General features: G+C 34.8%; 2 protein-coding genes and 2 long non-coding RNA genes across 7 annotated transcripts in view; 3 read left to right on the top strand and 1 right to left on the bottom strand.

Moving 5' to 3' along the window:
- The first annotated feature begins 23,661 nt into the window (after positions 1-23,661).
- LOC148780389 (uncharacterized) lies at positions 23,662-25,133 on the top strand. Its single transcript, XR_016041530.1, has 2 exons — positions 23,662-24,402; positions 24,495-25,133. It is a non-coding gene; the product is annotated as an uncharacterized LOC148780389 (long non-coding RNA).
- A 5,764-nt stretch (positions 25,134-30,897) lies between these two features.
- On the top strand, positions 30,898-34,454 carry LOC18424334 (cytokinin riboside 5'-monophosphate phosphoribohydrolase LOG5). Of its 3 annotated transcripts, none has more exons than XM_020676581.2 (7): positions 30,898-31,794; positions 32,970-33,067; positions 33,176-33,206; positions 33,299-33,398; positions 33,551-33,621; positions 33,841-33,984; positions 34,106-34,454. In XM_020676581.2, the coding sequence occupies exons 1-7, from the start codon at positions 31,753-31,755 to the stop codon at positions 34,202-34,204; spliced, it is 585 nt and encodes a 194-aa protein (XP_020532240.1). In that variant the 5' UTR covers positions 30,898-31,752; the 3' UTR covers positions 34,205-34,454. The 3 variants fall into 3 exon arrangements, with proteins under 3 accessions (XP_020532240.1, XP_006828986.1, XP_020532239.2); XM_006828923.4 differs by lacking the exon at positions 30,898-31,794 and adding an exon at positions 32,543-32,747; XM_020676580.2 differs by lacking the exon at positions 30,898-31,794 and adding an exon at positions 32,543-32,864.
- A 20,233-nt stretch (positions 34,455-54,687) lies between these two features.
- Positions 54,688-58,105, bottom strand: LOC18424333 (cytokinin riboside 5'-monophosphate phosphoribohydrolase LOG1). 2 transcript variants are annotated; one of them, XM_006828922.4, is made up of 7 exons: positions 56,444-58,105; positions 56,110-56,207; positions 55,972-56,002; positions 55,779-55,878; positions 55,550-55,620; positions 55,187-55,330; positions 54,688-55,061 (listed from the first exon to the last, which is right to left on the bottom strand). In XM_006828922.4, the coding sequence occupies exons 1-7, from the start codon at positions 56,555-56,557 to the stop codon at positions 54,963-54,965; spliced, it is 657 nt and encodes a 218-aa protein (XP_006828985.2). In that variant the 5' UTR covers positions 56,558-58,105; the 3' UTR covers positions 54,688-54,962. The 2 variants fall into 2 exon arrangements, with proteins under 2 accessions (XP_006828985.2, XP_088704333.1); XM_088848207.1 differs by lacking the exon at positions 55,972-56,002 and having other exon boundaries at positions 56,444-56,899.
- Positions 58,106-68,501: 10,396 nt separating this feature from the next.
- The window catches only part of LOC148780388 (uncharacterized), a 9,469-nt gene continuing 5,881 nt past the window's right edge, over positions 68,502-72,089 (top strand). The window contains exons 1-2 of the long non-coding RNA XR_016040604.1: positions 68,502-68,623; positions 71,157-71,230. This is a non-coding gene — a long non-coding RNA (uncharacterized LOC148780388). The remainder of the gene's footprint in view (positions 68,624-71,156; positions 71,231-72,089) is intronic.

Here is a 72,089-nt window from a genome sequence, read left to right as displayed (position 1 = left end):
GGTGGGTTGAATCAGCCATCAATCGGTTTCGAATTGAACAAGCCGAATCAGCTGTTCGATTCAACCGACTCGGACATATTTTTTCAAAAAAATCAAAAAATAAAAATTTAAGGGTTTAAAATATTTAAAAAAGACGTAAGGACTTCGAATCATTTAAAAAACAGTAGTTATATCACTAAAAATTCCTTTTAATTTTGTTTATTCACCCTTAGGCCCAACTCCCAATTTGAGGGAAGGACAGAGTAGATAGTTCCTGATATGCGTTGGGAGTCGACACTGATTCTCGTTACTGCGCTTTTTTAGTTTCTTTTGTGATACTGTCCTAAAATATTAATTATATGGATGGGGTTTTTATGAGTCAGCCGACTCATATTTACACATGCATCCCCTTTTAAACTTCATGTGAAAGATAGATTTTTTATCTAAATTTTTAGTATTCAACATCGCCAAGATGATCATGAATATGGAAAAAAATAAAATTAAAATTAAAATTTTTTTTGGAGTTTCGTGTGGGCTGGACCACTACATATGCGGTCCAAAAAGTGTAAAGCATCCATCTTAAAGATAGAAAGATGGATGCAAGTAGGTGCTACATCTAAAAACAATGGACACTAATGGTCCAAATGTTTTTTTACTAAAATTATTATTTCTATTTTTAAAAATTTATATATTTTTTCATATTCACGATCTCCATATTAGAGATTACATGTCCTTAAAAATTACATCCTAAAATCCATCTCAAAAATAGAGTTATTAATAGCCTTGCATTTCTACCTTTGCGGGCTTAGCCGCATTGAAACCGGATCCAAATATTTTATTCGGTTTTTGGTGCACCGTCCATAGGTAATAATGGCCCGTGCTCACTTTTTAGACGACGACGTTCAGCTAAAAGATGGACGTTTGCTGGTAAGTGATCTCTTAAGTCAGCTGACTCACATATTTTCCAAATTATATTGGCCGTCCATTTCGGCCTAAGGGCAGGCAAATTTCGAAAGCGTGATCCAATCTGGTGGTCCCTCTTAAAACGTTATCATGAAGTCATTAACGATGGTGTTCCAAATTTCGTTTTTATTGCCATTTCATACGGATGAATTAAGTGCAATGTTTTGTCTTGCAATATATCAAGACAACTGTATGATTTTAACGTTTAATTTTTTTGAAAACAAATATTTTTCTTCAAAATTATAATTATGAGCTATTATCACGATATACGACTTTCCGTCAATTCTCCCATATAAGAGTACGGCAAGGTTTCTATACTTCCCCTCCATATAAGAGTATGGGAGGTTTCTATACTTTTTCGATAGTATAGAAGATCTATGCTTCTCCTACCATCTAGCCATCCAATTTTGATCAAGAGAGTCACTCACCGTTTGATCTTAGATCTGACTTCTCAAAGTATTTTATTTTTAGTTTTTTTTTTATACAAATTGTATGAATATGAAATTTGTTACGTGCAATCTTCTCATTGGGGCGAACCTATAAAAAATATTAAAAATAATTTTTTGATAAAATATAATGACCAAAATACCCCTTGAAACTTTCAGGGTATTTTGGTTATTTTATTTTATTGAAAATATTTTTTTATATTTTTCCCTAGTGCGAGTTTAATAGAGGACTGGACGTACGAAATTTGGTGTTAAAATAGTTTGTAAAAAAAAATTTAAAATAAAATAGTGTAGAGACATGATATTGTGATTGAGACAATAGCCGTCCATTCAGAATGGACGGTTGGATAAAGGGAAGTATATAAGTTTTATGTTGTAGGGGAAGCATAGAAAGCTTGCCCTAGGACTATTACGAGAAGATACAGTATGACTAATAGTATATTTTTCTAAATGAATTGATAATTTACAAGGATTTTTTAATTTCAGTGATTAAAGTTTATGTAAGCCCTTATATGTAAAACTATCATACTACTAAATGGAAAAACATTAATTTTTATCTGAATATACTTAGGAAAATCTGAATATACTTAGGAACCACATAATTTTAATCCATACATAGCTACATTTTTAACATAATTTGTGTTTCTTAAAATAGCAACATGTTCAATTGCCATAAATTTGACTGAGAGTATCATTGATTATTTACTTTTATTACAAGAAAGTCACAATCACTCTTGTCCGTTAGCTTTTTAAATCAGGTAGTTGTAATTGTGTCATTAACTAGACTTAAAAAAAATTCCGAACTTCATTGCATACCCCAAGCCATCCAATTAACTATCTACTAGCTATGAGTGATTGTGACATCTTTGTAACAATAATAAATAGTCTCATTCTATACAATAATGATCCAATAAAATGCGTGATTTGAAGTGATAGTTTGCCATACACTAGTAGCATACAATATGCGACAAGGACATTCACTAACCACTCGATCACTCAAGTTGCAGAGTAGTTCTTGTTGGGTGACTAACATTCACGCCCATAATTCTATTTAGAGGTGGCAATTGGGTCGGATCAACTCATTGACCTGATGCATGGGTCTCGAGTCCAAATAATCTGGACTTGATGTGGTTTACGTTTGGGTCTAAGTTTATCTTGGACCCGATCAAATTGGATCAGATCATGTTCATGGTCAACTTGCTAATTATATATATTCTTCATGTTTTTATGCAACATTATTTATAGAAAAACACTACACAACTTCTATAGGTGAAAATGAACTGTGATTCTGCCTACCACCATCACCATCCAAAGTTCATCGCGCGGTCACGATTGTCTGGTAGTGTTTCATTTTTTATTTTTTTCTACGAATCGGAATGACCGAAAATTTGGAGCACGTATTCATAAAAAATAGGGAAATATTTGAAAAATATAAAAAAAATATTTTACATGAAAAAATTGACCAAAATACCTTCAAAAACTTTTGGGGGTACTTTAGTCAATTTTTTACGGATATTTTTTTTTATATTTTTATTAGATGTGCCTCAATAAGATGTATATGCCCTCCAAATTTTAGATCATTCTGATTTGTAGAAAAAAAATGAAAACTAAAATACTACTGAACAATCGTGACCTCGCAATGAATTTTGAACGGTGATGAGAGTAAGTAAAATCACTATTTATTTTTGCCTATAAATATTGGAAAGACTTTTCCTTATTTATATATTATAAAATATATAAATATTAAAGTCTCTTTTTTCTTTTATCTAGACCTTGACACGACCTAACGTGGTGAGCAAGTTCGGATCACATGACCTAGACTTGAGACGGGTCCAGGTCGAGCTCAAATGACGGGTCCAGAGCTCAAGTCCAGTCTTGAACGGAGCCAATAACACCCCTGTCTCCAGTGTCCTTCATGGTTTTATCTCCAGTGTCCTTCATGGTCTTACCGGGACAAAACGTAGATGCCTATACAATGTACACATGCCCTAAGCACAACTAGTATATGGTAATACTTTCATTTTTGTTGAAGGCCTTCGAATGCAAAAGTATGACATATATCAATGCATTTGGTAGAGATTTGAAAACATCCAATCCGACTCAAAATAGTCAAAATTGGATTGGGATTGGGAGATGAGTGGTTCCGATTTTAGAAACTCCAGAGTCGCCGTCATTCTCTAAGTTGTCAATTTCTAAAATTTATTTATTAATGGTTGACTAGTCAAACTCTAAAATTGCTTAAGTCTAACAGGGCGCATTTGGACACTTGGCAATTCATGCCCCAAGTCCAATTTTTAAATAACAAATAGTGGAGATTAACCGAACCTGGGTCGCTACTTTCCATCATTTGTTATCAGGTGGATAACCGATTAGAATCAAATAGCCCTCTTATATGCAGATACAAGAACTCCGAAAGTTAAATCCTTATAGGATAAGGTACTTAACCGGTTAAAAATAAAATAGATGAGTACAAACCGTAAAACGGGCACGAGTAATAAAGCATAAAACACACATCACAAAGACCACAAAGATTTTATTTGATTCCCCCTAAAGGGCGGCATCCATAGGTATTGCAAACTAAACTAAAATCTAATATATCAATGAGAGTTACATCACGGATTTGGCATATACAATAACCACTCTAACCCTCGATGAGACTAAGTCAAGCCGACCTTTTAGACTGGCTCTAGTGACCAACACTACATATCAATCTCCCATCACTATTCCACAACCAAACCATTGTCTAAGAAGAGATCTATCTCTACTCCATAGCTAAACTACTATGCAAGAACAATGGAGGCTTTCTCTTACTATAAAGGAAACCACCAAAAACCTTTATGGAAACCACATCTCTACAAAAAACCAATCTCTCATTATGCATCAGGTGCCGTCGTAGCAAATCTCTCCATAAGAAGCTCACTTCTTTCTATGTGGAGGTATTGTCTCTCACGCACAAGAGGCTCTGCCTCTCAAGAGGAAGCCACTATTCCCATATCGTCACCCCAAATGGGACATACATATTCTTTTATCTCTCTTTCTACACATATAATTTAAGTTATAAACAAGAGGCCTAAACTAGTTGTTCTTCAATAGATATCCCAACTAACTTGATAAACTCATCAATATCAGTTTCATGTTACATTTTGATTTCTGTAGGGGAGTGATTTCGGATATCACCATATCTAGCAATTTCTATCGTGATGTCAAAATTACTTACCATGCCAACTTCTGTTGCTTAGCTTTAGGATTTCTTCCTTCTTGCCAAATATGTTCATTTCTCATTCTCACTGAAAAATGTCATGCTTGTAATCATATTTCTCTACCTCAAATAAAAGACTTACAAATTCTACCTTGTACTTTTCTTTGATTGAATGCACAAACATATGCCACTTGTTAGGATTAAAGACCCCCCTTTATGAAGAAATATGAAGCCCGAAAGTTGGATCCCACAGGGATCATGTATCTTAAACAATTAGAAACAACATAGACAATTACAAACCGTAAAGTGAGCACGATAAATAAATCACAAAACACACACCACCAAGAGCAGAGAGATTTACGTGGTTCCTCTTAAAAGGCACGGGCATAGCAAACTGAAGTCCATTATACCAATGAGAGTTGCATCATAGATTTCAGGACAAAATGTTACCTCCCTAACGTTCAACAAGACCAAGTCGACCTACCTTTTTAGACTAGCTCTCTCGACCAACATCACCCGTTGATATCTTACTTTATTCTATAGCTAACTATTGTCTAGGAAGATACCCATCTTTATTTGACAGCTAAACTATTGTCAGGGAAGTTAATCTTGAGAGCAATTAAGACTTTCTCTCACTCTAAGGGAAAACCACCAAAAATCTCCATGGGAGCTGCTTCTATATAAGAAACCAACCTCTCATTTTATAAAAGCCACCATCGCAATAGGAAGCTCACTTCTCTCTATGTGGATGGCTTGCCTCTCATACACAGGAAGCCCTTTCTTCTCAGTTTCTAGATGAAGCTATTTTTCTCATATGGTGATCCCAGATAGGGCGCACACATACTTTCCTTTCTCATTTCATATATAGAAAGTTATGAATCTCATACCAGATAAAAATCCAATATATATATATGAGTAATGATCTTATGAGACCCTCCCATACTCATGTGTGTAAGATCTCAAAAGACCACCATTAAAGTTGGTACAGATCTCCAGAAAAATTATCATATGGGCCTGAAACTTGACTTTTCTAGAGATCTGAGCCAAATTTAATGATGATCTTTTAAAAGTGTGGGAAGGTCTCATAGGATCATTACTATATATATATATATATATATATATATATATATATATATATATATATATATATATCAAAATTTGGATACAACTAAGAGTCCAATGAACTAAAGGAACTTATCAATATGAATGGCAAAGATTTTGGATATAACTATATCCAACATGACCCAATGTTGCGTGTACGACCTACCATACCATTACACTAACGGTGTATGGTACTTGCCTTTTCCTTTTCTTAAACGTAGTTGAAATGGAATACATAGCAGCGGACGTTGCGCATAACCTTAGGGTCAGTACCCCGTCTTGTCAAGTCGACGTAGGACCCTCACCATTTGATTCTTATGGGCTCACTCTCCTCCACCACCCCCTTAGCCTTACCAGTTCTCTCTCCCAACGCTAAAAAACGTGTAAGAGAAGAGCAATCATACGACAGGGAGAGTTTTGAGACTTGATATCTACAGATGCATCATACGAACTTCTTAAAATAGCCTTTTTTTTTTTTTTTTAACAATTAAGAAAATAAAAGAAAAAAGAAGAAGAAAGTGCAATAGAAGTTTCTGCAGAGAAAAAAAGGAAAAATTATAGAGCCCTTGCAACTTGTGGTCGTGGCTCCACGCCCTACGGTCCTCCAGCAGGTCCAGGCTTGACCCTCTACGGTCCGGTGGGGACGACATAGAGCAGGTCGTGACAAAAAAGCTTTCAAGGTTCCTATGAAAAATTGTAAAAAAGAGAGATATTTCTAAGAGACAAAACGTCGCCTCGAAAACGTGCACTGGCATTTGAGATACTCTCTTTCGTTCCCTCCTCTCTAAGCGCCATCTTTATATCTCTCTTTCTATCTCTCTCCTCTTTTTGAAACCAAAGATCGGGAAATTTATTCTCGAGGGAGGAAAGAAAAAAAATATGGAACAAAACATATAAAAATAGATATCAAATAGGTTGTTGCTCTAATAATCGAACCATTACAAAGGGTATTAATAATCCGAATGTGAGTCATTGCTCCTATATCTATCAAAATTACAAAATTTTACAAATGATCACAAGTATCCATTTTAATCTGTACTTGAAGTAAGGCTTTGAATACATCAAATGCGACCAAAATGATTCCCATCATCATACATTTCCTGTTCTTGGAAAACAAATAGAAAGAAGACTTCCTGATGGGAGAGAAAATATCCTCTCAATGACAAGCAAAGTAGTATGTGTGGATGGTAGCGAGAAAGAAGATGCATTTATCCATCTTCTCTCTGTCTTTGTGACAACAGTCAATGAGAAACCCACCACACAAGGAGACTATGCGAACCAGAAGTTCAAAATAAATGTACCTTCCTCAAAAAGGAATAGTACCCACATGAAACCCCTAAGTTGGACAATCACTAGAATATATGGGATAGCCAATATCCCTGAAACATATAGATCCACCAAATTACCAGGGACTCCCTTGAAGATAAGTAACTAGAGGAAGGCACATCCCCTCACTTAACATTAAAGGTACCTAATAAAAGGAGTTCTCATAATACTCTTTCATAGCTTTTTCCCTCTCATCTAGTCCTCCTAAGAAAACACATTTTGTCACACTAACCTCTTAAATAGACATAACCTTTGTGAACCTATTTTCTATCCCCATTTCACCTTGCATAAATGCTTGCAAGAACCCATTCTTATTTATATAGCTCATTATCATCATAACCTTTTTCCAATTAATTGAGATCGGCTACAAAAATCCTGATTTGCCATTTCGCTGTATTAAAGGTCCTACCTTTAATGAGGTCATAAGTCCTTATATCTTTTTGAACTACCTCTAATCACATTTTTTTGGGCCTATTCCTTGCCCTTTTAAGTCTTTCCACTTGAATTAATTCACACCGCCTAACAGGTGTTGTACTTGGTTGACTTCACATATGGCCAGTCCATCTAAGACTACTCTCTCTCACCTTATTTATACAGCTCAGAGGAACAAACACTACTATATTATTATCAGAAAAGTTCTTCATTGACAACTTTTCTTCTGTCTCCGTACCCTAGGATATAAGGCCTTAAACTCCCTTATCCAAGACGGATCCCAACACAAGGACATGTTCTTCCTTGAGTATAATGCCTACTCAAAAAATAAGTTAGAAAATGTTACGTAAAAATTAGGCATGTCCAAGAATAATGGAGATTAACCATCACTTAGTTATAGGAGTTGCACCCTTTTATCTTATCATCATCAAAGATCCAATGATTCAAACTTTAAAATAAGCCATAAAGAAAAGTTCTAAATTAAGTACATATCTTCTACCAAATATCATAGGTAATGAAGTAAATCACTTGTTAATCACCATTAAGACAAGTTAAGCCTGAAGCAGTAATTGAGCCAGTAACTCACATATAACGAGCACTGTGCCTATAATGCATGTTCAACCTGAAGCAGTAATTAAGCCTTGCTATGGACTCGTAATTCCCTAAAATTCCCTAAAGAATTGCGGGCCTAAATTACCTAAATACACTCATATATTCTTTTTGAATGTCCCATGCTTCGATTCTTTCACATATGACATTCACTGGGGTACTTGTTTTAGTCAAAATTTGACACCTGTTGAAACTTTACTGGTAGTTATCCCAAGAAAAACTGAAGGCCCCTTTTCTCAATCACATTACCTAAAGTTAAGTTAGTAGCATCTGTGCATGATGAAGTTGGTACGTCAAGCAAATTACATTAGCTCCATGTATGGCTAAAGTAGTCCTAGTGGTAACGTTTCAAAGCCCTTATAGTCTATATGAATTGACGGCATCACCCTTCCTTTTATATATTCATATCACTCCTGTGAATCCTCCCTTATCATTTCTCTATTACTCTGCTCTGACGAAATATATAAGAGTCCCTGTTTCATCAAGATGCTCTAGCAAATGAGAGAAGTTCTCTTTCCTTATCTTAAGATATGCTATCAAATCCTAAAACTCTTATCGGCAACATTTCCTAGATCCATGACTACTCAGGGATAAATCATAAGTCAAAGTACAAGCATCATCACAAGCTTCAAAAGAAATTATATTGTAAGCTTCAGGGAAATACAGGAAGCAAACACTTCCCACCAGAAGACTTCTATCAGCATATGAGCTACAAGCTCACATGTCCAATTCTAAATTTATCTGGATGCTACATAGCCCCACCAGGAGCATTATTTATTGCATCAACACATAGTCTTCATAGGTTAGTGGATCACACTACCAAGATGAATACTATGAAACGATTATCGAGCACAACCATATAACTGCTTGGTATGAACATTTATAAAAGACCCAGAGTCCAAATCTTAGCAAGGTTGAAGGACGAGAGGGGAAAGAATAAAAGCAAAAAGACATGGTAGCAACAATAGGCATATAATAAAAAACGAGGGTACACAGGACGCCAGAAAAATTGAGGTTCTCTACGAAATTCCCAAAGACACAGGAATGTAGTTGAAAGCCCTTCATATGCGACGGAAGTATATTATAATACATATTATTCTTCAGAGTTTCAGCCATCTGTAAATAATTAAATATAGGTATTTCGCCCCTCCGAATGTAATGAATAAGGTGTCTATATATGCCTTAGAACCGCTATACCCATGAGCAAAAGAAAGGCTATGTCCAAGGCTATTCAGCTGGCAAGGTGGGGTGTATGAGCATTTCTTGAGTCATAATTTTCTATTCACACACGCTTCATAAAATGTCCAACACGAGGTAAACCAGTAGTACTGACAAGTAGACATCTGAGCTAACCATCACCTTGAAGTGATGACAGTCCAAGTCTTATGAGTTTTCATAGTGGCATTCTTTGTACCATCCAACGTTTAATTAAAAGCTAGCACCTAGGACAAGGTGAACCATCATGACTGACATGGATGCCTCTCAACAAAAAAAATGATCATCGCCTTGAAACATTGGCAATTGAAGTATTACATGTCTAAAAATAGCAGCAGCTTCTGTATGTTGGATATTCAAGTGAGTAATTCTTTATTTCTAAATCTTTAACTGTTTTGGTATCTACTTATTTGCTGCCCACTTATTTTTCAAAGAACTAAGGCGCATCAAAAGAGGGTCGATTGGATAATAACCCTTTGAATTTTTGCCCAAGAAATTCCCAAAAACTTGTAACCATTAACCATAGGGACTATACTAGTGTAATTAACCCTATTACAACATCATAACGTGTAGGTCATTGTCCATAATCCCTAGGAAATCCTTAGAGGACATCTTAAAAGCACAAGGTTTATCTCAGGCTCATCCTAATCCATATAAAATTATCCCAGTTGATTCAAATATGTCTATTTCATTCAAATCCATCCCAGCCTATCTAAACTAGTCCAGACTTTCCAAAGTCAACCCAAATCTATCCAAATCCATTCAAACTTACTCAGAACATATTTGATTTTATCCACAAATGTTGCATAGAGCTTGGAATGACAGAAAACCACACATCTTGGAATGACGGAAAACCACACATCGTGAGTCCCAAAATACCTTAGAATTACATCAGACCATCATCAATGGATTAGGGAGGATGTTTGGCATCACCTGAAACAATTTGGGCTGAAGATGGCTTAATGGCGCTAGTCTTATTAGGCCTAGTGACGCACTTCGAATCACTGCCCCCAATTTGACCCCAAAAAGTTGTTGAAAGCCTGTCAAACTCCTGGTGGGGTTCTTGATGTCCATATATGTCATTCTAAGGCAATTTTAAGGGAGTTTTAGTACCCCTAGAATTCTGAATTTGTCGGTGAAGTCGAATTCTAGAAGCCCCAGAAGTCCTATAACTCCTAGGAATCATTTTCCAAATTCAATAGCCAAGAAACCTAGAAAAAGTCCCCTCTAGTGCCGTTTAGAACATAACAAAGACACGTAGATCCTTCAAACCCCAAAAACCCTAGACTATTAAAGCCCTAATTCTCTTCCTGAAACCAAAAAAAAACCTTAGGAAGAATATGCCTTAATCAAACAAAAACCTAGGAAGAACCTGTCCTAGGTAAAATTCTTCTTTCAAGCACAAAAATGCTTCTCAGCAAAGTAAACTCTTTATGGTTGCATACGAAGTTGCTTCGGCTACTAGTCTAATCCAAGCCACTAACTCCGGGTGCTAAGCCTAAGGGATAGGCTTCCGATTAAGTAATTTTTATCTTTCTTTTCTTTTAATTTCCAGTTTATTTCTATTTTTGCTATTTGTTTTTTCAATTTTTCCTAGTTTCTTTATAGTTTTTATGCAATCTCAATTTGGCCCTGCCTACAGTGTGCGAGGAGAATATCTGCTTTTGTCAAGTCATCTTCTCATATGATGCAATTTAACGGACCCCTCTCTTTTCTATCGAGTTTAATTGATTTAGTTTAAAGCATAAATCAAAGAGTATTTCATCTCGAGATCTTCCCACGTTTGGCTGTAAATAAATAAGAGTAATGATACTATGAGACCCTCCCGCCCGCATGTGAATAGGACTCCAAATGACCACCTTTAAATTTGGATACAGATCTCTAAAAAAGCTATCAATAAACCCATTCACCCAAATCACACACCCATGTAATAATTTTTTTAGAGAACTGTGTCAAAATTTAATGGTGACTCTTTGGAATCCTACTCACATGGATGTGGAAAGGTCTCATAGTGTCATTAATCAACAAATAAAAGAGGTCACATATACTAGTATACAACCCCTATGTTGCATGGAGAGATAGAGAGATTTCTTCTATGTGAATATTTTTATGTGACTTGAGGATGCAAAAGCCCACTGACTATTGAATGTCCATTTTTATTTTTTCATAATCGTGATCACTTTAGCCTAGACTATGAATCCCTTAAAATTAATCAAAAATTCATTTTAAGTTGGATTTAGTCGGGGGGGACATATGTGTACATATGAGTGTGAGAGAGAGACTAGCTTACTAGAAATTTTTAATCTAAAATTTTAGGACATACTTTAAAATCTCTAGGTGGGTATGTTGGTAAACAAAAAAAAAAGGATTTTGTGTACGGCCAAAAATTGGATGGTATCTGTTCGATGTTTGTAGTTTTCTCCTTTTCATATATATATATATATATATATATATATATATATATATATATATATATATATATATATATATATATATATATATATATATATATATATATATATATATATATATATATATATATATATATATGACTCTCTCCTATCTATGTGTGTAGGACCCTAAAGGACCATCATTAAATTTGGCACGGATCTATAAAAAAGTCAAATTCCACACCCATATGATAACTTTTTTAGAGATCCGTACTACCAACTTTAATAGTGATCCTTTGGAGTCCTACATACATGGGTGGGGGAAGGTCCTATAGGATAATTACTCACACACACACATACAATAGTGATCCTTTGGGGTCTTACATACATGGGTGGGGGAAGGTCCTATAGGATAATTACTCTCACACACACACACATACACACACACACACATATATATATATATGGATAGGTTTCTATACTTCTCCTACAGCATAGAAGATCTATGCTTTCCCTACCATCCAGCCATCCAATTTTGATCAAGACATGCACTCAACATTTGATCTTAGATCCGACGTCTTAAAATATTTTACTTTTAGTTTTTTATGCAAATTTTATGAATATAAAAGTTGGTATGTATTATCTTCTTATTTGGGTGCACCTATAAAAAATATTAAAAATAATTTTTCGATAAAATATAATGACCAAAATACCCCTTGAAACTTTTAGGAGTATTTTGGTCATTTTATTTATTGAAATTTTTTTACATATTTTTCGCTAGTGTGAGTTTAACAGAGTATTGGACATCCAAAATTTGGTGTCAAAATAGTTTATATAAAAAAAATTAAAAATAAAATAGTGCAAAGACGTGACATTATGATTGGGGCAATCTTAGTCTTCCATTCAAAATAGACGACAAGGGGAAGTATATAAGTTTTATGTGGTAGAAAAAGCATAGAAAACTTGGATATATATATATATATATATATATATATATATATATATATATATATATATATATATATATATATAAAGTGTGTATCATTATCATTATTGTCATTAATATGTGAACTTGATCATGCCAAACTTGCCACCGGAATCAGCTTGACCTACCTTATCTGGTTCAAGCTTTAACTAAGCATGAGTCCAGTCAAACCGGCCTGCGAGCTAGCGTTGGTTATTGACAGCCATCTCATTCTCACCATGACTCTCTCCTCTGTGGTGATATTTGTCATTCCTCTGTTTGCCTTAACGGTAGTTTGGTTCATAAAAAAATAATTCCTAGAAATCTTCTCATATAAAAACTGAGGTTACACATATTTGGTTCCTACTTTTCAACATGCGAAAATTTATTTTATTTAATAAAGAATGATCTTTTTTATATAAAAAGAACTCTCTATCACATGAGGTGGGAGTAAATTATGGAAGGTTCTTATCTTTCCCATTGAACATGAATTAAAATATCTCAAATTTTAAGTTTTAAATAGAAAAGCTAACTTAAAACTTTAAGAGAGTGAAACTTGCTCAAATTTTAAGTTATAGAGAGAGAAATTATCTCAAACAATTTAGAGAGCAAAACTACACCAAAATTTCAAACTGTCTCAAAAGTTTTTGACAGAGAAACGATCTTAATTTTTTTAAAAAGAGAAACTATATCTATTTTTTTAGAAAAATGAGTTATCTCAATTTTCAAAATTTTAGATAAAAAATTTTAAGACAAAAAAATTATCTTAAATTAAATTATCTTAAAATTAGAGAGAAAAACTATACCAAATTTCAAGTTTTATATAGAGAAATTATCTTAAAATTTTTGGAGTGAGAAATTATCTTAAATATTTTAGAGAGAGATAATAGAAACAAATTTCAACAAGTCAGGTTTTTGGAAAGACCACAATAAAAATATTGCTCTTTCCATTAGAGAAGAGAATGAAACAAAATAGGAAAATATTGTATGTAATACGATGAGAAAGTGTATATTATATTATTATATCATCATTATATATACAATGAAAAGACCACCACAAATTAAGTACTCTGAATAAGAAGAGGAATAAATTTGTATGTCAGACTCATAAAACTCTAATTATTATGCATAGGCAAATTGCTCCCCCTGAACCTGAGCACTATCAAACAAAAAATTTGGGTTAGCATAAAGATAAATATTTTCATCAAATAGATATGTATAGAAATATAGACTCATCGTGTGGGTGGATGAAGATATTTGTGGCCTTTGTGGGGATTAAATTTGTTTATAGCATAGTCTTGAAGATATGAAAAACACCGATAAGTAAATACTCAAAGTGAGGAGTCTGGTAAGCATCCAAATAATAGTGAGTATGGTGCATCCATTCTCAAATTGGTAGATGGAATTCTATTAATAACAAACACCGCAGTATGAAAGGCTTCAACCAAAAAACGTTCAAGAATGTCTACATGAAAAATCATTGTAAGACCCAATTCTATAATATTTCTTTGTTTTCTTCAGCTATTCCAGTTTGCTCAGGGGTTCCCAAGTGTGATAATTGTTGCATAATTCCATTGTCATCAAAATGATCAATAAATTATTTCTTAGCAAATTCACCACCTCTATTACATTGAAAAACTTGAATTCTTTTATCAAACCTCTTTTCAACCATATGATGAAATATCATAAATACAACAAAATATTCAAACTTTCGTCTCAAAGGACAAATCAAAGTAAAATGAGTTTAATCATCAACAAATACAACACAAAATCGATAGCTCTTATTAGAAAAAATTGGAGCAGAGCCTCAAAAGTCTGAATGAATCTTAAAGGGATGCTTATTAGAGGTTTTATTAACACTACTAAAATGAAGCTTACAACTTTTTCCCATCTGACAACTAGCACATATAGAATGAAATTTATTGTAAGTATCAACATTAATCAACTGTTTAGATTTTAAGTAACGGACAACTTTATTTTGAGGATGTCTAAGACGTTGATGCCACACATCTTTTGATGTTCTTTTATTCCAATTAGATAATAGAGTTTGTTTTACTTCTTCAAGAGCCTGCAGTCCTCCCTTGCTACACCCACTGACCAGAGTTCTCTCTGTGCTCTTTTTTTTAATTAGAAAACTATTTGATGATAACTAAAAAATACAAGAGAAATATGTTGTAAATAGACTAACGTATAACATGTATTTTTTCATTTTAGGTACCAAAAGAACATTAAAAACATTGAATTTTCTAAATCCAATAGCAATATTTGTATTAACAACATCTGAAATAGCTAATTGTTCACCATTCTCAACCATGACGATATCAGTGCCTTTATAGGAACAAAGGTTTTGCATCTTACCTAAGTCATATCATATGAGGAGGCACCTGTGTCCGAGAACCTTATTGAGTCATGTGAATTAGCTATAGTTATTGCTGCAGGGCCTAAGGTTTGTTTGGTGCGTGTGGTTGAATCGATGCCAAAATTTCAATACAGTATGTCCGAGTTTCCCATAAATTTGACACTTTCATCAAGGTATCTGAGTTAATTGTTGTATTTGGGAATCTTGTTGAAAGCCTTGATCCATTTGTCGCATATGAAGTGTACCACCACTTTTTTTATTTTTCTAGAGCACCCTACGATGAACATTACTGATCTGACTATTTTGAACAAACCCACGACCCCGAGAGTTAAAGAATTGTTGACCACCTAAGTTGTTTCTCCCTGTACCTCTGTAATATTAGTTACATATGTTGGGCCCAAAAAAAAATTATTGTCCAACAAAGGCCATATTCTGACTTAGATCCGAGTGTTCTTCAATGACATGGGGCTGATTTCTAATCTCATGGCTTTGACAAAGAGGTATAATATCAAAATATGAAGGAACTAGAGGCTTAAGCATAATGGTAACAAAACTCTCGTATTTTGGACAATGTCCATTAAAAAGCCATAATACTTGATAGGGTTCGATTCTTTTTCTTGCAGAGTTAGAGTTGCTGAGTAAGTTGGAACTCTTTAGCTTGAGAATGACTTGCATAGGCATTCTTCAGGCATTTCCAAACTTTGGCAGAAGTTTTGAGGCCAACAATTAATCTAAGACACTCTTCTGATAATGTCCATGTGATTAAGGCTTTAAGAAGCCGATCAGACTTTAGTCATAATTTGTAGTCTAGGTTTTCGATTTCACTCTTACCATTAGGAAAGAAAATCTTTTGACTTTGTGTAGAACAATCACCAATAATCGATCCAAAAAGTTCATGACTCTCAATGAGAGAGAACATTTGGGTTTCCATAATATATAGTTCTTTTGTGTTAACTTAATAGACACAAAGTTTTCTATATTAAGAGTGGAGGGATAGGGATTTTGGTTTAACGAGAATGAAGTGTCCATTAGAATGAAGAGATATTTGATGAGAAAAGGAACGAGAGTGTAATAAGTTGTGAGTAAATGTTAAATGAGAGGTTAAAATGGGCTAGGCGTGGGAGGATTAGAATGAAGAGATATTAGATGAGGGTGCGTAAATGTTAAATGAGAGGTTAAAATGGGGTAGGCGTGAGAGGATTGGATAATATGGTTAGGAATGTTAATAAATAATATAGCTTGATGCGAGAGTATGTGAGAGATGTTGGACATGGGATGGAGGGGATGTGAGAATATGAGAGATAAAGAGCTAGGTGGACGTGAGAGGTAATAGAATGCAAGGGAAGCAAAGACGTAAAACAGAGAGCGAATAGAATTGAGATGAGAATAGAATTGAGATGAGAGGACTTACTTCTTTGAGGGAAATTGTTGATCGTTGGGCTTGAACTTTGCTAGAAAATCTGCACAGAAAGTTAACTTGGCTCTGATACTATAAAGAGTTTTAGAGAGAGAAGAACTTTTGAGAAGACAATTGTACCCCATTTTTAATTTGTGGCGGTTCTTTCATTGCATATATAATGGCGGTTCTTTAATTGCATATATAATGGTGATACAATGGTATAATATACACTTTTTTATCTTCTTACATGTAGCACTTCTTATCTCATTTCATTCTCTTCTCAAAAAGAAATTGCAATACTTCTACTATGGTCTTTCCAAAAACTCGACTGGTTGAAACTTGTTTCTATTAAGTACAACTATAAATTTGAATTCAAAATGTTTCATGGATTGTCGTATATGAATCTAAGAGTGGATTGACGTCATGGGAATTGCTATACATGAATCAACTTCGAACCCCTCACATTTTCCCGTGATCTAACCACGGTCCGTGTTAGGAACTCTGTTGATGTAGACATGGATAGAAAGCTTGTTGAGTGGGGAACAACATATCAAAATTTAAGCTCACTTGGCAATGGCATTCGTCAGATGGAATCAACTTTTTGAGAGGAAGAAAAATTGCTTGCGGTCGAAAATTTCTTCATTGCTACACCTTGATCACATCGAGCGCTTTTCCACAAAAGTTTTTTTGGTCCTTTGATGGTCTGCTAACAATTAATTTGAAAACTACACTTCTCGACACCAGATTGATCTTAAATTTGAAACTTAAACTTTTGATCACGTTGCCTCTCTCACAAAAGTTTTGGCCAGTTCAGCCACTGATTCTCGCGATTCTTTTATGGTCCGATTTGGGGCCACCCTTCTATAATAGTAAAATTTGAGAGGCTATAACTTGGCCATCTGATATTGCATTGAGCCTAAATTTGGAAATTAAGTCTTTTGTGACGATGTCTTTCTATTGCAAAAAATTTTCAAAACTTGGCCATGGGTTTCTCATGGGCCGTTTGGGCACACCTTTTGCACTTTCAACTTTGCATGACGATAACTCGATCATCTGGCTTCAGATTGCCACGGAATTTGGACGGCACTTTCATGACACCTGAGATTAAAGCTTAGGGGCTCATATAACCATTTGGGATAGGTTTGACCAAGTTCGATCGCGCTCCATTTAGGCAGATTATTCGCCATGTAAATAGCTCAGACTTCTTTTTGGCCTAAAGTCATCTTTTTCTTTTAGGACTTTTGATTTTTGAACATCAAGGCTACTTTCATTGACCGTATCCACTTCTTGTGATTTGTACAGTATTTTGGAATCTATCTTGCCTGGTGCTTATTCGGCCGTTCGACATTGTGTATCGCATTCGGTGGGCCACTCTATTAGGTTATTACGAGTTCGCTCATTAAGGAAGCAACATAGGCTCTTCAAATATCCAAAATCTAATGTTTCACCTCCTCGCAACTGTATTCCTGTTCTTTGTTCTACGACTATGGCGACTATCCCTTGATGACTTTAGTTGCATTAAAAACACCTCTGAACAATACTCCCTATGGCAAAAGATCTGGTTAGGAGGATTCTCTTGAATAAAAATGTTGGATCCAATTTAGGATCAATGGATAATAATTGTACAAAAATAAACACCCCATTTACTTACCTAAAAAACAAAACGCATTTGTCTTCCTAAACATTTAGACATGAATGCCAAAAAATTGACGGGTTTTATTTAATTTTAGGACGGAAGCTGATGTAAAGTATGTATTTATTCTTTCATTCTTTTTTTGTTTTGTTTTGTTTTTTTGAGCTTGATCATTCAATTGAGGACTTTACATCCTCAAATTTGGGATCCTAATAAATATTCTTAATGACATTTTACCTCGAGGGTGAATGTCAAATTTGCTCCTGTACGAGCACATGATCTTTTTGTAAAATATAAATTAAGGATGGAAAATCTTATATAAGTTAACCTTAGACCCTAGATATAGAGTGCGCCCCCAAAACACTTACCAAAGAAGGTTGTTTTGACACCAAAATGCCCTCTAATTGATCAATTTGACCTTAAGATATATGGATTTAAAAATAAAAAAAAGATTTCAAGTCCTAAACTCTTGCAATTGTTAATGTAATATTTAGACTATTCATTTTCAAGTATTTGTAGATCTACTTAATGTGCATCTTTTTCAGGCTGATCTTTTTTAAAATCTACGATCAAATTCTTAAAATCTACTTGAAATATTTTTTTTATTTTAAGAATTCTATAAATTTTAAGAATTTGATAGCAGATTTCCAAACCTGATAATTGCCTTAAAGTCTGGAAAATAGATAAATAAAGAAAAATTACGTATGGACACCTTTTGTACCTGTTTATTACCAAATGTATTCCTTTTAATAAAAAATTATAAGGACCATTGTTGTAGGGTATTTTTGACACGTTTGTATTTCTAGTACGAATAATGAAAAAACTGGTGGTGACTTGGACCAGTAGGTACTAAAATGCCTATGGACTACAAAAACCCTAATAAGAATAAGCCTAATTTTTTAAGGATTGGAAGAGGTACCGGATGGATCTCGAAAAACATAAAAGTGTAGCATATGATGTTTTAAGAGTGGCCACGAAGTTTCGTCCCAATCCAATCAAGATAAAGCATATCAGGATGAAATTTATATTTCGCAAAACTGCTCTCTATCATGCTAAAAAATACCTCATAACTAGAGTTAGACTTCATATGAGTACCAACTACTGCCTTTGGATCCAAAAGGCTAAAAAATCCCTAGATACCAATTTTAGGCTCGTTTGGATGCTTTTGGACCATCCTAGGGCCAATTTACCTAAAATGATGGGTTTTATACCATTCACATAATGCTTCGAACCTATTTCTATTTATGGAAACCGCTCTTTTCAATTTCGGGATTTACTTCCAAAGCTCATAACTTGCTCATACGGAGGCCAATCAAATCCAAATTCGGACACATAGTAGATTTCATCGAGTCACATGTTTTGATGTAAAATACGGCTCGAGTCGATGTCCGGATTAAGAGAAATCGTAGAGAGAAATTGCATTTCAAAACTCATGCTTTGTAATAGTTTTAAAGAGAAACACCCATCAGTTTGAAGAGTCATATCTCAAAGTTTCGACACCAGATAACTTCAAGAATAGATCCGCTGCGACCATGGTACGAAGAGATTCGACTTGAGGTAAAGTATGCATAAGATCAAGGTCGAGAAAATACCCGGTTTAAGTCCGAAATAAGGCATATTTTTCGGTGACCGAAATCGCAATTTCCGATCACCTCCCCAATTTAGAAAGTAATTGTTTGGCATCCAAATCGAGGGATTTTTATTGCAAAATGATCGCAATAACTTTTTTTTTGATTTGTGATAAAGAAACTAACCGGAAATAATAAGAAATGAGCTAGATTGAATATTCAAGATAGCAAGTTTATGTATTTGGCCGGATTTTGATAATAACGTCAAAACTTCTACTTAACTTTAATAATGGATATCAAAATGATCTCCTCGACACGACAATCATTTTTTCGATGATTGATTGTCCGAAAGCTCGCTGAATAGTGCTCGAATGAGGAACAAGGCAAGAGGTCCCTTTTTAGGGATGAGTTGGTCATTTCTAAAAAAGTTATGAGGGGCAAAACAATCATTTTGCTCCAAAATTGAAACTCACTTTTAATTCCAAAAATATGTAATTTGGAGCAATTTTGTCTTTTATTAATCATCCACCCATGTTTGCGGGAGATCATATATAATTTCTTTATCTCTCATTTGTAACCTAAGGTGAAATTTTATTAAGAGACTGTTTTAACTTAGCTTCTTTCTTGTATTTTTGCCTCTATTCTCACTCTAAGAGAGAGGAGAGAGAAATATTTTACCTTTGAGAGACTACCCTACCCAAGCCTTGGACTATATTACCTATATTACCCAAATCTAATCCATAGTCCATATCACCCATTGTCCATACCACTCTTAGTACATACTACCCATAGCCCATACCACCTATACCCCATACTTCTTATCACGCATTTAACCCATCCTAGTCCATAGACTACACTTAAGCCATACTCCAGACCAGCGTTTTAAAAATCGCCGAGTCGAACCGGATTCGCCCGGTTCGACTCGGAATTCACGAAAAAGGTACCGGATCGGTTCAAAAACCGGGAATCGTCCGGTTCTAGAGAGAACCGGACGATTCCGCACAGTGACTCGCCGATTCACTGTGCGGAATCGGCGAGTCCGTGAAGAATACGGGTTGCACAGTGTTCTTCACGGATTTTTTCAAATTTGTCATTTTTTGATCATTTTTTTTGTTTTTTTCGGAATGTGATCTGTTTTGCAGGCTGTAAACAGCTTTATTCAGCTTTTTCAAGGATTAAATGGTGGAAAAATTGGTTGTTTTTGGATCAAGAAAAATTCGGGGTTTAGGGTTTCCGCCATTTCTGAAATTTCATGCCAAATAGGGCATGAATCTTTCAAAATTTGTAGGCATATTGATCTTAAAGCTGTGAATCAAAAGCTTTTGTTACTAATTTGTGATAATCGTTGAGAAAAACAGAGTTTTTTGAAGATTGAAGGCTTCGGTTCACAAAAACAGGTAAGAACTTTGGGTTTTTTTTTTTTTCCGCCATTTGATTTATTTCACGGCATATTTTGAACAAAATGAGTTCAATAATTAGGGTTTTTAATCTTTATTGTGTCTAGTATGATTTAAAATTTTCAATTTTACGTAATCTGGTCAATTACAGCAAGAAATTTGATATGAACAGTGAGATGTCTGCGGAACCAAATTCCGCTATTTTTTTTTTTTTTTTCCGCCTTTTGATTTTGTTTTCATGATATATTAGAAATAATGTGTTAAAAATTTAGGTTTTTGATTCCTTATAGTGTTGTTTATCAGAAAATATAGTCAATTGGATGTAATTTATTCACTTGGAGGTGAATTTTTGAGTTAAAATCGCTTATGTAAAACGACTCTGTGAAGAACAATTTTTTTTTTTTTTTTTGTGTAGCCCATGATAGAATTTTTTGTAATCTATGATCGAATTTTTTGTAATCCATGATCAAAATGTTTGTTTTTTTTTCTTGTAATCCATGATCGAATTTTATTTTTTATTTTTTATTTTTGTAACCCATGATAGAATTTTTTGTAATCCATGATCGAAATGTTTTGTAATCCATGATCGAAATGTTTGTTTTTTTTTGTAATCCATGATCGAATTTTTTGTTTTTTGTTTTTAGTTTTTTATGTAACCCATGATAGAGTTTTTTGTAATCTATGATTGAATTTTTTGTTATCCATGATGTAAATGTTTTTTTCTTTTTTTGTAATCCACGATCGAATTTTTTGTTTTTTTTTTTTTTTGTAATCCATAATCGAATTTTATGTAGTCCATGATCGAATTTTTTGTAACCCATGATAGAATTTTCTGGAATCCATGATCGACTTTTTTGTAATCCATGATCGAAATGTTTGTTTTTTTTAACTTGTAATCCATGATCGAATTTTTTGTTTTTTTTTTTTTTTGTAACCCATGATTGAATTTTTTGTAATCCATGATCGAATTGTTTTTTTCTGTTCTTGTAATCCATGATCGAATTTTTTGTTTTTTTATGTTTTTTTTTTTTTTTTGTAATCCATGATCGAATTTTTTGTAATCCATGATCGAATTTTTTGTAATCCATGATTGAATTTTTTGTAATCCATGATCGAATTTTTTGTAATCCATGATCGAATTTTTTGTAATCCATGATTGAATTTTTTGTAATCCATGATCGAATTTTTTGTAATCCATGATCGAATTTTTTGTAATCCATGATCGATTTTTTAGAAAATTTATGATTTTTTTTTTTTAATCCATGATCGAACTTTTTGAAAATTTGTTAATTTTTTTTTTTAATCCATGATCGAATTTTTTGAAAATTTGCTGTACTTTTTTTTTATTATTTCTTTTTATCCATGATCGAATTTTTTGAAAAATGATGATTTTTCGAAAAGATGTGAAAATCGTGATAAAGTTTTGATTATCATGATGTATAAAACATTTAAACCCAATTTTTAATTTTTATTGTTTGAGTTTGCTGGAAATTTTTTTTTTTTTTTTCCATGATCGAATTTTTTGAAAAATGATGATTTTCCGAAAAGATGTGAAAATCGTGACAAGGTTTTAATTATCATGAGGTATTAAACCATATTTTAAATTTTTATTGTTAAAGTTTTTGTTGAAAAAATTGTATGTTGATGGATTATTTATGCAAAAAAATGCATGTTATTATATTTTCAATACAAAACTGTATTTTTTTTATCTGTTGTTCTTGGATTTTTTAGTTGGAATGACTGATGTTAGACGGCTCTTTGAAGAATTGTTTTTATTATTAATTTTTTAATGCAAAAAATGTATGTTCTTGATAATTGAGTTGTAGCCATGTTTGGAGCTTGCATTTTGTATTATTCTAAATGTTTGTAATTGATATGTACGAAAATGAATTGTTTTTAGATCGAATCAATGAATTGTCAAATGAATTCAATCAATGGCACCAGCGTGACCAAGAAGAACAACAACGTCGTCTATCATTTTATTTTTAGATCGTATGTTACTAATTTTATGCTTTATTGTAGTCCATGTATGTTGATATACTTATTCCATGATAATTCTATGTTTATCCTTTTGTGTGATGTAAATTAAATGTTGAATGGCGGTTCATGCAGGGAAAGAACATATCAATATTCGCATATTCATTCAAAAACATGAAAATTCTTAATGGAGTACCCTCATTTTTTATTGAATTCCTAAAAAACAATATTTATAATGAATTTTAATAATTTTTTCGGATTTTTTTGAAGCTTTATTCTGACCGATTCACCCGATTCCGATCCGGATCGCCGATTCACAGATCCGGATCGCCGATTCGCCGATCCGGATCGGTTTTTGGAAAGCCCGATCCGGGTCACCGATCCGGTTTTTAAACCATTGCTCCAGACTTTATACTCCCTACCACTTACCCTACCAACCATAGTCCATACCAAACCATAGACCCTAGACAACTCTAGTCCACTCAACTCAAGCCAATCATACTCCGTAGCCCATTAAACCTAGCCTAGCCTAATCCAGCACCTTAGCCTCTTATCTAAAAGCCATAACCGTCTCTCAAGCACCTTCAAGCCCGGGGAGTGCACCTAGCCAGAGCGTTCGAGTACCACCTCACCCACCTAGGGACCCAGCCCACTCTCATCTTATGTCTTCTCTTCTTATCCTCCTTTCTCTTCTTCTTCTTCTCTCATCTTCCTCTTCCTCTTCCTCTTTCTCTTCTCCTTATTTTTCTTCTTCTTCCTCCTCCTCTTCTTCTCCTTCTACCTCTTCTTCGTTTTCTTCTCTTCACTTTTATTCTTCTCCTTTTCTTCTTCTTCTTCCCTTCCCCCTCTCTCTCTCACATCTCTCTTTCTTCTACTGGGCCAGTGGCTTAGCCATTTCCCCGCTCTCTTTCTCTCTCTCTTTCTCTCAGAGCCAGCGGCCTCCTCCTTTTCTCTTTTCTTCCCCCCTCTCTCTCTCCCCCCATAGTGCTAGCAGCCTCCCCCTTTTCTCTTTTCTTCCCACCCCTTTCTCTCTCTTCCCCCCATAGGGCTAGCAGCCTAGCCACTGCCCTACTTTTTCCCCTCTCTTATCCCTCCTTTCTCCTCTCCTCTCTCTTCTCTTTCTCTTTCTCTTCTCCTTCCTTCTTCGCATATCGCTCTCTCTTTTTTCCTCTTCTCTCATCTCTCCTCTCAATCTCTCTTCTCTCTACGCCTCTCACTCTTACGTCTCCCTATCTCCTCTTCTTCTTCTCTTCTCCCCCTCTTCTCTTTTCTTCTCTCTCATAACCCATTTTCTCTCCTTTATCCTCCACTTCTCTTGTTCTTCTTTTCTCTCTCTTTACACACTTCTCTTTCATCTCATTCTCTTTCTCTCCAAAACGTTTTTCAGAGATAAGTCCTCTGATCAAGGGGCATTCGAAGGAAGGCCAGTCTAAGATTAAAGAGAGGTGAAAGACATTCTTTTCTTTTTCCTCCCTTCTCCCCTTTCGCCCTTTTTCTCTTTTATCTCATCACCTCTCTCTCTTGAAATTCTTCTCAGAGATAAATCCTCTGTCAAGGGATCCTCGAAAGATGGCCAGTCTAAAGGAGGAGATGTTCCCTTCCCTTTCCCTTCTCCCTCTTTTCTTCTCTTCCCTTTCTCTTCGCCCTCTTTTCTTCTCTTCTCTTTCATCTCATCCCATCTCTCTCTGCTCTCATTCTCTCTCTTTCTATTGATCTCTAGGAGGCTCTTTCGAGATTCATCCAGGTTGGATTTTTCCTTCCAGTATAGTTTCTTATGAATCCCTGGGGTATCGAAACTTTAAGCCCGATACCTTTCTCGTCTTTCGGTAAATACCTCTTTGGGGAGGTGACGCCGGAAGGCTGCCCAAATTTTGGGTGATCTTCTCTCTCTTCTCTTTCTATACTATATCTTCTCGTCTTCTATTTTTACCTCTTAAACCCCCAAAAGCCCTTTAAAACCCTATCAAGAAAGGTGAGCAAAGGGGACGAAATCTGAAGCCATTTTCATCAAGTGGGAGTCGACGTTTTGCGTTGTTCATAAGGGAGCCAAAACCAGACCGGGCCTTAAAGGTCGAGGGGCTTTCTAACTGATCTAAGAGGGCTCCGACCCCTGGTGCGTCCCGACCCCCATCAAGTGAGATAAGCTTTACCTCATGCTCCTTTCTTTTGGTGGTTCGAACCACATACACACCGCACCGTCAGACCTTTATCCTAGCAGGCATAGGAGTTATCCTCACGCGGACAAGCACGTGAGCCCAAAGGGGGGCGTGGCACTCACACGACCCCTCTCCTCTTCCTCTGTCTAAAAACGAGAACGAGGGCTCCGTGGTTTTAAGAAAAGGGTTTCTTCGCACGAGACTGCGAAAATACAAGAACGACCAAGAACCCCTAACCATCACGCATTACTTTTTTTTGAATTTCACAGCTATCTGGTGATTTCGACACTGGACAAGTAATAAACCCCACACACTTGTTGAATTCAATATAGTTAAATGAAAAAGAGAACATACTCCCACCAAAAAGGGAACGTACTCCTGCAAAAAAAAAAAAAAAAAAAGGGGACGTACTCTTGTGGGATCAGTAAAAATACCTACTTGGGAGGATTTTTAAATTTAAAATTTTGGGAACCACCTAATAATCACTAGATGATTATTTTCAAAATTTAAAAATTTGAAATTTGAGTTTCTACCACTATTCAATCTCGAGAGATTTTTTTTCTAGTGAATAGAGGGTGCAATTAAGAAATGCGTTTTTATTAGGGTTAATCTGTCCGTTGAAGAGGTTATATCTCCAAATTTTGGGTTTCTTAAATTAATCCTACGTGTGGTTTTACCTAAGAAGGTAAATGAACGGTGTATTTTCAAGGGAATATAAGTTCTTTTGTATTTAGGCGGTCCCTCTCGTATGATTGCCATGCGATATTCTCATTTTAAACTCACCCTTACCAAAAGATATTATACTCGTTTGGGAGTATGTAGTCCATTTACCCCCTCAAGTAAAACCATGATTAGGTTTATTTTAGGAAACCCAAATTTTGATGATATTAGCTCTTCAACCCATCGATTAACTTAATAAAATAAATTTCTTAATTGCACCCTCTTTGAAAAAGATAATTTTGCAAGATTGAATAAAGAACGTCCAATTTTTAAAGGGAAAAAATCAAGATGTTAGAAAATTCAAATTTCAAATTTATAACTTTTGAAAATAATCGTCTAACGATTATTACGTGGTTCCCAAAAATTTATAAATTAAAAATAAATTATCCCAAGTAGGACTTTTTACTAAGGGTGTAAACTTAAACTATTCAACAAGTGTGGTGTTTATAACCTTTATGGTGTTGTAATTTCCTAATAGGTGGGCAAGAAAAAAGAAAAAAAATGTACCATGTGTAGGGGCACTCCTTGTAATTTTTATTAAAAAATAACCCATCTGGCAGTAAACGGGCAGAAAAAGATGTGTGTCCATAATTTTCTCTATAATAAAACAAAAAAACAAGTAGAAATTCATCAATTTGAGTTCGCTTTTAATTCTCAAAGAAATGTTGCGTAATTGCGTGTTCGAGCACCATACTTCCTAAGTTCTAATCACGCACGTTTTAAAGTAGAAAGGAGTTCTACGCACTGACGGGACACATAGGATTCATAATTGTTGCCACCGGCTCAATTGGACTTGTCTCAAAAAGACATAAAGAAGGGACCCACACCTAGCCGGTGACCACAATTTGTTGGGCTCACTTGAGAAGTAGGTCCCTTTTCAAAGTCCAGGTCGGTCTCCATCAACAAAGAGTACGCGGACCATCCATCCTAAAGCTTTAAAGCATCCAGTAGACCATCTCTCTCGTTTGGTAGAACTAAGAAAAAGATTGGATGGGAGTAATTTTTTTTGTGTGATTAAGTGGGGAGAGGATTTCTATTCACGGTAGAAATTGAGCGTAGGACGTAGTCTTACAAATCGTCAACCACTAACCAATTAAGCCCAGGCTTGTTTGTTTTTTAGATTGGGCGGGACTACATAGTGGGCAGAGAGAGCTCCGTGATGGAAAGCTTAGAGAGAGAGATCGATTTCGTGTTGGGACTTCAAAAAATTAGTGATAGTTACTGTTGATAATTTGAACTTATCTTATTTTCTCGCAAAAAATTTAAGGATCAATAATATTTCAATCATTATCGTGATGAATTGAATTTATCAGAATACCATGGACATCAATAATAACCTTAGACCGTGACGAAGGGTAGGAAAATATGATACAGCTTTTAGCTGTATGAACTTTCTTGTAAAAAAACCCAAATAAAAAAGTACAACTGAGAATATCCTGATAAAATTTGTCGGTGATAACGATAAGAATAATTTAGAGAGAGGAGGGTTGATTTTGTGGCGGTCGTCGTGGAGAAAAGCGATGTAGGACAAGGATGGGGCGGCTAAAGTGAGGAACGAAGAAACAGGGGAAATGCAGATGAGAATATCCCATCCTCAAATTTCTCCTATTTATTGTATGCTATTCCTCTTTTTCAAAAATCTAAACCGAGCCTACTTTTTGGGGTTGCTAAGACTATCAAAAACAGAAATGGACAAGAGGAACACCCATTCAAAGTGTGGTAGGCCATTAAACAAAAAGGGACGCTACACCAACTTTTGTCTAGACGGTCCATATAATCCAACAAAGTAAGGTTACACCATGTCTCACTTCCACAAAGGAAAGGGGCTATTCAAGTCAAACTTTCAAACGAGCAAAAATTTGTGATACTATTTTTCTTATATTCATGGACTGAGCTGGCAATGGGTTGGGCAGACCGCCCCGCTGGTTGGCCCAGCCCTAAAAAAGTAAAGCTTGGATTACAAATTACGGCCCGAGGGCCTGCTGGGCCAAAGCCAATGCTGACCTGGTTAGGTTCGACCTGGTTCTCTCTTTTTCTTGTTATTTGTTTTACTTTTTATTCATTTCTTTTAAGCCTGGCCCTATTGGACAAAGGCCAGGCCCGGGCCAAGGCCGGCCCTTGCCACCCTTGTTCAGATATTGGCTAGGAAATTTGAACACTACTTTTGTCAAAGGCGATCGCTAGACAACGACAACGTTCATTTTCAAAAGAAAACATGCCATTAATGTGAGCAAATAACCCATGAGCGGCCTAGAGACACGTACAGAGAGGTGTGAGAGTCCGAGAGACATGTTTATATGAGTGATTTAAAAATCGGTGACGCGATTCGGAATGGGAATCGTCGTGATCTTTTCGGATCCAGTAAACGACCCAGATTCAGTCGATTCAGAATAGATTGTCGTGATCTTTTCGGATCTAGTAAAAAACCAAGATGCAATCGATTCAGAATAGTAGACGCATCGATTTTTTTGCGGAACTGTGGATTCCGACAATTCTTCATCGAGTCAAATGAAAAAAAAAGGATGAACAACTTCTCTTTTTTTTTTTAATTATTTTTCAAAAACTTTTGGAACAAAATTAACGATTCTGCCGATTATTTCGATTTGACCCACTGATTCTCCCGATCCAATACGAATATGGATGCGACGGAGTCGAGTCACCGATCTATTTTTTTAGGAGTGCGGTTTCTATAAGGTTGCAACTTTAAACAATCCAATCAAGGCGTACTCCAAATTTGATCTTAACATATAATTTTAATACAAAATATTATTAGGATTATCTCAAAATTTATTTTCATATCTAATTATAAAATTTTAAACTCAAAAAATGATTAAAATCAAGTAGATCTAAAAACATATGACAATTTTGAAAAAGACGGTCCAGATAATGTGAGGTAAGATGCACTACTTTTGGAACTCAAAAATGTATTTTTCTTTCATAATCATACATCTCGATGTCGAGATGCTCAATTAGAGGGTTTTTCAACATTAAAACAACCTTTTCGATGTTGAGATGCTCAATTAGAGGGTCTTTTCAACATTAAAACAACATTTTTTGATGAATTTTTGAAGTGCATCTATAGTTCTACATGTTAAAATTGTAACCTTATATAAACGTTTTTTTTTTTTTTTTTTAAACACTTGTTTATATTATCGTAGAGGTGGAAACGTTGGTGATATGGGGAGAGAGAATAGCGTCGGAGAGAGTAGAGCTAACAATGGGACGGGCAGCTCCTGAAAACTTGTACCTGTGCCACAGTTTGTGGTCTGAGGCCCGGGATAGGTTCAGTAGCAGCTTGGTATAGCCTGGCTCGGCCCTCTAATTTTTCATTTTATTTTTTGGGTCAGCCAGGGCTTGTTAAGGTCGGGTCAAAACTATGGGAGGCCAGGCCAAGGCTAGTTAGGCCCAAGCCGAGCCGGTTGCCACCCTTGAGAGAGAGAAAGTAGGCGTTCGACTGTTAGGAGTGGGCGAGTGAGTTGGGGGGTTGGGGTAGCGGAAAGGTATGGAGTGGTTGGCCGCAAAAGGAAACGGTCCCAGAAATCGAGATGACAAGAAGTACTACCTAAGCCTACAGTCTAAGACTGCTTTGGCAGGTACAAAATTACAGCAGACCTAATTATAGGAAAGGAAAAGTAACATGGCATTAGAGGACCTAATTATAGAAACAAAGATACAACCTTTCATTTTGGCGTCCGCCCGCCGTATAAATAAATAGTTCAGTACAAATCGTCATTTACACAAGATATGGTTTCCATGAGTTAGAGAATCATGGGCCCCCACTTAAACCTATATTAAAAATGGATATCTAATTTAAAATGGTAGGGATTCAGAGGTTAAGATGGTTACAAAAATAGAATTATAAATATTTAAAAAATTTTTTTTTTTAAAAAAAGTATCTACATAGTCTAAATTCATTTTAGCCTCTTGGATTTTTTCCAACTCCAACTTAGAGATCGATGTTAGTGTATGAGCAGGCACTTGCACCAGTTAATTTACGAATAAAGTTGATGAGCCAGGGTATGATTTGCGTAAGGCAGCAACCTTAAACAAACAAAGCAAGGTGTAAAAATTTTAAACCTTAAAAATGGTTCAAATAAAATAAATTTATAAATATATAAAAATCTTTCAAGTGGGTAATATATTTTGTAAAAAATAATGATCTTATTTAAAAAAGTAATAATCACATGAAACCTTTCAGCATCTGTGTATAGGACCTCAAATATTGACCATTAAATTTGACACAAATATTTAAAAAAATCAACCCCTACACCTATATGATAACATATCTAGATATATATATCAAATTTAATGATAATCATTTGAGTCCTACACATATGGATGTGAAAAGATCTCATAAAATTGTTATTTTTTTAAAAATAAACTCAAAATTATTTTGTGTTCATATTTATGTATCTTGATATGGGTAGGATCCATTAAAGAATTATCTTAGAAACAAAATTTTAGGACGGATTTTTTTTAGTACATCTTTTATTTTACATTTCAAAGCACGGAAGGCCAAACGCAAAAGAATGAGTGCGCACACGCCAAGGCAATGAGATACGTTTTAGAGAGAGCAATGAAAAAGAGAGGGGTGGCCCTATTCTTTCATTAAATGATTGCGCGCAGCTCGCACCGCTCCTCCCACGCCCAAACTAAAGCTCACCCAATGATTTGAATTCTAGAGCGACAAAGAGATCGATGACGGAGAGAGAAGCAGAGAGGGCAGCGAGCGAGGCTTAAACTTTACACCGCGCCACAACCCTCTCCGCACGTGCGAACGGGTGGTGCACCGAAACTAGACCATGCTTATTAAATGCGAACGTGCGGAAAGGCCGCAAGCAACCGTCACGCTCTGCCCCCAAGTACGACGTCTGCGCCGGTCTGTGGGCCCAAGCTCCACTTGAGCTCAGTGACGTGGCAGTGTGAGTTGGACTTGACGGACTTATGGTGCCATGCGTTGCCATCCCCTCATGCCAAGCCCTCCTGGTAAAGTAGGAAATATTTTGGTTTAATATTTTAAATGTTTATTTTCGATAAATTCCGGCAAATATATCGTGTGAACGCAACTGCTTTGTCATGAAAATAGTGATTGGGATGAAATTATTCTAGGTGAGGCATGAACGAGCTTTCTTTCTCTTTTATCAGAAGTTATAATAAAAAGAAAAGAAATTGCAAAAAGCTGCTTTGGGGGATCGGAATGGGACAGCAGAGAGAAGGCCAGAAGGCCTCAACTGCAACTTTACGATCGTAAACTGATCATATAATTATTTCTTTTCTGTTTATGGGTTAATGAGATGCAAAAGTTTAAACGAAACAAGACACAAACAAAGCGTCCGTAGATAGAGAGAAAAAGCTGCAGCTCCTTTTCATTCAAATAAAAAGGGAAGTCGCACACAAACACACACTCGGTTAAATTTGAGAAGCCACGTGGGTGTGTGCGCGTGGTTTGGTGCACAAATATCTCGCTTGTTAAGTAAAGTTATTATGATTTATTTTTCCCATTTGGTTCATGCAGTGCCTGTTCTCTCTTGGAAGGCTTATTTTGCAGGAGGTTACTTGCAGTAAGGATTGCTTTTGAAATGCGCAGAGATGGAAAGTGAGGATCACAGTGTTAGAAGGCAAACCAAATATTTGAGTGGTTCAGATGGACGGTTGGCATTCCGTCCACAGAGGAGAGAGAAGCTCAAAGAGACGGTAGGAGATAGGTACGGATTAAGAGAGAGGGGGAGAGAAGCTTAGGAGATTGGTACAGATTAAGAGAGAGAGAGAGAGAGAGTGTCAGATGTTGTGGACGTCTCGAGGGCGAGCTCATTCCCTAGAGGCTAGGCTACAGGGGGTTCTTGCGAATCATCTCAAGACTTGGTGTTTGGCACGTGTGATGCTTCTCTAATGATTACGTTAAAGGTGTGGTAGCCGAGAATGAAAGGCAGTGGCGGTGGGCGGAGAGGGAGAGAGAGAATTGTAAGGAATGCCTTTTAAGTTTTAACTCTTTATTATCCTTCTTTGTTCATAGCTATAGAGTTTACGTCAGGTCTCAACCGTATACTGCGTAGGTAAATTTACTTCAACAACCCATTAGGAAAGATTGTTTTTGTAATTGAAAACCTTCAAATCGATGTTCTCGACCTCGAAATTTATAGATATTTAGAAAAAAGGGATTTTAATACTAAAAATAGTTTATCTTCTAACTCATTATCTAAATTGTCAATTTTCAATATTTTCAAATATTTATAAATACGCTTGATCTTCAATATTTTTGGAACCTTAAATTTTATAACTATAGGTATCAATAGATTTTTATATCATTGCAATGTTTTGTGTCATGGAAACTGTATTTTTGGCATAATTTTGAAGCGCACATTACTTCAATAGTATAAGGTTGGCACCTTATACAACCTCACCCATTTTATAATGCATTTATTTTCTTTTCTTGTCGACTTCCTCGCATCTCAGACTCTCTCCTTTCTCTGTTCGCTACGCAACATCCTCGCATCTTAGTCTCTCCCCATTCTCTCTCATCTGCTCTCTCCTTTCTCTCTCATCCGCTCTCTCTCTCTCTCTCTCTCTCTCTCTCCTAGTGGTCACTCCAATCGAATATCTTCCCTCTCTGTCGCCCTTTTTCTAGCGCTCTATAGCCATAGCTCCCAACTCCCAACCCACAAGTCCCTTGTCTCCTTATTTAGAGATATAAATACATGCGTTTGGAGCTGGGCAGAGAGATACTGCTCCTTCGGAAAAGTGATATTTAAAAAGTGGGAACAGGCAAAAAGGTCACACAAAAGCAGTAAAGAAGAAAAAGAATGGAAGGAAAGGTGGCGAAATCCAGGTTCAAGCGGGTGTGCGTTTTTTGTGGGAGCAGCACCGGGAAGAGGAATTGTTACCGCGACGCCGCTGTGGAGTTAGCCGAAGAACTCGTCGGTTCCTACGCATCACACCAACTGCAATACCATCTCTCCCTCCTCTCTCTCTCTCTCTATTGCACATCAAAACAAGAAAACCAAACCTCAATTCAGTATCTGTGCTTAGCTCCTGTACAAAAGAAAACACCCAGCTTGAATGCCATTTCTCTTTTCTTTCATAATAATTAGAAAAACTTCCTTGATCTGATTATTTAATAGGTCTCTCTCCGTCTCTAGGTTTCCAGGAAAATGGATTTGGTTTATGGAGGAGGAAGTGTGGGGCTCATGGGGCTTGTCTCTCAAGCGGTTCACCGAGGAGGAGGACACGTTTTAGGGTACTTGTGCTCTCTGATAATTATTTATTTTACCTCAATATAAATGTATTCCTGTATTCTTATGTTTCTGAAGCTTTTACTCCATGTTTGTTGTATCTTCTCGTATAGGATAATACCCAAGACTCTCATGTGCAAAGAGGTATGCAAAGTGGAAACCTCTGATCCTTCATAGCTCATTGAGCAAAGTCTTTTTCACACTAGATTTGATGCGGCTCTTTTTTTTTTTATCAGATAACAGGAGAGACAGTGGGGGACGTAAGAGTCGTGGCGGATATGCATCAAAGGAAGGCAGAGATGGCCCGTCATTCCGATGCATTTATCGCTCTACCAGGTCTTTTTCTTAATCTCCCTTCTAATATAGGAAGTGTCCAGTATCTGTCACTTCACCTTTCTCATTAGTTTCTCTCTCTACCATTGCCCCATTTTTTAGGCAAAACCTCCCCCTCTTTGGCCTGCATTTAATGCTTGGTATTTCCTTTCCAGGGGGATATGGTACCCTGGAAGAGCTTTTGGAAGTAATAACGTGGGCTCAGCTCGGTATCCACGATAAGCCGGTGAGGGCTCTAAATCAAAATTATATATTGAAATTGGATCAAGAATTGAGAATTTAGAGTGAAATACTGGGTTCATTTCGGTTAAAAAACATGAACCTAGAGAGATATAATAGGTTTTCGTCAATGTGAAATGCGATGACAATGTTTTTAGAGTGAGAAAATGGGTTTTCTTGATGGAAAAGTTTCAGAGTGAGTAAGAGAATGGGGTTTGTTTGACAGGTGGGTCTTTTGAATGTGGACGGCTACTACAACTCTCTTCTCAGCTTCATAGACAAGGCTGTAGACGATGGATTCATTAAGCCATGTCAGCGCCATATATTTGTTTCGGCACCGAGCGCCAAGGAGCTGGTTCAAAAGCTTGAGGTTGCTTGAATTTTTATTTTTCGAACAGTTTTTATTAATGGGTTACACACGAACATATTGGTTTTGATGTGCAAGGCAAAAAACAGCCATAAAACTATAACCCAGGTTCTAAAATTGGCAGGATTATGTACCAGTGCACAACGGAGTGGTTCCTAAGGCGAGATGGGAAGTGGAGCAGGTGGAGTATAATTCCTTGTTGCAGGCGGAGATTGCTCGGTAACGCGACAGTAGGAAATCGAAGAAGAGAGAGAAAGAACGCCACAGTATTTTTTCTGCCATATGGACGAGTTACAGAAACCTTCTCTCCAACTCGTGCGCACTTATTTTGATATCCCAACTCCAAATCACTCGTTCACCTTACTAATGGTATCTAATGCATGATCATGTATCTATGAAATCAGTTATATGTCTGATTTGATGTTGTGATTTGCTTAGAACTTCATCGGAATCGAACGAGATTTTTGCCAAAAGGTTTGTTTTGGAACTTTTTGTAGAGAGAGAAAGTATTGGCAAACGGGTAAAACGTTGTGGTGGCCAAACTAACCTCGAAAAGGCGTGGGGAGTGTGAAATAATTAATAGCCCATGATTTCTCACCCATCATTCTTCATGAAAACACACCTCGATTCAGAGGGTACATCCTATTTTTAGGGGGTTAGCTAAGCCTCTTCTCTACCCTTACCTGCTGTACCACTCTTTCTCTCTCTAAAATATGTTTTCTCTCTCTCTAATCTGTTCCTCTCTCCGTTGCTAGTGTCAGCGATGACACCCTTCCGAATTCGACCCGCGCAGCCATATCCACACACGCATGCATTCATATACTATTCCTTTGTGTACATAACTGATACTCCATACACCAATGCGTGTATTTATAAATGACTATTTTCTAATGCAAAGCCGGGCCTTGAGAAGAGGCACCACACAAGTACATCTCCATGCTCTTATGTTAAGATGCTGACTCATCGTTCTCTACCGACTACTTGTTCAACCCCCAACAAGAAGAGTTTGTAAACTTCATAGCCCCTCTAAAACAAGCCTTCGAGCATTGGACACCGTTTTCGTGAGACAGCCGTCGCATCTATTTCTGTGCGGTTTTGTTTTTAGTTATTGTCCATATTAGTATGTTCCCCTGAAGGGTACGGTTTTGTATAGAGCCGAGGCTCTAACAATTAAAATAGACCCTACCTTCAAAAATTAGAGCTCACCTTCAAATAGTGCCCAGAAATATGGTTTTTATATTGGAAATAAGAATTTTCAAATTTAAATCATTGCCGCGATTGAGATTGTCGAACTTTAAATGTTTGATAAAAATGTCTTTGTGATATATTTCATAAGGAGATCGCACAAAAATAATATAAGTTGGCTGACTCACTAAACAATTTTCCTTTAATCAAGGGCACGTTTGGTAATGAGAAGATGCGGCTTTTGGATACCACGGCTTCTGGTATTTTATCATTCCCTTATTTTGTTAACAGGGGACCTTTACATTAGAAGTGGACAGTGTGGTATTGAATGTTAGAAGGCCGACAGCATGAGTTGAGGTGGCATGAAACTCACATCTTCAAGTAAACAAACATCTTAGGGCCCGTTTGGGTCTTTGGATTCTGACTTTCATAACTCATTTTTACTGGAAAATGCCGGCCAATATTTGGTTTGCCGACATTAAGTTGGAATTGAGATTTTTATGAGATGCCTTAATACATTTTTAAGTCGAAATTTTAGAAATCTCCATTCCATCAAAGTTAGTAGAATTGACATTTCATAAAAACGATCCATTTTCTCACGAACCCAGTCCTGGTGCAAGTTTGATTAAATAATTCGTTGAGGCCCATACGTTGCTCAAACCCTAGGGATTGAAAACATTTCATCTGTGAATAAAAAACAAAACCAAAGTGGTGCTAAGAACGTCATCCATCTGTTAAAGAATAAAAAAGTTAGAAAATTGAGAGAGAAATTATACCAAATTTTAGAGAGAATTTTAGAGAGAGAAAGTACATGAAGTTTTTTAGAAAGAGAAACTATTTTTTAAAGAAAGATAATCTCAAATTTAAAGTTTTATGGTAGTATATTTAAATTGTAGGAATAACTGTATCAAATTTTTTAAAGAGCAACTACTTGAATTTTTTAGAGAAAAAATTTCAAATTTTAAGTTTTATAGAGAGAAAATATCTAATATTTTAAGAGAGAGAAACAATATAATTTTTTAGATAAAGAACGACCTGAAAAATTTAGAGAGAAATTATTTAAAAAAATTTAGATAGAAAAACTCTCAACTTTGAAATTTTAGAGAGAGAAAACGAATTAAAATTTTAAAGAAAGAAACTACTTAAAAATTTTAGAGATAAACTGTTTCGAAATTTAAGATTTAGAGATATAAAACATCTAAAAATTATAGAGAGAGTAACTACAATAAAATTTTCTAGTGCGAAACTATTTAAAATGTTTTAGAGAGTTAAACTATCTCAAAAGTTTTAGAAACAAATTACCTCAAATTTTAAGTTTTAGATGGACAAAGTACTTTAAATTTTAGTGAGAGAAACTAGATCATATTTTAGAGAGAAACTATTTGAAATTTTTTAGCGTGACAAACTATCTCAAGTTTTTTATAGAGGGAAAGTACTTCAAATTTGAAACTTTTGGGAGAAAATATCACAAAATTTTAGAGAGAGAAACTATATCAAATTTTAGAGAAAATAACACATCAAATTTTTGAGCGAAAAACAATCCCAAAAATCTTAGAGTGAGAGAGATTCTCCCAAATTTTGAGTTTTAGAAAGTGCAGATATACCAAATTTTGTTGCCAAATTTGATATAGAGAGAAGATATAGAGAGAAAATTTATCGAATTTTGTTAGCAAATTGTTTACCAAATTTGTTACGAAATTTTGTTACCAAATTTTGTTAACCATATTTGATATAGAGAGAAGATATATCAAATTTTGTTACCAAATTTGAGTGAGAGACTCCAAATTTTGTTACCAAATTTGGGATTCCCCACAACTTTGAAAACAAATATGAGGAATCCATGACAAGAATCCTTGATATTGAAAATCAATGATTTTCTTATATTTCAAATATACGAAATTCCAAATTCCTCTTATCTAAATGGGTCCTAACAGCTTTCTCTCTCATTGTTAAAGGGAATTATATTATCATGGGAAACACTGGGTCAGTTTGATAAAATATGAGTGGTCCGTAATCCACAGTAGAAGGTGGAGTGCTCCAATATTTGAATGATTTAATTTTTAAACAATATGGATTATTTCCCATCTAATGAATTTAATTATATTTGTTTTATGATATATATGATTTTAGAATATTTATTTGAATTTTTTTAAATCTCTGGATATTTTATTTATCAAATTTAAATTTATAAAATTAGATATATTGATTTTAAATTGATTTAAATATTCAAATAAATCCCTAAAATTATTTTATTGAGTTTTAAAAATATTTAAAATTGCATGGGGGCTCATTGTGCATATTGGCTCACCATAGCTTAGATGGTGGGGCCCATGAGATCCTTTCATGGGTGGCACGCTCCACCCATTTAGCTTTATATTTTTGTGATAAGTGATTTTGGTTCACAGGCCAAGATTGTTATGTGTTTTAGAAAGGTATTGATTTGAGGAAGCTGTGAATGAATTTTTGGAAAGCATGAGAAGGCTAGTGTATTATTTTAATATGGATAATATTATATTTGGATTTATTTTATTTAATTTTTATTGATGGGAAAATAGTTTTAAAAATGGGGATAAAGGTTCTAACCCCTTCTATAATGTTGATGGCCCTTCTATGGAATGGATGATTCAAAACACTCACCCCACAAATCACCCAAGATCATATTCAATTTCACAACAAGTGGCAAGTCAAGGAAAACCCTAAAAAACCTTATTTTTTTCAAAGCCTATAAAACAAAGATTATCTCTACCCAAAATCTCTACATTTTATCTTTTAATCTCTCTCATAAGAAAGTTTCTCACTCTTATGAAAGGCCAAAGGAGGCATGCCCCACTTTCTCATCTTTGATCTCTCTCTCTCTCCTACATTGTAAAAAGAGGTTATGTGGTTCTTCTCTCTCCCATCTCTCAACAGTGAATTTATGACTAAAGGTTTTAAAGTATAGAAAAAAGAGAATCCATTTCTCTCAAATTAGGTTGTTGGTTTGAGTTTGTTATCAAAGGGGTTCATGCTCTATTGGTGTGGCTTGGCCTAAACTTGCTTTCTCGGTTGAGATTGAAGGTTGATATTTGATCTCGCATCATCGGATGGTGGTAACTCGGTGTGGGGTGTAATAAGCCCGGTTGAGGTAATCACCGACTCTCTCTTTTCATTTTTTGTGATATTTAATTATATTGTCTTTATATTTTCAAGCATAAGACTTATTGATATTTTCTTTGTTTAAAGAACATTGGTTTAATGACATCAAGGTTTTTAAGATCTTGGATTTATTAGTTTTATTTTCTTTGAGGCAATAATTAATGTAATAAGACTACTTGTAAGTGATATTTGTCAAAAGAAAATAAACGGGGTGAAAACAAGAAAAATAAAAAAATATATTTTCCCCGGCAAGATCGCATTAGTCTTTCTTTTATTGGTATCAGAGCTATTGATACTTAATGTTATTAGTTATCTTTTTATTTTTACCAAGTCTAAATCGAGCTTGAGAATGAGATATAAGAAAGCTAATGACTTTTGTAGTCAAGTAATACACTCATACTTAAGAATTATTGGAATATTGAAACACCGAAAAAGACTCTATGCAGAATGGGTATTTTTAGCTATTTTGGAGCGGTAATATGAAGAAGATAATGTTGTATTTTTTTATTACATACTTCAGTGTTATTGTGTGTCTTTGTGAGTATGATCTACCTGCAAAATTTCAATAGGAGATCCTAAGGGAATTGAGAGTTATAGACTCAATGAGACATGCATAGCTATATTTATCATGCTTACTTAACAGAGTGATATGAGGTTTGTGGAAATGCATGTGTTACTATTGTGTGTTTACTTTCATACAAAATTGGTTTAAAAGGAAAACTCCATGTCGGTAGAGAGAAAAATAATTTTACTAGATAATATTCATCTTAGAATTCTGCAATATGATTTATTTTTTAAAGTGTATGTCACTTATTTATTTCTCTGAAGAAAAGTATTATTTAGGATTCACACTATGATGTTATGATTTAGTTTTGAGGATTAAGAAAAACAATTTTTTTAATAAATCATACTAGATAATGTAATTTTCACAGCATAAAATCAAGTTGAGCACCTTTTAATAAAAAACTTGCTTTTCTTTGAGGATTAAGGAAAGCAATTTTTTTATTAAAAGGTGCTTAACTTGATTTTATGCTGAGAAAATTGCATTATGACGTAAATGTCACTAAAGTGAAGATTCACTAAATTGTGTGATTTAGGAATGGAATTGAGCACTATTTTATATTTTTAGCCTATTTCAATACTCAAAAGGATTCGAAGATAAAACTCTTTATGAGTTGTGAGATATCATATTTCTATCATGGGATGCTCATGTTCGATTCTGCAGTAAATTAAAAGATGTGAAGTGTTAAGGTACATATTTGGATTCCTCATAATGAAGACCTTTTTAAGTCTCATATAAAAAGTTTTATAGTGTGCTATGAGTATGGTTTATTATATAAAATTTTCGAGAGAAAGAGTTGGCAAGATATAACACGCTATGTGAAGAGTATTCGATTTGGGAATAGCAGAAAGAAAAAGAATTACAATATCTATATATAGAGAGACTTGGTGGTAGCTTAGAAACACTAAATTTCAGTGGGAGAGTCGAACTTGTGATATTTAAAATGATGGGATTAAAAAGATTATTTCTTCACAGTGTGAGATAAAGAGAATCCAAGTGCCGAAGAGATGGACACTTCGTGACATGTGAAATCGATAACCAATATATTCTCCAAAAGTTGCGTGCTCTTTTAAGATCACAAAAGCTTGTCAAACATGTAAAAGCAATGAATCAAGAAAGCCCAGGTACCACACTACATAGTTTTGAGGTATGAAATCTATCTCACATTACACGGTAAGGTCATATAGGGAAAGATGATTCAATAACTTTTTATTCTTTGGTTATATTTTGGCTAATTGTTTTATAAATATGTATAGAGTATATGGACATTAACTTTTTATTCTTTGGTTATATTTTGGCTAATTGTTTTATAAATATGTATAGAGTATAAAACTCTTTATGAGTTGTGAGATATCATATTTCTATCATGAGATGCTCATGTTCGATTCTGCAGTAAATTAAAAGATGTGAAGTGTTAAGGTACATATTTGGATTCCTCATAATGAAGACCTTTTTAAGTCTCATATAAAAAGTTTTATAGTGTGCTATGAGTATGGTTTATTATATAAAATTTTCGCGAGAAAGAGTTGGCAAGATATAACACGCTATGTGAAGAGTATTCGATTTGGGAATAGCAGAAAGAAAAAGAATTACAATATCTATATATAGAGAGACTTGGTGGTAGCTTAGAAACACTAAATTTCAGTGGGAGAGTCGAACTTGTGATATTTAAAATGATGGGATTAAAAAGATTATTTCTTCACAGTGTGAGATAAAGAGAATCCAAGTGCCGAAGAGATGGACACTTCGTGACATGTGAAATCGATAACCAATATATTCTTCAAAAGTTGCGTGCTCTTTTAAGATCACAAAAGCTTGTCAAACATGTAAAAGCAATGAATCAAGAAAGCCCAGGTACCACACTACATAGTTTTGAGGTATGAAATCTATCTCACATTACACGGTAAGGTCATATAGGGAAAGATGATTCAATAACTTTTTATTCTTTGGTTATATTTTGGCTAATTGTTTTATAAATATGTATAGAGTATATGGACATTAAGTGATAGGTGCTAACAAATTTGAAAGAGCTGATTTTTTAATACCATGTATTTTAGTGCCTCGTTGTGCTAGAGTATGAACTACTTAAGGTAGTAATACACATGGAGATGTGACTTAATCAAGAGCTTTGAGCCCTAAGGATGAAACACGAGAGATGAGTGTGACTCATTCAAATATGTAAGCATGAAGGGTGTGTTCTGATGGAACTTGGTATTAGTGACCATCCTCCCAATAATATCTATAATATGATGGTTTGCATGTGATGTTGATATCTTGATAAATTCTCCATATTTGCTAAAAAAGAAGTATTTTGTCAAGGCTCTAATAACCATTTTTTAGTAATACTTTACTTTGGATAAAATTATAAGATGGTATATATAATTTTTTTTTGTGGCCATGAACTTGACTTAGTAAGAAATTAAAAGTAAATGAGGTAAAATGATTTATGAAAGCTAAGCATGTATTTTAAAATTAAAATTGGATGATTTGAGAAAAACTTAAGTCTATGAATATGGTTTTGAGAAAACCACATAATCTTGCAAGGTCCATTAAGTCTTTATGAAAATTATTTTAAATTGTCAGACTATTATATAACTATTGCTTGTGAATATATATATATATATATATATATATACACACACACACACACACACCAAGTCATTTTTATTAAAGAGAAAAACATTGTGTCTTAAAGGTATTTATATAACTGGGAGAAAAACTATCATGCATTTTTTTTTAAAATACCCATATACCTTGACCCATGTTTCTAGTTATTTAAAATCCTCGATTATCTAAAACCTTGAACCATAGGGAATATTGAAGGAAGACTACCATGTTAGGTTTCTTTGACACATGTTGTGTTATTTAGATAACTTGGTTTGTATGGATTTACTACCAAGATGACCAATGTAGTTAAACCATTGTGGTTCATGAAGGTTTTGCATATTGTGAAACCAATAGGTATTGAATTACTTACTGTTTAAGAATGCTAATAATGTTTAGTTTGTGTGTGCAATAATTGAGTGGGAGCTGCTACAATCCCACTTTTGTTTTAGCTGCTTGGATATTCAAATATACAGGTACATGCTATCTCACTGATCCAGATGATACAAAGTCTACATTTGGATATGTGTTCATGCTTGGAGGGGTTACAGTTTCTTAGAAATCAAAGAAACAGGATGTGGTGGAATTGTCCACCATGGAGGCAGAGTACGTGGTGTGCTGTTTGATGGCCAAGGATACTGTATGGGTTAATAAATTTCTTAATTACCTTGACTTTCACCCCGTACATTTTGAGGCAGTAAAGATTTTCTGCAACAACACGGCGGTGATATGCCTGTCAAAAGAGTCACGATTCAATAAGAACTCAAAGCATATAAAACTATGTTTCTATCACCTGAGGAATGAGGTGAGATTGAGAAAGATCGATATCCAGATAACTAAATATTTCAGTGGGAGCACCTGTTAGTATTTGACATACCAACTGAAATAACATACTATATTGTAGTCCACACATGGAACCCGGATGTGTGGCACTAGTTGTATGACTACATAAAGGAGCAACTTATTTGAAGAATTCCTTTGAGCCCATGAACATACGACCCCATGCGAAGAGGGTATATGATGGTTTTCTACGATAACATGTCCATGATTAGCGATGCGATTTCGAATATGGGCTATGATCACTTTCGGGATGAGATTCGAGCAGCAAAGAAAAAAAGGTGTTGCCTCTATAAATCATTTTGTGAAATGATTGATGACGAAAGCCATGACTAATGTATTAAGAGAGAATAAGTGAAAAATGCTTGAGAGAGAGATTGTAATTGGGGGAGAAAGATGGGGATGAGAAAAAGTGAAGAAGAGATAATGTAAGACCTTCAAAGGCCAAGTGGGAGATGTTGGGTGAGTGTGACCATTAAGGGCCTTCTGAGTGCTTATAATATGAAATGATATAGAGGAACATGAATTCAGTGGGAGTGTGGTTACTCGTGGACCATACTAAGCAAACGATGTTTGCTGATACCGGACTGTGCTTAATGGTCTAGGCCAGTCGATTGGGAAAAATCCATGTTACCTGGGCATTAAGTATAAACCGATAAGGCTTCTAATGGGTCGCTCCTTGATGAGGTCGGAGTATGTTCGGATGAGTAAGCCGAGGGACTGTGTGATCCTTTTGTGTGATGGTGGCCTGAAGAGATGGGGTTCAAAGCCTCATCCATGTACTATCATATGGCATGCATAATGATAGATTGTTTCGAGAAAGCGAACCACCTTTCAGGGTGAAGCTTATGCATGTGCGAAAGATAAGCCTAAGCACCATATGAGCTGTGGTTGCATCAGGTCTAGGTGACCTTGGCCCGTCACTAGAGGAGAACCTGAAATCCATAGACTGGGATTGCGACCCCTTGGCTACTAGGCCAGACTTTGGTGACCACTAACGAGCTCTTGCATGGACTGTGGGTTATGGGAAACATTTGGTCGGTTTGATAAAACAAGAGTGGTCTGTAATCCACAGTAGAAGGTGGAGTGCCCCAATGTTTGATTGATTTAGTTCCTAAACCATATGGATTATTTTACCATCTAATGAACTTAATTATGTTTGTTTTATGATATATATATATATATATATATATATATATATATATATATATATATATATATATATATATATATATATATATATATATATATATATATTTATATATGATTTTAGAATTATTATTTTAATTTTTCTAGATCTTTGGATGTTTTATTTATCAAATTTGGATTTATAAAATCAGATATATTGATTTTATGTTGACTTAAATATTCAAATAAATTCTAAAACTATTTTATTGAGTTTTAAAAATATTTAAAATTGCATGGGGGCCTATTGTGCACATGGGCCTACCATGGCCTAGATGGTGGGGCCCATGAGATCCTCTCATGGGTTGTATGCTCCACCTATTTAGAAGCTTTCTATTTTTGTGATAAGTGATTTTGGCTTATAGGCTAAATTGCTATATATTTTGGAAATGTATTGGCTTCAAGACGCTTTGAATGAATTTTTGGAAAGCATGAGAAGGCTCGTGCATTATTTTGGTATGCACAATATTAAATTAGAAATTATTTTATTTAATTTTTATTGATGGAAAAATAGTTTAGGAAAGGGGGATAATGTTCTAGCACCTTCCATAATGTTGATGGTCTACTTATGAAGTGAATGACTCAAATCTCTCACCCCACAAGTCACCTAAGATCAATGGTTCATATTTAATCTCACAAGAAGTGACAAGCCAAAGAAAACCTTATGAAACCCTAATCTTGTTCAAAGCTTATAGAAAATGGATTGTCTCTACCTAAAATCTCCATACTTTATCTTTCTATCTCTCTCCTAAGAAAGCTTTTATCTCTCTCATGAAAGTTCAATTGGAGGATGTCTTACTCTCTCATCATTGATCTCTCTCTCCCACATTTTAAAAAAGGGCTAAGGGTGTAGGCCATAGAGTTCTTTTATCTCCCATTTCTCAACTATAGATTTATGGCTAAGAGTTTAGGTATAGCAAAAAGATAATCATTCTCTCTTAAACTAGGTGTGGCTTGGCCTAAACTTGCTTTCTTAGTTGAGATTAAAGGTTGATCATTGATCTCGTGCCATCAGATGGTGGTGACTCGGTGTGTGGTGTAATAAGTCCGATTGAGGTAATCTTCAGCACCATCTTTTTTGTTTTTTGTCATATTTAAGTATATTGTATTTATATTCCCAAGCATAAAAATTATGGATATTTTTTTTGTTTAAAGAAAATTGGTTTAATGACATCATGGTTTTTAATATATTGGATTTGTTAGTTTTATTTTATTTGAAGCAAGAATTATTATAATAAGACTACTTGTAAGTGATTTTTGCTGAAAGAAAAGAAAATGGGTGAAAAGAAGAAAAGAAAAGGGATGAAAAAGAAGAAAAATAAAAGATATATATTATCTAGCAAGATCGCATTAGTCTTTCTTACAGAAACTATATCAAATTTCAAGTTTTAGAGAGAGAAACTATCTCAAATTTTTAGATAAAGAAACTATTTAAAATTTCATGTTTTAGAGAGGGAAAATTCTAAAATATTTTAGAGAGAGAAACTATCTCAAAATTTTAAAAGATACATACTATCTCACATTTTATGTTTTGGAGAGAAAAATCTTTTTAAAAATTTTTTAGAGAGAGAAACTATATGAAAATTTAAGTTTTAGAGAGAAAAACTATCATTAAATTTTTAGAGAGAAAATATCTCATTTTATTTTACTAGTAGCATGCACCTGCCTTGCGGGTATTATTCAAACATCATGCATAATGAAATATTTATGTTAATGATATTTGGTAGGAAAAATAAAATTCCAAACTCTAATTATATATATGTGTGCGATGGAGATTATCTCACCTAGATGATAGATTGATTTTAGAAGATTTTTTTTTTTTTTTTTTTTTTGCACAATTGAGTAGATACCGATTTTCTGAGCTTTGGAACTATGAAATAAGAAATAATTTGGAGGATTTGCACTTCCAAAAACAAATAGGATATAATATTGGGCGGGCGTGCACTGTCCATAGGAGGTTTGAATTAAAAAATAGGAACAAATTGGGGAGAACCCGCACTTCAAAATTTTAGAAAAGGGTGAGATCAAAAAATTTAGTAATATCTAGGTCTCAAGAGATTTAGAAAAACAGGGAAAATTTTTGGTGGACTTGCACACCTAAATTTTGGGAAAGCGTTTTTTTTTGAAGTTTAAAACATGAAGGAAATTTTGGGTAATATTTGCACACGAAAATTTTAGGAAATGATTGACGAGGTTTAAAATATAGGAAAACAATTTCTTCTGGAGAACTTGCATACCTAATGAGTGGCTTGCATGTATAAAATTAAGTATCGGTGGGAATTGCATGTACCTATCCCTTGTCCCTTATTTAGATAAGGGAATATTAGAAATTTATTGAAATAATGGATATACCTTCACATATTTGAAAATTTCTATGATTTGGGGTTCTCTATTTTTCTATAACCGAGTTTCTTGTTGCTATATCCTAAGTCTAGGACTCCTTACCTTATCATCTCTCTCACTTTGGGGCAGTTCTTTATTCTTATGGCATGTGTCCACCCTTGACTCTGTAAGTTTTAAGTGGTTTGGAAACAATAGGAAAAAGATTTTGGGGAAGACTTGCATGCCGAAATTTTAGGGAAGATTGACTTATTTTTAGAGGTTTAAAATATAGGAAAGCAATTTTTCGAGAACTTGCACATCCCAATTTTAGGAATGAATGGGTTGCACGTATAAATTAAAGTATGGGTGGGACTTGCTTATACCTTATTCCGTGCTTGGATAAGCAAATAGTAGAAATTTATTGAAAGTAATGGATACACCTTCCCATATTTGAAGAAGGAATTATATATAATGATATCATTTATTTTATTTTTGATACAGGGAGTCACAATTATTTAAAATCATTCGATGTGAAATATGATAGATTGGTTGTCACACAAAGTTCTTTTTTTTTTTGAAGTTTGTACATGGTTAGTGGAATAAATGTAACCATCGATTTTTACATCTAACGGTCAAGATTAATTGTGACCATCTTGTGCCAAAGATCGAATTTTACATCCAATGGTCGACGTTAATTGTGACCACCGTATACCAAAGATAAATGGTCTCACTGTATACTTTTCCTTTGGAAAATCCTAAGAGTTGGGGTTCTCTATCTTTCTATAATTCAATTCTTAGTTACTTTATCGTAAGTCTAGGACTATTTATCCTATCATCACTCTCACCTTAGCGCCCCTCTTTATTCGATATGTGTTCACCCCTTAACTATGGCTTGTAGTATAGATACATGGGGGTAAATTTATCCAAAAAAATTACTTTCTTATTTGGGGGTGGATACAAAAATTACTAGTATTAGAATTGGTGGTGTGGTATAAAACATGAGGGTATAAATCATGTCAAACATGATTAATTAGTTATATTCTAACAATATTTCTAATTATCCATGTGGTCTTTTTCTAGATGCTTATTTTTTGTCAATGTTGTATTGTCCACATTATTGTCAAATTCGCTTTGCTTCAGCCAAAGAGGTCAAAGCCTTTGAATTTTAAGCCTAAACCGAAGCAACGTGAAGCCCGGTAATGCCGCTAGGTCAAATTCGGGCCGCTTCAGTCAGATTTAGGTATGCTTTGGGCAGATTCTGCCGAAGCTTTGTTCTCTTTGGACCCAGCTAAGAAATATCTATATAAAATATTTTTTATTTTGTTTTTAAAATTTTTTATTTTTCATTATTTTTATATATTGGTGCTGCTGCTTCGGCCAGATTTGGGCCACTTCGATCAGATTTAGGCAGATTTCGCCGAAGCTTCAACCTCTTCGGCCCCAGCAAAAAAATATCTATATAAAATTATTTTTTATTTTTATTTTTTAAAACTTGTATTTTTAATTTTTTTTATTAATTTTATATATTTCTGTATATAAATATCTAATTTATTTATATTAAATTAAAAAAAATCCAAAATCTTCCTTGAATCGGTTAAAAAACCGAATTGCTTTATTTTCTCACCAAATTGAAAAAAACCCTCAAGTGAATCTGACAATAATAGTTCTCTCTGTACGTGTCTTTCAAGTGTGTTTACTAAGCGTAAGGATAAGCGAGTTTAATATTTTGTTTGCATATTTAAATATTTTACCCGTAAATATTTTCTTGCTAAACTATTTCACGCGGACACCCATACGAGTTCTTATTTGTATGCATAAATATTCTGTGTATCTTAATGAATATGCTTTCTTAATGTTTTGAGCGTTAGTATCAATATAATGCTTATAGATATAAAGTAATGTTTAATATTTTGTTTGCATATATAAATATTTTAACTGTAAATATTCTCTTGCTAAACTATTTCACGCGAACACCGGTACGATTCTTTATTTGCATGCATAAATATTCTGTGTATCTTAATGAATATGCTTTCCTAATGTTTTGAGTGTTAGTATCAATATAATGCTTATAGATATGGGAAAACTTTATATGTTCTCCCTACAACTTAGAAGTTCTATGTTCCCTTTTATCCAACCCTCTATTTTCAATGGAGGGTTAAGATTGTCCCAATCACAATGTCACGTCTCTATACTGTTTTATTTTTAATTTTTTTCTATAAACTGTTTGGACACCACATTTTGGACGTCCATTCCTATATTAAACTCGCACTAACGAAAAATATAAAAACAATATTTTTAATAAAAAAATTGACCAAAATACTCTTAAAAGTTTTAAGGGTTATTTTGGTCATTATGTTTTCTCGAAAAATTATTGTTAATATTTTTTATAGGTGTGCCCCAATAAGAGGATGGAACGTATCAAATTTCATATTCAAAAAAATTTTATTAAAAAAAATAAAAATAAAATACTTTGAGACGACGGATCTAAGATCAAACGGTGAGTGACTCTCTTGATAAGAAATGAACGGTTGGATGATAGGGAGAATATAAAACTTCTATGTTGTAGGGAAACATAGAACGCTTTCCCTATAAATATAACATAACATTTGAAAAATCAACTATCGAGTTCTAAATCACCTAATCGGCTTATAGGTATAAACTAAGGTTCCGTCTTTAAAATCCCTATCAAATTTGAAGTCCACGGACCAACACCCAACGCATGACAATTGAAGTGCATGTGAACAATTTATATAAACTCCCACTTTCCTTGAGCTTCACGTGGGACAAATCTCAACGCATGACAATTGAAGTGCATGTGAACAATTTATATAAACTCCCATTTTCCTTGAGCTTCATGTGGGACAAATCTCAGTCTCTCTCCCTCCCTGTCCCATGAAGACAAAGCCAATGCGATTACACAGGTTCTTAAGAGGAAGCGCCACAAAGGCTTTGGAAGTAATATGAAAAAGGATCATTAGAGACGTATAAAACTATCCCCCATTAAGTCAAACAGTTGGCCTCGGACCTTCGCTATAGTATTGCTGAGCTCTATGGTGAGGTCTCTAACTTTATTCTCACCAAAAGGTAGCGCCCAAATCCCCACTGACTTTACCACTTCTTTAAGAATGGTCCAGGGCTTTGGTTGTAGTATTGCCGAATCCCATGGTGAGGTATCTGACTCCATTGTCACCAAACGGTAGGGCCCTCACCCTTTTTTTTTTTTTTTTCTCATCAAAAGGTAGGGACCCAAATCCCCACTGACTCACCATTTTTTTTTTTTTTTTTTCTAACCAAAAGGTAGGGAACCAAATCCCCACTGACTCACCATTTTTTTATTTTTTTTAAAATGGGCTGGAACATTGGCAGTAGTACCAACGAGCTTATGATCAAATCTCTAACTCCATTTTCACCACAAAAAAGCAAGGACCCAAAATCTCCAATAACTTACCTTTTTGTTTGTTTTTAAAGAAATGAGGGAGAGTGTTTTTTTTAAGGAACGAGGGAGCGAGGCATGAACATGATTCCTATCAAAACACTATCGGAGCATCCAAAAAACAAGTTAGTGATCTCTCTCTCCAAACAACAAGTTAGCGCGCTCTCTCGAATGCGGTCACGGGATAATATAGTTTGGTTTTTTTTTTTTTTTTTTTTTATGGATTTTAATTAAGGGTTATATTTTGGATTTTTTAAGTATTATTTTTATTTTAGGATATTAGGGTTAGTAACTATTATTCTTTTTTTTTAGTTATTATTTTTATTATCATTAGGGATAAGTTTAGTCATTTATTTTTAAATTAATAATGGTGGTTAGGATTAGATGAAATGGATAGCTAGGATTTCATAGGAGTTTTCTAGGGTTTTTTAGTTACTTAAGTTCTTGTAGTTAAGGTGATTAGCTCCCTCTTGGAGATGGTGGTTATTTTGGTGAAGAAATAATGTGTTGAAATCTTGTGAAGAGATTATTGGGGGTAGATTATCTTGCAGACCCTGCGAGAGGGTATAATCTCTCAAATATATATTTCTTTATTTTTTATTTTTTTCTCTACATTAATTGATATCAAAGTGGGTTACGATGGCTTCAAACGAGGCATCTCTCAAAAGATTAAAGTTGTGATTGTTTCAATCAATTCAAGCCCTAGTAGAGAGGGTAGAAAAATTCATGCCTTTAGCTGATAGAGTAGAAGAGCTCACGTAGGAGGTAGGTCAGCTTCGATGTCAATGGAATCAAGAGAGTAGTGTTCGAGATCAAAGCAATAATGATAAAGGAGGTGACTTTCTTCTTGTTTCTAATCAACTTTCTGCAGCCTTGGTTAGTGAAGAGTTCAATGATCCAGCCCTTCGAGTACAAGGAAAAAGAAATAGAATATAAAATACAAAATGATATTCCTGAGGTTGAGCTTCCTCTGCATGTGAAAAATCATTTAGAAAATCTTATTTCAGGCAAGGCGTTGGATTTTGAGGATGCAAATGTCAATCACCAACCCATAAATGATAAAAGGATTGTTGAGTTCAAGATATTTACATTACTTCCGCCTCCTTATATTTTGCTGTACTCTTTGAGATATTTTCACAACCATTCATACTTTTGGAGCCAAAGAAGAAGATGATAAAAGAAGGATGTGGATTTGATATAGATTTCATCTTAGTTCTCTTCAAACTAGAGGATGAGTTTTTCCAAACCATAGGAGATTGACGTAGTCATGGGAAGATCCAGTTTAGGGTTTTTTTTTTAAAAAAAAAAAGAAAAAAATATTACGGATTTTAATGAAGGATTATATTTTAGGGTTTCGTAATTATTATTCTTTTTATCTTAGTTTTTTTTTTTATTGTCATTAGGGGTAAGTTTAGTCATTTATTTTGAAGTAAATAATGGGTTGTTAGGATTAGATATAATGGAAAGCTAAGATTTCGTAGTATCTTTTTAGGGTTTTCTAGTTACTTGTGTTCTTGTATTTAAGGTGAGGAGCTCTCTCTTGGAGAGGGTGGTTTTTTTGGTGAAGAATGAAATGTGTTGAGATCTTGTGAAGAGATCATTGGCGGTGGATTCCCTTGTAGACCCTGAGAGAGATATAATCTCTCAACCTTTTATGTGTTTTTTATTTTCTATTTTTTTATTTTTTCCCTGTATTTCTCACTCCCTCTTTCTCTCCAAACACCATGTTAGTGCACCCTCTCTCTCTCTTAACAGCATGCCCCACTAAATTTGTTTCTTATGACTTATTTTAAAACTAGAAAATTCTAAGTTAATACACAAAAAAAAAAAAAAAAAAAAAAAGAAAAGAAAAGAGAGAAAAGAAACAAAGTTAGAGATACGTTTATTGCCATGGGTAGCATTTTAAACTTTAATTTGGCTATCAAATGAATTTAATAGACAACAAACACTTAGACATGAAACAGGTTCGCAGGATTTATACATTTTTGACACAATAATGAAAAATTGTTTGTAAGTGCTATAATCTTTTTCAAAAACCTAAAAAAACTATGCTTTTTTGAATGGGTGAGGTTTGTATTGAGTCGAGGCTCTAAACAATCAAAGTAGAGCACACCTTCAAATAGTGTCCATAAATTTTCTTTCAATACTGAAAATCTTTATGATAGTCATAAAATATATTTTCATCTTTACTTATAGAATTTAAAGCTTCAAAAATAGTGTAGATCGAGCAGATCCATGAAAACTTGAAAATCTAAAAAATTGGCGGTCTAAAAATGTATTATAAGATGCAGTATTTTCAAAACATAAAATCCATATTTTTCTCATATCCGCATCTTGATGTTGAGATGATTAATTTGAGGATATTTGAGCATCAAAACAACGTCTTCTAGCGAATCTTTTGAGGTTGGCTCTAATTTGATTGTTTAGAGCCTCGGCTCCATATAAACATTTTATTTTGAAAAATCATAATGATTTTTCAAAAAAAATTGAAGCACCACCGATTCTCCTCCTATCCACCACTCCAATGTGGTTTTTGAGGTAGCCGATGCAGGTCACCAATCCGTTTTCTATCAACCTTGATATGAAGAATAATTAAGGCTTGCACCATGGAAGGTTTGATTCCTAAATTCTATGCATTTCTTTGTGGATAAGCCAGTTGAGCAAGAGGTCTCTTGGTGCTTTGCGTTGAAGGGTAAACTGTAAATCTTAATTATAAGATAGTTGTCTCATTGTGTTTACGTTCGACGGCAACAGAAATGAAATTGGAGGGCCGAACTATAAATGACCCCAAGACAGCCGCCTGCCTCTAAGCAAACATGCTCCTCCATAAATCCTTAGGATTATGATATACTTACTACTCCAAGACAGCAGCGCATCGCTCTTTCGCTGTAGAATAACACCAACAAAAGTAACTAGAGATCCTCCGTCTCTCTCTTCGGTATAACATCCACAAATATATACAAATGACCTTTGACCCTTGAAACACTTCCCTTCTAAGACATATATCTCCACTCAAGTAAGAGGGATAAGCAAGTACCCATTCAAAGAAAGAAAGGGAAACAAGTGACTCGAGACAAGTTTCCCTCTAGCAAAGAGAGAAATTTTTTATAGATAGAACGTTGCAGGAACTAGAAAATTCAATTTCAATTAGTTACAATATATTTTCCTTTAGCAATGAGAGAGAAAACTATTACGACCCATTTGGATATTTGAAATGTAAGAAAATCTATGATTTTCAATATCAAGGATTTTTGTCATGGATTTTTCAAATCTCTTGTTTGGATATATAGTACAAAATTCATTTATTCTTTACAATGTCCATTTGTTTGGAAATGAAATTTGATATACCTTCTCTCTCTAAAACTCAAAATTTTGAGATTGTTTCTCTCACTAACTTTTGAAATGGTTTTTTCTCTAAAATTTTCATACACTTTCTTTCATAAACTTAAAATTTGAAATAGTTTCTCTCTCTAAAATTTTAGAGATAGTTTCTCTCTCAGATTTGATATAATTGGTCTCTATAAAATTTGATTTCTCTCTCTAAAATTTTGAGATACTTTCTCTCTCTAAAATTTAAAATTTGAGGTAGTTGCTCTCAATAAAAAAATTTGAGATAGTTTGTTACTCTAAAAATTTCAAATAGTTTCTCTCTAAAATGTGATCCGGTTTCTCTCAATTAAAATTTTAAGGTACTTTCTCTTTCTAAAACTTAAAATTTGAGGTAATTTGTTTTTAAAACTATTGAGATAGTTTAACTCTTTAAGAAATTTTAGGTACTTTCTCACTATAAAATTTAATATAGTTACTCTCCCTAAAATTTTTAGATGCTTTTTCTCTCTAAAACTTAAATTTTGAAATAGTTTCTCTCAAAAAAATTTTAAGTAATTTTTTTTCAAAATTTTAATTTACTTTTTCTCTAAAACTTAAAATTTGAGAGAGTTTCTTATCTAAAACTTTTGAAATACTTTTTCTCTAAAACTTTCAAGTACTTTCTCTATCTAAAAATTTATATTGTTTTTATCTCTAAAATTTTAAAATATTTTCTTTTTATAAAACTTAAAATTTAAGATAGTTTCTCTCTCTAAAAATGTTCACGTAATTTCTCTATCTAATACTTGATATAGTTATCTCTAAAATTTAACTATATTCTTTCTAAAACTTAAAATTTGAAATATTTTGTCTCTCTAAAATTTTTTAAGTTGTTTCTCACTCTAAAATTTAATTTTTTAAGTTGTTCCTCTCTCTAAATTTATTGTAGTTTATCTCTCTAAAATCTTAAGATACTTTCTCTCGAAGATTTAACATTTGATATAGTTTCTCTCTCTAAAATTTTACTATACAATCTCTAAAACTTTAAATTTGAGATAGCATCTCTCTCTCAAAAAATTCATGTACTTTTTCTCCTTAAAATTTGATATAATTTTCCTCTTTAAATATCTCTATAAAAAATTTGACTAGAACAAGTTTTGATGCCCAAACAACATAAAATAAATAATCTTGATGCATGGACATAATGGGAAATAATAGTTTTCAAATTTTGGAAACGGTCCATCTTGTAAAATATTTTTGGACCGTTAATTTACTAAGATTTTCAAGTTTTCATATGTATTCCATATACACTATTTTTTAAGCTTCAAATTTTATAATTAAAGATGAAAGTATACTCGACGACTATCACGAAAATTTCTAATATAAAAACTACATTTCTGACACTATTTGAAAGTGGGCTATAATTTGATTGTTTATACAAACCGTACCACCCTTTTGGTGAACATTCATATTAGAGATAGACATTAACCAGAAAAAAAACGCAAGTCGGCTGTCCCAACAAAATCGTGTAGCATACTTGAAGCTTGTTTTAGAGGGCCTCTGAAGTTTACGAACTCTTCTGGTTGGGGGTTCGACAAGTAGTTGGTAGAAAACGATAGTAAACATAAGAGCACGGAGATGTAACCGTGCGGCGCTACTTCTCAAGGCCCGGCTTTGTATCATGTACACATGGTAGAAAATAGTATCTAAATACACGCATTGGTGTATGGAGTATCGGTTATGTACACATAGGAATAGTATATAAATGCATGAGTGTATGGAGATGGCTGCGCAGGTCAACGGAGAGAGGAACATATTAGAGAGAGAGAACGGATTTAGAGAGAGAAAGAGTGGCACAGAGGTCGAGAAGAGGTCAGCGTAGAAGAGGCGTAGCCAACCCCTAAAAATAGTATGTACGCTGTGAGTTGAATTTGTGTGTACATGGAAGAATGATGGGTTGAGAAATCATGGGCTATTAATTAATTCACACTCCACATGCCACCTTTTCGCTGTTCGTTAGGCCACCACAACCTTTTTACCGTTCCCAATACTTTCTCTCTCTAAAAAAGTTCCAAACCAAACCATCCCAAAACAAACCTTCGGCGGAAGTCCCGTTCGATTCCGATGCAGTTAATACACAAATCACGACTTCAAATTAAACAAATAACTGATTTCATAGATACATGATCATGTATTAGATACATCCATGAGTATGGTGAGTGAGTTGGGTAGACACATCAGAATAAGCGCGCAAAAGTTAGGGATACATCATGGATAAAATAGATCATGTATTAAGTACTTCAGAGTAAGTGCGCAAAAGTTAAAGAGAAGGTTTCTGTTACTCTGTTGCATGTGGCAGAAAAAATAGTGAGTGGCGTTCTCTGTCTTCTTCTATTTCCTACTGTCGCGTTACCGAGCAAACTCCGCCTGTAACAAGGAATTATACTCCACCTCCTCCACTTCCCATCTCGCCTTAGGAACCACTCCGTTGTGCACTGGTACATAGTCCTGTTTAATTTCATAACCTGGGTTATAGTTTTATGGTTTTTATGCCGTACACCCATCAAACCAATATGTTCGTGGGTAACCACCCCATTAATAAATAATGTTCGCAAAATAAATATTCGAACAACCTCAAGCTTTTGAACCAGCTCCTTGGCGCTCGGTGCCGAAACGAATATATGGCGCTGACATGGCTTAATGAATCCATCGTCCACAGCCTTGTCTATGAAGCTGAGAAGAGAGTTGTAGTAGCCTTCCACATTCAAAAGACCCACCTGTCAAACAAACCCCATTCTCTCACTCACTCTTAAAACTTTTCCATCAAGAAAACCCATTTTCTCACTCTAAAAACATTGGCATCGCATTTCACATTGACAAAAACCCATTTTATCTCTCGAGGTTCAAGGTTTTCACCGAAATGAACCCAGTATTTCACTCTAAATTCTCAATTCTTGATCCAATTTCAATATATGATTTTTTTTTAGAGCCCTCACCGGCTTATCGTGGATACCGAGCTGAGCCCACGTTATTACTTCCAAAAGCTCTTCGAGGGTCCCATAACCCCCTGGAAAGGAAATAACAAGCATTAATGCAGCCAAAGATGAGAAGAGAGGGGGAGGTTTTGCCTAAAACATGGGGCAATATTGGAGAGGAAACCTGATGAGAAAGGGGAAGAGATAGATACTGGCAACTTTCTATATTAGAAGGGGATTAAGAAAAGACCTGGTAGAGCGATAAATGCATCGGAATGACGGGCCATCTCTGCTTTCCTTTGATGCATATCGGCCACGGCTCTTACCTCCCCCACTTTCTCTCCTGTTATCTGATACAAAAAAAAAAAGCCGCATCAAATAAGGAGTGAGAAAGACTTTTGTTCAATGAGTTAAGAAGGATCAGAGGTTTCCACTTTGCTTACCTCTTTGCACATGAGAGTTTTGGGTATGATCCTATGCGAGAAGATACAACAAACATGGAGTAAAAGCTTCAGAAACACAAAATACAGGACTACATTTCTATTGACGCCAAAGAAATTATTATCAGAGAGCACAAGTACCCTAAAACGTGTCCTCCTCCTCGGTAGACCGTTTGAGAGACAAGCCCCATGAGCCCCACACTTCCTCCTCCATAAACCAAATCCATTTTCCTGGAAACCTGGAGAGGGAGAGAGACCCATTAAATAATCAGATCAAGGAAGTTTTTCTGATTATTATGAAAGAAAAGAGAAATGGCATTCAAGCTGGGTGTTTTCTTTTGTACAGGAGCTAAGCACACATACTGAATTGAGGTTTGGTTTTCTTGTTTTGATGTGCAATAGAGAGAGAGAGAGAGAGAGAGAGAGAGAGGAGGGAGAGATGGTATTGCAGTAGGGGTAATGCGTAGGAACCAACCAGTTCTTCGGCTAACTCCACAGCGGCGTCGCGGTAACAATTCCTCTTCCCGGTGCTACTCCCACAAAAAACGCACACCCGCTTGAACCTGGATTTCGCCATTTTTCCTTCCATTATTTTTCTTCTTTAATCCTTTTGTGTGACCTTTTTGCCTGTTCCCACTTTTTAAATATCACTTTTTCGATGCAGCAGTATCTCTCTGCCCATCTCCAAACGCATGGATTTATATCTCTAAATAAAGTGACGAGGGACCTGTGGGTTAGGAGTTGGGAGCTATGGCTATTGAGTGCTAGACAAAGGGGGACAGAGTGGGAAGATATTCGCAAATTCTTCGATTGGAGTGACCACTGAGACAGAGAGAGAGAAAGAAGAGAGAGAGCGGATCAGAGAGAAAGAAGAGAGACTGAGTTGCGAGGAAACTGGGAAGGGAACAGAGAGAAGAGATGCGAGGATGTTGCGAAGGAAAGGCAATAATAAATGTATTATAAAATGTAGCTATGAACAAAGAAGGATAATAAAGATATTCCTTTCAATTCTTTTCCTCTCTCCACCCACCGCCACTGCCTTTCACTCTCGGCTTCCATACCATTAACGTAATCATTAGAGAAGCATCACACGTGCTAAACATCCATGTCTTGAGATGATTCGCAAGTACCCCCGTAGCCGAGCCCCTGGGGAATGAACTCGCCGCCCTTGATACGTCTACAACATTCTCACGCCTCTCCCTCTCTCTCTCTCTCTCTCTCTTAATCTGTACCAATCTCCTAAGCTTCTCTCTCTCCTCTCTCTTAGTCTGTACCTATCTCCTATCGTCTCTTTGATCTTCTCTCTCCTCTCTCTGGAAAGAATGCCAACCGTCCATCTGAACCACTCAAATATTTGGTTTGCCTTCTAACACTGTGATCCTCACGTTCCATCTCTGCGCTTTTCAAAAGCAATCCTTACTGCAAGTAACCTCCTGCAAGTTAAGCCTTCCGAGAGAAAACAGGCACTGCATGAACCAAATCTGAGGAAAAGTTCATAATAACTTGAATTAACAAGCTAGATATTTTGCACCAAAACACCCGCACACAACCACGTGGCTTCCCAAATTTAACCGAGTGTTTGTTTGTGCGTGACTGCCCTTTTTATTTGAATGAAAAGGAGCCGCAGCTTTTTCTCTCTATATACGGACGCTTTGTTTGTGGCTTGTTTCGTTTAACCTTATGCATCTCATTAACCCATAAACAGAAAAGAAATAATTATATGATCAGTTTACGATCGTAAAGTTGCATGTGAGGCCTTTTGGCCTTCCCTCTGCTGTCCTATTCCAATCCCAAAGCCGCTTTTTGCAATTTCTTTTCTCTTTATTATAACTTCTGATAAAAGAGAAAGAAAGCTCGTTCATGCCTCACCTAGAATAATTTCATCCCAATTTCTATTTTCATCACATAGTTGTTGCGCTCACACGATATCTTTGGCGGAATTCACCGAAAATAAATATTCAAAATATTAAACCAAAAGATTTCCTACTTTACCAGTAGGGCATGGCATGAGGGATCGCAACGCATGGCACCATAAGTCCGTCAAGTCCAACTCACACTGCCACGTCATCAGAGCTCAGACGGGCGCAGATGTTGTATCTGGGGGCAGAGCGTGACGGTTGCTTGCGGCCCTTTCCGCACGTTCGCATTTAATGGGCATGGCCTATTTCATACACCACCCGCTCGTACGTGCGGAGAGGGGCGTAGCCTGCCCTAGACACCGTGTAAAGTGTAAGCGTCTCTCGCTGCTGTCTCTGTTTCTCTCTCTCTCATCTCTCTTTCTCACTCTAGAATGCAAATGATTGGGACGTGGGAGGAGCGTGGCAAGCGGTGTGTGCGAGCGCCGCGCAATCATTTACCGAAAGAATTGGGACATCCCCCTTTCTCTCTCTAAAACGTGTCCCGTTGCCTAGCGTGCGCCCTCATCGGTTTGCGTTTTGGCCTTCCGTGCCTTAAAATGTGAAATTAAGGCGGCACTCAAAAAATCCATCGTAGCATCAAGACGGATATATATGAAAAAAAGAATCTCGACTCCTAAAAATACTGTAATTTTAAAAATATTATTTGAACCGTCTTTTTTTTCAGGATTTTTATATATTTATGGGACTTTTACTATGTAAGTGAAGAAAAGCTTGCTTTGAACCATCTTTAAAGAGTCTAAATTTTTTGCAGCCTACTTTAGTTGCTTAGGATCGCAACATTATGCAAATCATACCCTGACACATCAACGTTCTTCATGAACCAGCGGGTGTAAGGGCCCGCTCCAGCGGGTGTAAGGGCCCGCTGACACACTAATGTCCATCTCTAAGGTGGACGTTGTAAAAAAAAAACTCGAAAGCTAAAATGAATTTAGATGGTGTAGAATTTTTCTTTTAAAATCACTTTTAAAATTTTAAGAACTCTATTTTTTTTTCATATTAAACTAGAAATTTGTTTTTAAAATAGGTTTAAGTGAGGCCCGTACGACTCCGTAACTCATAGAAACCCCATTTTTGTTTAAATGACGATTCGATTTGTACTGAACTATTTAATTATACCGCGGACGCCAAAATCAAACGCTGTATCTTTGTTTCTATAAATAGGTACTCTAATGCAATGTTGCTTTTCCTTTCCTAGGTCTGCTCAATTTGTAATTTTGTACCTGCCAAAGCAGTCTTAGACTGTAGACTTAGGTGGTACTTCTTGTCATCTCGATTTCGGGGGGATCCTTTTGCGCCCCACCACACCATACCTTCCCGCTACTCCAACCCCACGACTCTCTCGCTCTCTCCCTCTCTTAACACTCACACGTACCTTGTCTCTCTTTCTCACGGGTGGCAACAGGCTGGGCTTAACAACTGAAGAAAATGTAAAAGAAAAAAAACATAAAGGGCCGGGCCAGGCAAGGCCGACTTTTTAACATCTCTCTAACACCTCTCTCCAGTTGTCTCTAGGCTGTTGTGACATTACATGGGTTATTTCATTCTTCCGAAATGAACCTTGTTGTTGTCTAGCAATTGCCTTTGACAAAAATGTTATACAAATTTCTAGACAAATTCTTTGAATAAATGTGGCAATGGGCCTAGCCAGCCTTAGCCCTTGCCTGGCCTAAAACAAATGAATAAAAACTAAAATTAAGAGCAAAAAAAAAAAAAAAAAAAAGAAAAAAAAAAAAAAAAAAAAGCTGCATTAAGCCTAACCGTGTCGGTACTGACTCTGTCGTGCCAAGCCCTCGAGCTATAGTTTCTAACCTAGCCTTATCAGCTCAATTGGGCGGGACAGGCCATTGGCACAACCGGGTAGGACAGCCTACCAACCAACTCGGTGGGGCCGGCTGCCAAACCCATTGTTAGCCAAGACCTTGAAAAGCAAAAAAAATTGGGTCACAATTTTTTGCTCATTTTGAATGTTTGACTGGAATAACCCCTTTCTTTGTGGAAGTGATAAACGGTGTAATCTTGCTTTGGTGGATATAGACCGTCTTGATAGAAGTAGGTGTTGCGTCCCTTTTTGTTTAATGGCCTACAACACTTTGAATATCGTGACATGGTTGTGAATTAAGATAAGGTTGTTCTTTATGTTCCCTTGTTTTTTTACAAGAAAAAAAAAAAGAAAAAAAGTATGAAGTTTTTATAGAGCTGAGGCTCTAAACAATTAAATTAGATCACATCTCAAAAATTTTACTAATAGAGTTGTTTGGATGTTCAAATATTTTGAAATTGATCGTCTCGATATCAATATGTATGTATACAAGAAGAAAATGAATTTCAATTTTAAAAATAGTGCATCTTGTAATGCATATTTTTACCGTTAATTTTTAATATTTCATAGATATGCTCGATCTACACTATTTTTGAAGTTTTAAATTTTATAATTAGATATAAAATTATATTTTAAAGCTATCACAAAGATTTCTAATATTGAAACTGCATTTTTTAAGACTATTTGAAGGTGAGCTCTATTTTGATTGTTTAGAGCCTTGGCTCTATACAAACCCCACCCTTCTTTTTGGCAATGGTGATTATGAGTGATGGGTTCACCTAGGCTTAGCGTGGATCAGCCGTCAACCTCACCCTTCTTTTTGGCAATGGTGATTATGAGTGATGGGTTCACCTAGGCTTAGCGTGGATCAGCCGTCAACCTCAAAAAGTAGGCTCAGTTTAGATTTTTGAAAAAGAGAAATAGCATACAATACATAGGAGAAATTTGAGGATGGGATATTCCCCCCTACATTCCCCCTGTTTCTTCGTCCCTCACTTTTGCCGCCCCATCCTTGTCCTACATCACTTTTCTCCACGACGTCCGCTACAAAATCAACCCTGCACTCTCTCTCTCTAAATTATCCTTATCGTTATCACGGACAAATTTTATCAGGATATTCTTAGTTATGTCTTTTTTTTATTTGGGTATTTTATCAGGATTTTACAAGAAAGTTAATATACCTAAAAGCTATATCATATTTTCTTTCTCTTCGTCACGGAATAAATATAAATTCCCTATGAGAGCCTTTTATTTAGTCAAGTTTTTAAAATCCGACCCTCTTTTCAATTCAAAATTTGTGTAATCTTTAAATCTCTTTTAAAAATAAAAAATATTTAGATGACAAATTATCAAAGGTATTTCTTGGGCAACGATGATTAGTTTTTAAATTGAAAATTCTAAATTGCATTCAAGAATTTTCCATAAATTAGCAGTAAAAAATAGTAAAATTATAGAATTTTGCTCCTTTTAGGTAACAAGTTACTATATTAAAAATGGGTCTTTTATTTGAAATCTTTTTATTATGAAAATTTAGTCTTCAAAAAGTTATCTATTGTTGCAATCTAAGGTTATTATTTGTGAACAGACATAGCAACATGTAAATGCCTATGAGCATATATAGCAACATGCAAGTGCACGATTGTAGACTAAAATTATATAGAAACTCTATCCTATAGACTTATTTACTGCATATTACTTGTACATGTAAATTCTTTCTGTATAAATCTACCATTGTAATGTCAATTTTATACATCAAAAAAAATAATATTTTTACATGGTATTAGAGCCATTCATACAAACAATATTCTCACATTATCGATGCCTACAGTATTATCATAAATTCATTTCATCACGATAATAATGTAAATATTATATTTTTTGTGAAAAAATAACAATAAATTCAAATTATCAAAGATAATTATCACTAATTTTTTGAAGTCCCAACTCTCAACACGAAATGGATGTCTCTCTAACCTCCCAATAGAGAGAGCTTTCTCTCTCTAAGTTTTCCATCACAGAGCCCTCTCTCCTCCATATGTTCCCGTCCAATCCTTTTCTTAGTTCTACCAACGAGAGAAAGTGTAATGGGTGCTTTGAACCTTTAGGGTGGATGGTCCGCGTACTCAACCACCCTAAGTAAGTCTTTGTTGATGTGGACCAACTTGGGCTTAGGAAAAGGGAGCAACTCCTAAAGTGAGCCCACCCAGTTGTGGTCATTGGCTATGTGTGGGTCCCTTCTTTATGTCTTTTTGAGACAAGTCCAATTGAGCTAAGTGTCTGTTATCCGGTGGCAACAATTATAAAGCCTGTGTATCCCTTCAATGCATAGAACTCCTTTTGTCTTATGGCGCTTGAACACGCAATTACGCAACATTTCTTTAAGAACTAAAAGAGAACTCAAATTGATGAATTTCTACTCGTCACTTTTCTTATTTTAATTATGGAAGAAGTTTATATAGAGCTGACGCTTCAAAAAATCAAATTAAAGCCTATCTAAAAAATTTCATTAGAAGAGGTTGTTTTGATGTTCAAATATCCTCAAATTGATCATCTCGACATCAAGATGCATGGACATAAGAAAAAAAATGGATTTTAAGTATTGATAATAGTTTATTTTGTAACATATTTTTGGATCGTCAATTTTCAAAATTTTCAAGTCGTCATAGATATGTAGATCTACACTATTTTTTAAATTTTAAAATTCATAAATAAAAATAAAAAATATATTTTAAAGCTATCATAAAGATTTTCAGTATTAAAACTATACTTCTCGATACTATTTGAAGGTAGGTCTTATTTGATTGTTTAGAGCCTACGCTCTATAAAAGCCGCACCCTTTTATTATAGAGAAAATTACGGACAAACATCCTTTTGTACCCGTTTACTACCGTATCAGTCACTATTTATAAAAAAATATGAGTTCCCCCTGCGGGTGGGAATTTTTTTTTTTTTTTTCTTGCCCACCTGTCAGGAGGAAATTACAACACCATACAGGTGATACACCACATGCTTGCTCAATATATTATTGTTAAATGAAAAATAGTACTTGAGGGATTATAGTTTAAGTTTACTCCCTCCGTAAAAAGACTTACCGGAAAGATTTTGTTGTAATTTAAAAATACTGAAAATTACCTAATAATCGCTAGATGATTATTTCAAATGTTAGAAATTTGAAATTTGAGTTTCCTAACCTTTTAAATATTTTCCGCTAAAAATTAGACGCTCTCTATTCAATCTTGCGAGATTATTTTTTTCAAACATGCAGAGGGTGTAATTAGAAATATATATATATTTTTAATTGAAGTTAATCGATGGGTTAAAGGGTTATATCATCAATTTTGGGTTCCCTAAAATAATCCTAAGCTTGCTTTAACTTGATGGAGCAAATGAACAGTATACTCTCAAACGAGTATCATATCTTTTGGTAAGGGTACGCACAGGGTATTTAAAATGAGAATATCACGCGGCAATCATACAAGAGGGGCATCCTAAAATGGATGCTGCTAAAGACAAAGGGTGTAGGAGTCCTTTATTTATTTATTTATTTTAATTGAAGTTAATCGATGGGTTAAAGGGTTATATCATCAATTTTGGGTTCCCTAAAATAATCCTAAGCTTGCTTTAACTTGATGGGGCAAATGAACAGTATACTCTCAAACGAGTATCATATCTTTTGGTAAGGGTACGCACAGGGTATTTAAAATGAGAATATCACGCGGCAATCATACAAGAGGGGCATCCTAAAATGGATGCTGCTAAAGACAAAGGGTGTCGGAGTCCTTTATTTATTTATTTATTTTAATTGAAGTTAATCGATGGGTTAAAGGGTTATATCATCAAATTTTGGGTTCCCTAAAATAATCCTAAGCGTGCTTTTACTTGATGGGGCAAATGAACAGTATACTCTTAAACGAGTATCATATCTTTTGGTACGGTTACGCACAGGGTATTTAAAATGAGAATATCACGCGGTATCATGCAAGAGGGGCATCCTAAAAGGGTTGCTGCTAAAGACAAAGGGTGTCGGGGTCCTTTTTTTTATTACCAAAAGAACTTATACTCCCTTGAAAATATATTGTTTATGTACTCCCTCAGGCAAAACCACACCTGGGATTAATTTAAGGAACCCCAATTTTAGGGATATAATCTTTTCAACGGCCAGATTAACCCTAATAAAAAACATTTCCTAACTGCACCCTGTATACTCCCGAAAATAAAATCTTTCAAATAGAGACCGTTAAATTTCTAAAGGGTTAGATCTAATTGGTAGAAATTTCAAATTTCAAATTTGTAACTTTTAAAAATAACTATCTAATAATTATTAGGTGGTTTTCAAAATTTTAAATTTTAAATTTTAATAGGTCTTTTTACCCATGGAGTAAACTTAAACTATACTCCTACAAGAGTACGTCCCCTTTTTTGTGGGAGTACGTGGCCTTTTTTGTGGGAGTACGTCCTCTTTTTCATTTAACTATGAATTCAACAAGTGTGTGCGGTTTATCTTTTTCATTTAACTACCTTGAATTCGACAAGTGTGTGGGGTTTATCATTTGTCTGGTGTCGTAATTACTGGATAGCCGGGAAAAAGTAATGCGCGGTCGTTCGAGGGTTATCCTTGTAATTTTTGAGAAAATGGAACACATCCGGTTATACACGGGTACAAAAGATGTCCATGTACTTTTGTCTTTATTTTATCTATTTTCCGGACTTTAAGATGGCTCTCAGGTCAGGTCTGCTGTCGATTTTTTAAGCGTGCCGTTTGTATAGAGCCTAGGCTCTAAACAATCAAATTAGAGCTTACCATCGAATAGTGTCAAGAAATGTGGTTTTAATATTAGAGACCTTTGTGATAGCCTTCAAGTATATTTTTATTTTTATTTATAAATTTTATAGATTAAAAATAGTATCGATCAAGAGATATATATAAATTTGAAAATCTTGAAAATTGACGGTAAAAAAATACGTTATAAATATACTATTTCCAAAACTTGAAATCTATTTTTTCTCTTGTCCATGTATTTTGATGTTGAGATGATTAATTTGAAGACATTTGGACATGAAAACAATGTCTTCTAGTGAAAATTTTAATGTAGACTCCAATTTGATTGTTTAGAACTTTGGCTCTATATAAACTTTTCTCAATTTTTAAAAGGTGTGGTTTATGTAATGTATGAATATTGAACAATCAAAGTTAGGTGCACCTTCATATTTTGCCGAAAGATAATGTGCTCGTACACGAACAAATTTTACATTCACCCTCCGGGTAAAATGTCATTAAGAATATTTATTAGGATCCCAAATTTGAGGATGTAGAGTCCTCAATTGAATGATCAACCTCAACAAAAAAAGAAAAGAATAAATACATGCTTTACATCGGCTTGCATCCTAAAATTAAATAAAGACCGTTAATTTTTTGGCGTTCATGTTTAAATGTTTACGAAGACAAATGCGGTGTTTGTTTTTTATACAATTGTTATCCATGGATTCTAAACTGCATACCAAAATTTCTATTCAAGAAAATCCTCCTAATTAGATTTTTTCCTTAGGGAATATTGTTCAGGGGTGTTTTTAATGCAACTAAAGTCATCGAGGGGTAGTCGCTATGATCGTAAAACACAAAACATGACAACAGTTTTGATAAGGTGAAACATCACATTTTGGACATTTGACGAGCTTATGTTGCTTCCTAAATGAATGAATTGCCGAGGCCTTGGCGTTAGTACTGTCGAGCCTCATAATCAGATATTTGATTTCATTCTCACCAAAAAAATAGGGCTCAAATCGCCACTGACTTTACCCTTTTTTCACTTATCCAAAAACAAAAACAAACTGGGCCATAAACTAATACAGTGGCCCATCGAGTGGGATACACAATGTCGAACAGCTGAATAAGCACCTGGCAAAATAACTGCTAAAATACCACATGAATTACAAGAAATCAGGCTCAAGACTCATAGGCCCCGAAGGAAGAAGAAAGATGACTTTAGGTCCAAAAAGAAATCTGAGCTATTTACATGACCAAATTGATGGATGCCTAAATGGAGCACGATTGAACTTTGGTCAAACTTGGCCCAAAAGGTTATATCGGCCCCTAACGTTTATTCTCAGGTGTCGTGAAAGTGCCATCAAAATTTTGTGACAATCGGAAGCCAGATGATCAAGTTATCACCATGTGAAGATTAAAGTGCAGAGGGGGTGCCCAAACCCCTCAATTTGATGCAAACGCCTTGCAGGTCAGTAATATTGCCACCTTTTTCAATACCCGTGAGGTAACAATTGGATTGAAGGTCAACTTTAGCAAAACTTCCTTGATTGGAATTAATAATAGGGAAGAGTTGGTTCAAGAATTGGCTGAGGTTTTGGGCTGTAGGTTGGATCATTTCCCAATCACTTATTTGGCTTTGCCTATTTCGGATATAAGGGTTTCTATTTATGCCTGGATTTAGTCCTCTATCGTGTTCAAATTATGTTGGATATTTAGAAACCAAAATACCTGTCTTTAGGAGGAAGGGCTACCCTATTACAATTGCGTTTAGCTAACATGCCCATTTACCAAATGTCATTCCTTCATATGCCTGCAACTATTTGTAAGAAAATAGAGAAAATGATGCATAACTTATTGTGAGGCTCTTATAGCGATGATAGTAAATACCATATTTTGAGATGAGATAGAGTTTGTACCTCAAAAAGTGAAGGAGGTTTGGGGATCCGGAGAGTCAATTTAGTAAACCAGGCCCTCTTATATAAGTGGTAGTGGCAGAGTCATCTCTTTAAAGATCAGTTATGGTTTAAAGTTTTGGCTGCAAAATATGGGATGGATAGACAGCGCACGTGGCTAGGAGTTGGTAGGGGTGGAAATGCTTCTTTCTTTTGGAGATCTATTGCTCTTTGCAAACCTTTCATTGATAGAAGTATTAGATAGATAGTTGGGGATGGATCTCACATATCTTTTTGGCACCATAAATGGGTTAGGGACTACTGCTCATTGAAACTTTTATTTCATGACTGATTTGAGAAGGTAACCAACCCAAATGCCAAGGTTGCTGAGATTTATGAAGGAGTGGACAACTATGTTTTCTGGAATGTGAGCTTACTGTATAGCAGATTGAGTGATGATCTTATTGTGCAACTATGTTCTCTCTCGAAAATGTTGAAAGACGTTTACATTCTGATTGCCTCGGATGATGAGGTTATATAGGAGGAGGGAGGTGATAGTGCGTTTTCAGTTAAGTCTTGTTATATACTTCTCTCTCATGATTGGTGGAGGTGTGTAATGCTACAGTTGGCTCCGATCTGGAAATGGCCGGTATCTTATAAAGTTTAGATTTTTATTTGGCTTGCAACTCAATACAAGACCCTCACTATGATAATCTTATCAAGAGAGGAAAAATTCTTCTAAACATTTGTTTGATGTGTAAGGAAGACGCAGCACTTGAGCCTCGCCTTTTTCTTCATTGCCATTTTGATGTGAGGATTTAGCATTGGTTTCTGGTTGTGATGGGTATTAGCATGCCCCTGCCTCAAAATGTGATTGGTATTGTAACAAACCTTTCCATATCTAGTTTGTCATAGGTTGGGAAAGCTATTTGGAAGATTGCCAGGGGTGTAATTTTGTGGGAAATTTGGTTGGAATGTAATAGACACACTTTTGAAGGGGAGGTCCTTCCCTTTGAAAGAATCCTTCTTACAATTAATCCCTATGGTGTTGGCTGGATGCAACAAAGGAAGAATGTGGACTATCAGAAATGGATGTTATGATTCAACTCCACAATTTAATTTCTTTGGAATCGGCTAGTATCAGGCCTAGGTTGTATGATGACCACCTCCGCCAGATATGCTTAAGTTAAATTTTGGTAGGAGTTCACAAGGAAATACTGGGGTGGCAGGTATTGGGGGAGTTATTCGTGATTCCAATGGTTTAGTTCTTCTCTCATTTGTAGGTCTAAATGGAGAAATGACAGCTCTTCTACAAGGTTTAAAATGTCTTCATTCTAATTTTTGCGGTAAACCTTGTATTATTGAGGGGGATTCACATAAGGCTATTAAGTGGTGTAAAGAGGGGATAAGGGTTCCTTAGGAACTCAAATCTCTGTGGCTTCAAATCCTCGATTTGGTGCTAGGTGTTCATGTAACTTTTCAACAGGTGTTCATGTAACATTTCAACATGTTTTTAGGGAAGCCAATTGCCTGGCTGATTCTCTTGCCAAAGGGGGTGCAATTTTTTCTTCGCTTTCTATTTATGATGTTTGTAATCCTGTTTGGGTAACCTCCTTTACAATAATATTTATGATCTTCATAAAAAAAAATAACTAAATAAAAAAATAAAATAAAACTATATATATATATATATATATATATATATATATATATAAAGGGGCCCCTAGAAACCATGGTCAAATTGTCCAAATTTTTTACGACAGAAAGGCATTGTCACAAAAGGCTTAATTTCCAAATTTAGGTTCAATGCGATATCAGATGGCCAAGATATAGCCTCTTAAATTTTACTATTATAGAAGGGGTGGCCCCAAATCGGACCTAAGTTGATAAAAGAATCGCGAGAATCAGTGGCTGAACTGGCCAAAACAATTAGGAGAGGGAGGCAATGTGATCAAATGCTTAAGTTTCGAATTTAATATCAATCCAGTGGGCAGTGTCGTTTTCTAATTAATCTTTAGCGGACCATCAAAGGACCACAAAACTTTTACAGAAAAGTTCATTATGTGACCAAGGTGTAGCAATGAAGAACTTTTTGACAGCAAGCAATTTTTCTTCCTCTCAAAAATTTGATTCCATGTGACTAATTCCAAGGCCGAGTGAGCTTAAATTTTGATATGGTGTTCCCCACTCAGCAAACTTTCTATCCATGTCTATATCAACGGGGTTCCTAACGCAGATCATGATTAGTACACAAGAAAAGGTATGGGGTTAAAAGTTGATCCATGTATGGCAATTCCCACGACTTCAATCCCCTTTTAGATTCATATCTGACAATTTGTGAAACATTTTGGGTTCAAGATTTATTGATTTATTCTTCACTCAATCCCCCACACACTCTATGACATTGTTGCAGAGTTCAAAATCGAATTAGAGACTAGATCATAGGCAGAACTTGCCCAAAATGGAGACTTTGAATTTTCTAAAGTCAACAAATAAAATGATCACAACTCTTCAATTTGTTGAGTTTCTGATCCAAATTTTCTCCCCAGTAATGTAAGGATGATTCCTTGCAATTTTGTGGTGATGGATCGTCAAATACAAGTGTGAAATGGGTAGAAGTTTGATGGAATTTGAAAGAAACATGGGAGTTTTCTGAAGTTCGATGCCAAATCCCAAAATTGATCAAAACATCTTAAACCTTAGGCCTGTTTGGGTACATGGATTTTGAGACATAGATTTTTAATATCTTAGATATTGTTAAAATCCACCGTTTGAATTGCTTAATGGCTACTATACTTAAAATTAGGAAAATCAAAATCATGGAAATAAGTCCTACTTTTCCATGATTTCATTTCTACATCAAAACCTGTTTGTTTGCATTTTCAAGGCCTATGGATTTCACTCATTGGCTCCCTCGACCCGAAACATAGGGAGCATTTTCTAGAAATGAAAATTTTAGAAAGAGAAAGTATCTAAACTTTTTAAAGAGGGAAACTATCTTAAAATTTTTAGAGAGATAAAGTATCTCAAATTTTAACTTTTAGAGAGAGAAAGTATGTTAAAATTTTAGAGAGAAAGTACCAATTTTTTTAGAGAAATGATCTATCTCAAAATTTTAGAGAGAGAAACTATCTAAATTTTAGAGAGAGAAACTATCTAAATTTTAGAGAGAGAAACTATCTTAAATTTTAACTTTTAGAGGGAGAAAGTATGTTAAAATTATATAGAAAGAAAGTATGTTAAAATTCTAGAGAGAGAAAGCACTAAAAATTGTTAGAGAGATAAATTATCTCAAAATTTTAGAGAGTGAAATTGTCTCAAATTTTAAGGTTTAGAGAGAAACTATCATATTTTAGGGAGAGAAAGTACATGTAAATTTTTAGAGAGAGAATCTATTTCAAATTTTTTAGAGAGAGAATCTATTTCAAAATTTTTAGAGAGAGAAACAATCTTATATTTTAATTTTTAGAGAGAGAAACTATATCAAATTTTAAAGAGAGTACCTAAAACGTTTTAGAGATGGATACTATCACAAAAAAATTTAGAGAGAGAAATTATTCTTAAAATTGTAGAGAGATAAAGTATTATTAAAATTTTAGAGAGAAACTGCCAAAAAAAGATTTAGAGAGAGAAACTATCTTGAATTTTGAGTTTTAGAAAAAATATCTCGAATTTTGAATTTTAGAGCGATAAAATATATTTAAATTTTAAAGATAGAAATTATATCAAATTTTAGAGAGAGAAACTTCTTAAAAAATTTGGGCGTGTTGATAACAGGAAGAAAAAACATGAATTGAAAATTGGAAGTTACTGAAGAACTGTAAATAAGAAGTTACTTAAGAAGTTAATAGTTTCTGTGTTTGATAACATCCCTAGGAAGTTAAGAAGTTCATAGTTTCTATGTTTGATAACTCCTGGGATATATAGTAAATATCTAATATTTATATTTACATAGATAATAATTTAAATAGAAATATATAATATTTATAACATACTATAATATATGATATATTGTATTTTATATTTATTGTTAATAATAATATATTATTATATATATTATATTATTATATAATATACTACAATATAATATATAATATATTATATATAATATAATATAATATGTAATAAATTATATATAATATAATATATATATATATATATATATATATCATGGACACTTTTTATCAAACACATAACATGAACAGTAATAGGTGAAATTTCTTCTTCCTCTTCTAACTTTATGTTATCAAACACGCCTAGAGATAGACACTATCTAAAAATTTTTGGAGAGAGATACTATCGCAAATTTTATGTTTTAGAGAGAGAAAGTATCTTAAAATTTTAGAGAGACAAACTAGATCAAATTTTTGATAGAGAAAGTAAATGAATTTTTTAGAGAGAGAAACTATCTCAAAAAAATTTAGACCTAGAATCTATTTCAAAATTTAGAGAGAGAAAATATCTCAAATTTTAAACTTTAGAGAGAGAAAATATATTAAATTTTAGAGAGACGCTATACTATTTTAAAATTTTAGAGAGAGACACTATACTATTAAATTTTGATAACATGAAGATACTTTTTTAAAGTTGAGAAGTCCTCGGTACTGTTCAACTTCTGTGTTTGATAAAAAAAAACATCTTCATTTCAAAAGTTTGCATCTTCCCACCTTGCGTTAAAAAAAAGTTACAACCCCAAGGACGGAACTCAAAATAAGAAGTTCGATACTTCCCACCTTTTCGATAACGTAGCCGCAGCACCCCTTCGCCGTCGTTGAGCACTCCTCTCTTTGCAGCACGTCCCTCTGTTCTTCGAAGAAAAGCTCTTCTCATCTTCTTCATCTCTCAGATCCGGCCTAACCAGATCGAGGTAAGCGGTCACTTATCTCATCTTCAAATTCTCGCTTTGCTTAATTTTCATGTGATTTGACTCTCCATTGTTTTTTTCTTGAGAAGAATCTGTACGAAAATTGGTAAAAAAATAAAGTCCTCTACAGTTTAGGGCTTTTTCTGAGGTTTTGGGGATTGAGAGAGAGAGATCATTTTTGAGCTTATGTTTTGTATCCATTACTTGGAATTTGAATTCCCTGCAACATTTGTATTCTATACTCTTGATTTGAGCCTTTGGTCTGATAATGAATCTCTGTTTGATATGATTTATGGCATTTTTTTTTATACTTTTTATCAGTCCCATTTAACCCTTTATAAATTGCACAATTAGAATAAATTTGATTAGAAATATATATGAATGTACGCTTTCTCTCTCTCCCCGGCATTTTGCTTTGCAGATATGCAAAAATTCAGGTGACATGTATTAGTTTTATATGGGGGTTTCTTGTTTCGTAGTTTTGAGTGACTTAATCTTAAAATCTGAAAGTATTATGTATTCCATTTCTCGTCTTGCTTTTGCAATTTTTTTATGTCTCTTGTACAGATCATGTATAAATTATTATGGGAATCATTTTCGACTTCCTCCCATTATGTAGTAGCCTTGTTGGAATGAGCCGGTGTGATAGCTCGAAAACTCGGTTCCGGATTTTCATGTTCTGTTACGTTGAGAAAGCTATCCTTGTTTAGTTGAGTTTTGAAATTCCAAAATCATGCTTATGCTGATTAAAAGAATGAAAAATTAAAGAAGTCTGTTTGTTAAGAGGGATGATGACTAGTAAAATGAACTTCTAGTGTAACATACTTATTTTTTATTCTCAATTTTCTTATTTTTCTTTCAA

The sequence above is a fragment of the Amborella trichopoda genome, chromosome 9 (genome assembly GCF_054954075.1).
Source record: "Amborella trichopoda isolate Santa Cruz 75 chromosome 9, AtrichopodaSantaCruz75HAP2 v2.0, whole genome shotgun sequence".
Lineage (NCBI taxonomy): Eukaryota > Viridiplantae > Streptophyta > Magnoliopsida > Amborellales > Amborellaceae > Amborella > Amborella trichopoda.
This window is presented reverse-complemented; position numbering and strand designations above follow the sequence as displayed.

Bases quoted from the DNA above. Each gene is read 5' to 3' on its own strand.
- LOC18424334 (XM_020676580.2), top strand. From the start codon at position 32,634: ATGGAAGGAAAGGTGGCGAAATCCAGGTTCAAGCGGGTGTGCGTTTTT. The intron at 32,865-32,969 runs GTACAAAAGAAA...CTCCGTCTCTAG, and splicing joins AGTATCTGTGCTTAGCTCCT to GTTTCCAGGAAAATGGATTT. The intron at 33,068-33,175 runs GTACTTGTGCTC...CTTCTCGTATAG, and splicing joins GGAGGAGGACACGTTTTAGG to GATAATACCCAAGACTCTCA.
- LOC18424333 (XM_006828922.4), bottom strand. From the start codon at position 56,557: ATGGAAGGAAAAATGGCGAAATCCAGGTTCAAGCGGGTGTGCGTTTTT. The intron at 56,208-56,443 runs GTTGGTTCCTAC...CTCCCTCTCCAG, and splicing joins TGGAGTTAGCCGAAGAACTG to GTTTCCAGGAAAATGGATTT. The intron at 55,062-55,186 runs GTTGTTCGAATA...GAAATTAAACAG, and splicing joins AGCTGGTTCAAAAGCTTGAG to GACTATGTACCAGTGCACAA.